The sequence below is a fragment of the Nelumbo nucifera genome, chromosome 4 (genome assembly GCF_055504915.1).
Source record: "Nelumbo nucifera cultivar China Antique chromosome 4, China Antique-T2T, whole genome shotgun sequence".
In the NCBI taxonomy this organism is placed as follows: domain Eukaryota; kingdom Viridiplantae; phylum Streptophyta; class Magnoliopsida; order Proteales; family Nelumbonaceae; genus Nelumbo; species Nelumbo nucifera.
In genome coordinates, this window is record NC_142652.1 from 3,082,449 (window position 1) to 3,154,537 (window position 72,089).

Genomic DNA, 72,089 nt, shown 5'->3' on the forward strand with positions numbered 1-72,089 from the left:
AACGTCGAGGCCTACGTTGATGACATGGTTCTGAAGAGTCTTAGGGCTAGCTAGTCTTGGCTAATGTATATGGGTTCCCCTAATCGGATCAAAAGGACTAACCTTGGGGGCAACTAACAAAGAAGAATTTCTTCTTCCAGTTATGGGCAGACAACAGGTTGTCCACCACCCTTCCCCGTCGGCCTTGGAAGCACCACAAGCCTTCCCCGTCAAGATGCTTCCTTAGTGCGAACAAACTCCAAAATATGTTCAGCATCACTAACACCTTCCAGAGATGGGCCATCACCAATACGACCACTATCATCCTAACGATGTTGGGAGAGAGCTGGCTAAGGGTGAGGTTATAATGGTTCAAGATCTCGAGAATGAGGGGGTGCAAGGGAAATTGCAACTCGAAGTGAAGGTAATGCTTGTGGACGCACACCTCCCCAGGAGCAAGCCACGACCTATCACCCACATAAGGGACTCTAGGGTTATAGTCCCTCAGAATGTAGTACTTCTCGACCAATGCGCTAACTTACCCCTTGCCAAGAGTGCTATCCAGGCCAGAGCGAGGATAACTCCCCAGCGTCACACCTTGGTGCTTTGCCTCGACTTGCTCCTCAACCTCTTCCACATCTACCACATCAAGGAGTCTAAGAACATTCCCTGGGGTATCGGCCCTCGGCCTTGTGGAACCGGTACTCTCATTGGCAAAGTCCGCACTCTGTTGGGCACACTTGGCCCCGCGAGACACGACCTTCTTCCTCAACACTTGGACGCTAGACATCCGAGAGGAGCTCTTGGAGTCACTACTATCACTTCCATCACTACTAGAGTGCTGCTAGGAGTACTCCAGTTAGGAAGGTTATAAGCCTCACAACCAGAATTTGAGGCCGACATGTTGGGGATAGTAACTTTTTACCTAAAGATGTTAGTTAAAGAGGGTTTAAGAGATTGGTTATTGATAGCCAAGGTGTCCTTAGTAGCTCTAAGGCAGAAGATTTTGAGCAAATAGTGAAGAATCGCTCAACTAGACTCCCTATTTAAAGAAAATTGTATGGCTCAAATCCAATTGATCCAACGGCTGTGGACCCGCCAACCCGAATCGATAGGCTCCACGTGGCATTGACCTTGGGAGATGAAACAACACCAAGAGACGGGACCGGTTCGCCCGTCAACTCCGACTCAAGGATATGCCGAACTGGGCCCTCCTGTACTGTCTTGTGCATGGCTTCATTCAGCCGACCCCGACACCCGTCTTGCTTATAGTCATACAATGGGTGATATCAACGCCCACACGGGGCGCGAACAACGGATGCGGATAGCCTATGTTTGCATAGGCCACAGTCACATCCCCTTGGCATGGGATGTAGGGGTGAGAAAAAAATCAAAAAACTGAACCGATCGAAAAAACAATCGAAACTGAACCAAAAAATTGGTTAATCGAACCAGTTGGTTTGGTTTTGGTTCGGTGTTTTTAAAAAACCGAAGGTACCAATTTGGTTTCAGTTAACTAATATAAAAAATCGGTAGTTAACTGAATCGACCGGTATACATATATTTCTATATATTTTATATTTATTTATGTATATTATATATATTATATATTTTTATATATTATAAATTAATAAATATGCATTATATATAAAAATATATATGTTTATAATATATGATATATGATTTATTATTTAAAATATAATATTATATATTTATAATTTTTATTATACATTTATATATTTTTATAATATATATTGTAAAAATTAAAATATCGAAAAACCGATTGGCTCCGGTAGTACCGGTTCGGTTCCAAAAAAAGCCCCACTTAATCGTGAGCACCCCTACTGGGAGGGTCCTTTACTGATGCAAAGGGTGAACAGAGGAGTAGTTGCCGCACAACCGCTAAGAAGAGCTCTATAGCCGAGACCGACACCTCTATGTGTATCTACCATACTCTCTTCAGCCAAAGGCGAGGCCTTCGCACAATTCACTAACTGATGTAGGAATATCTTGACACGTGGTGTCGGCTGGATGTATCCAGGCCGTTCATCACCAACCACTGCCAACCGCCGCCACCTGCTCCTCCTCTAAGGCAACTCCGACTATAGAAAGGGGCTCCCACATTGAGGTAAATACACTATGGAACTTAAGCTATAAATCTCCTCTCTTGCTTGGTCCAACCCCTCACAGCCCTCTGCTAACTTGACTGTCAGAGTGTTCACCCCTGGGATAACTTTCGAGGCCTCTAACATCTTCTTTCTCTTAGTAGGTTGGACTGTCGGGCTCAAACACTAGAAATTACGTTGTTGCCCTCGGCTCCATATTTGGCAGCAACCATTTCTAATTTGGAACATTTCAAAATCTCAAAGTAATCCTTTGGAAGAAGATATTGTTCATCATCTTCTTCCTCAAAACTGAATTGCAATGGAATTAAGGCAATGCCTTTCTCTGTATTTCAACATGTTTCATAAAAGTTTGAACTTTAAAATAGATTTAGAGTCAAAGTACAAGTAGTAGAAACAGTAGGGGTGGTACAGTAAGGGTAAAATTTATCAATTAGCTAAATAGTAGGGGTAATTTAAGAAATTTGTCCTAAAAATTGGGACAAAATTCAACTCCATAATTTGAAAAAATATGTGATCATAAAAAATTTTTAAGACGACCCAAGATATTCAAGACCAAAATCCACAAAAACCAACCAATTTTACACTTCACAAACCAAACTAGATTTAGATAACGAAATTTAGTTAATACATGCAAGAACCAAGTGAAACAAAAACTCATCTTCTAACTCACCAAATTGATAGATGGGGGAAAACAAAAGTAGTCTACAAACTGGAGCTTAAGTGAGTCAAACATCAATTTTAAATCAATAGAGAAGTTAACCACGGTAGGAAGTCTTGCACCAATGGCAAACCAAAACCTTGTATTGTCCCGGAAATGAATCTGATAAACAATAAAGAATGAGACTTTAGAGAAGTCTCCTTTAATCATTTGTCATGGAACAATGACTTGGTTAAATGGTGTTGAACCAAGTTGACTTGATGTTAGAACTAAAAGTTATTTTAAACTATCTCATTTTGAGCAAAATGATAATTCCTCACATAAGTTATCACTGGTTCAAATTCTTTTTTATTGATGAGGCTACTGGCTGTTGTGCATTTGAGGGGAATCGTTAAAACCGGGGCCACTCTTGAATACAACCCCAAAGCTGCTTAAGTTATTAGGTTCTGGGCCAATCTTGTATACTTATGTTTCTCTTCATACATTACTCACATGTGAGTGAATCCCAACACTGGTTAATATCTAAGAAATTACAAGCCCATGATGGAAAAACTTTCTTTCTGGTAAATAGCTTTATGAAAAATAAATGAGGCCTAAAAAGATCAGCTTGAAACAAAAGGTTAGAGCCCTCGGATGTCATTGTATCTAAATGGACGGACAAGACAGTCGGCAAAAGTTTATTGACGAGTTTCAACTTTCAACCTAGCAGGGTTTATGATGGAGAAGCTCTCAACTCCAGAACGTGTGGAATTATCTGACAAACCTTGCAGTGGAGAATTCTCTAAACCAACAAATTGATGAAGGACATTCAGTTGGTGGGACATTGGCTACATTCTTATGGGCCTAGGATTACTCCTAACTCCTAATTAAGCTCATTTGCACTGGGAATTTATTGATGGATGCCGATTGATTAACCTCGTAGCTTAAGTATAACAGGCAACTGCTATGTTTTGATGTTTTCTTCTCAGCTTAATTTCTTTCTGAAAATGAGATTTTTTTTTTAATATTTCTACTTTATTCTGATTTTGTTCTTCTAATTCTTATGGAGCAAAGAAAGGCCCAGCCGCCCAGACCAAACAAAATAGAATCTCGGGCAAGTTTAATTATAACTCAGAAGCTCTACAGAAGGGACTCGGGTGAAAGCGGCGTTTGCGTGCCCAGATTATCTAACCATCCTGAGGATTTAATGTTTTCATTCTAATTCCCAAGTAGCAAAAAAGGCAAACAGAACCACGTACCTAACTAACGAACCGGCAATTTATACAGTCGACAGTTTGCTCGATTCAATGAACACAAACCCAGACTCCGACCTCATTTTTTTGAGACTTTTCTTTCCTTCTTTTTCATAACTGACAACTTTGTGGATGAATTTGGTAGTGTGATAAATTTGCCACTCCATCCACTTACGGAATGCGGATAGAGAGAACAAAGCTATATCGTCCTGCACTCCTGCTCAACGATGAGTGCATATTAGATCTCATTTGGTGGAACTCACAATAATGGCAGAGCTGCTACACCCTGTGTGTGGTGTTACCTTATCATAAATTTCATAGAAGCTTTGGATCTACTTGTGCGTGGAGGAACCGAACAGCTGAAGCATGGGGTATTCTGAGGCCATATTTGTTTGGAATGCAGTTTCATTTGTTTAGTGCAAAAATATGAGATGAAAATGAGTTGAGTACTGCAAGACTTTGGGGTTTTACTTTTTGTTTGCATTGCAGATCAAGTCAAAAGCAAAAATAAATTAAAATTTGCACTCTCATGCATTTGTACTTGCAAATGAAGTTGCACTCTCCAAAGTACAAACAAATAGAGAGAGGTGCTTATAGTGGTGGAAAATGATAGATTGAAGAATGCCCAAGAGTTATTTATCTGATGAAGCATCAAAGTGGAGGGGAACTAACATTTAAGAGGGGTGATTGATAAAGCTCATTTAATTCTTCCAATGTGACCTTGTCTAACACCACTAGTCCCAAACTCAGATAAAGGAAGGTAAAGGAAGGTTGTATTTCTTATGGTTATGAACAAGGTTCAAAGTATTGGAAACACTATGCCTATTGGAAAGGCAAATTTAAGAGATGTATTGGGATACGCCTTGGATATGCATAGATACGGACTAAAAATTAAGATACGCATGGAAACACATGGAAATGCTATAAATACTGTAATAAATCATAAATAAACATCAATATCACTAAATATAAGACATAAATGAGTTATTTATGCATAAAAATAACACATTTTAGTGGGTTTTATGAAAAACATATTATTATCAATAAACATGAAGTTGGGGATAGAAACATACTATCTAATTATGGACATAATAGATCAAGTAATTATTTTGCATGTTTTATTCTAATTTTCTAAAAGCTAAATAATTATTTATTTTTATTCAAATAATTATTTTGCATGTTTTATTCTAAAAATTAAATTAAAATTAAGAAAAGTAAATATATAACAAAAAATTGAATGAATTTATGGATATAATAGATGAAATAATTATTTTGCATATTTTATTCTAAAAATAAAAAAATATCAATGTTTTAAAACACAGAGGCATTCCACCACCTAGAGGCGTGAAGCATAGTTCAGAGTGTAAGAGGCGTAAGCTTCCTTAAGAGGAGGAAGGAGGAAGGGGGGATTTCATTTTTTTTCTTTATCTTTAATAAAAAACTTTTATATTAAGAAAAATAAAAATGCTTAATAGTTGTTAAAAGGGGGGTCTTGTCGAAGCGGAAGGGGTAGGGGGCAAACCACTTTCTTTCCCCTTATCTTTTCTAACATTGGCTGAAAATGTAAAAGAAATTTGAAAAAACATATTTAGTTTCACTCCTTTTTTCACAACCTTGAAAAACTTGTTGAATCTTGCAAATTTATAGATGTTTTGGCAAATTTTTACAAGATTTGAGTCTTTAAAAAGGTTAAAAAGCTTTTTGAAGGGTTTGGAAAAGAAAGAGAGCTTCTGAAATGTGTTTAGAAACCCTCTTTCGAAGGGAGTTTTATTTGCATTTCCGCCATAGTAAAATTGTATTGTATCGGCCGATACGCTACCGTATCGATAGCGTATCGACCAATACAGTGCCGAAACGCACTGATACTCAACAACGGGTATGATATGGGCACGATACGATGAATAAATATGGCACATTCAATTTGATACCATATACCATGCTGAAAACTTGCTGGAACGATACGTATCAATCAATACCTGATGAAATTTTGAACCTTGGTTATTGATGAAGGAAGATTTGGCCCGACCTCGCAATCACGCCACGTGGCAAAAAACAAGTAGCTCGGCACTTAAAGCAACGTACCCAGGGTACAAACACCAAAAGGAAGAAACCAGCAGTCCAAACTCCCCTCGAGGAGACCGAACTCCCTTCCAGTAGTCCAAACTCCCCTCGAGGAGACCGAACTCCCTTCGAGGAGTCCGAACTCCCTACGAGGAGCCCGACCTCCCTACTAAGAGCTCAAACTCCCTACGAGGAGCCCGAACTCTCCCTTTGACCCCGAGCCACACAAAGCAGTGACCCGAACTGGCCCGCCTCATGGCAGTTCGGGACACTCCCCTATCCGAACTCAAGACTTCGCCTCGCACACCGCTCCAGCACTTAGCCTCCAGAACACCGAACTAGACAAACCACACCGTACTTGACACCGAAGGAGTCCATATCCAGGGGCGGCGCACCTGACTGACTTGGGATCTGACGCTTGACAGCCACACTTCAACGACCACCTGCCGCCGTCACCTGCCACCGCCATCTCTAGTTACAGAGACGACTCCGACAAAAAGAGCAATGGCGGTTCTGCCCCAGCAGAGGTGATGATACCCGAACTAGCAGAAGCACGGAAGTAATCATACCCGACCTGACAGAAGCCTAGGAGTGAGTGCGCGAGGTGGTTATAAAAGGCTCTCCACCCCCCAAGAACAGGGTATGCAAACTTTGCGCTATCTGGTTTTATCTTGCCTTTGAAGGATTCTAACTTGAGCTTCGGAGCCTTTACACCGGCTTCCCCCCGGAACTTCCTCATCTTTTCCGTTTCAGGTTCCCTGCTGTTCAGTTCAGAGGCAAGGTCATTGACAGCTAAGACCGGCCAGATTGCGCACCATCAGTTATGAATCCTTTTTTTGACATGATACTAAACTAAACTAAATGGCAAAGCAGGATTCATGTAGTTGACGTCATATAGTTGATATATGGCTCATATGATGATAATGATTGATGAAGCTCATTTCATTAAAAAGAAAAAGGAAAATCTTGACAACATTGAATTCTGGGGTATGTCAAATTTGATGATGCAATTTCGTTTCAAAGTTTGTAACCAGAAGTTGGTGTAAGGGTTTGTCCAATACAAAGTACCAACAGAGGGTAGAAAAGGATTGGACACAAATGGTCCATATGCCTGCGTGACTCTTGCATTCTCATTGAACTTGGGTAGTTTCACCATATGGAAACGTCATGTTGCTGATATAATGTACCATGGAAAAAAGGTTGGCGGGGGTACTCATGGATAATATTAAGGCTGATTTATTTGCAGCAAGTATGGGTGCAAATGATTTGAATGCAATTTTTTTTTTTTTTTTTTTATTTCCATTCCTACCTTAATTTATTTGTTTGCACTTTGCAGTTTAGATGAAGTAAAATCAGCAACAAAGTAAAGCAAAAGTGGATTAGAATTCTCATTTTGCATATTCATACATTTGTAATAGTGCAAATGAAATTCACTACAAACAGAAGAACCTTAAAGAAGCACTGAAGGTGGATTGGTGCAGAAGTACTGATGGCTTTCATAAATGGAATCCTCTCGTTGCCACATTGGACAAAGGGGCCAAAATCTTTAAGTGACTGAACTTTTTCCTTGATGTGACATGCTTTAAAAACAAGAAAAGCAAAAACGCCTCTTTAGCGTCAGTCATAATGGATGGTGTTTTGTGACATGAAAGTCTAGAAGAGTGTTTGCATCACATTAGTGTCTTTGCATGATGAGCAATTTTGGTTATGCCCAGTTGTCCACTTGTATAAAAATGCTGAGCAGACAACCGTATTTTCATGAAGAGTGTCCATTATATACAGAATCATCAGATTGAAGTTTCTACAATCACCACGATACCAAACATCTTCTGGAATGATATTCCATGTGATAATACATTCTTCTTCATCTTACTTGATTTCTGCAACTTTTTCTTAGAAAGCTTCTCTGGAATTCTGGCGTGTCTAATCGTGATTGGTTGTGTAACCCATGATATGCGCCATTGTGTGCCCAATAGATCCCAAATCATTTATCTTAAGCATTAATGCTCAGAGTTTCTAATAAAACACTACTTGCATATTTATCAACGCACCCAGTAAAGACTCCAATCTATGCATTGATTACCTCTCTTAGATATTTCATTAACCAGAAAACCAGAATTCTACTAACATATTTTACTGGATGCAGAGCAATTTCTTATGTAAAAAAGCTTGAACAGAGATATCTGTTTGTACAAAGACCTGGTTAACTTTCTCTCTAGGTAGGGCTCATTGAAACCTAAAAGAGTTAACAGAAAACCCCCCAAAAAGTAAAAAGATTATCGATCTGGTTAACTTAAAAACTAGAAAGTTTGAACAATGACCTCCAAATTGAAAATTCTCTTTGCATCTTTACAAAATTCCTCTTTACTAAAAGTTGCAGAACACTGAGAATGACACCCAAGGGACCAACTGATACAATTTCTTTCTTTCACTGCATTTATTAATCCTTATTAAGTGCTACGGAAAACGATACTTACAACTTCAACCCTATTTTTATTAACTGATGATCATTAGATCAGAATACTTCAGGTAGAGGCCTGCCTTCAAGAAAGGACTTGAATAGCACAAGTGATCTCTCTGGCTGAGAGAAAGGAGCTTCATGCGAAGCACCTCTAATGGTGGCAAATGAGAGGACATTCCCATATACTTGTGTCCATCCACCAACCTGGAAAAAAGGAAAAAAAAAGGCAGAAAATCTCAATTAATAAGTCAATCCTTTTAAGAGAAAATTCCTACAAAATATAACTATTTGATCACAAACAAGAATCTTCTTGTATCTCAATTTTTTGATACAATGATGTTAGAGAGTTAGACTTCTTTCACTCAAAGAGAAAAATAAAAAAATAAAAAAAAAAGTCAAAGATTTTTTTTTTCTTTTTATTTTGCAAAGTTTCTGAATTTCGTTAGTGCTCATAAAAAAGAGTTACCTGCTGCCCTGCGAACCAAACTCTGTAAGGTACTGTTGTATTCAGTCCAAGGTCCTTTGCCAGTCCATGTACCAAAGTCCGGCTTCCAGTCAGTGGGATAACAGAATCTTGATCTCCACTGCAATCAATAATATTCACTATCATTACTTTAATGTCTACTCAGAACAAAACTTTCTCTTAATCCTCCCAAGATCATGAAGAGGCTTCAAGCCTACGTTTACCTGTAAACCAACACTGGAATTCCAGCCTTAACAAGTGAGCCTACAATAGAGATTGTTGGTATCTCCAGGTTAAGCAGCTCATAGTTCAGGATACTGTAGCAGCCATCAGTTCAAAAACGAAAAAGGAAAAATAAGTCAATAGTGAAAGTAGTGCTCCTTTCCTCAAAGAGAGAGAGAGAGAGAGAGAGAGATTTTCTATGAGAAATTTCTCTGAGAAACAAATACTTTATTTTCTTTTGGTCCAAGTCTTGGCAAACAAAAGGAAAAACTTGTCAACAGAGGAACATGTCCTCTGTGAGTCCTACACTTCAAGCTATCAACCACAACCAGTCTTCTTGGGCACAGTATAGTCCCCACTCCCCAGAAGCATCATTCTGATATCACAACTAATGGATGGATCAGTTTTCAGATGTTGCATGGCCACTGAACTTACAGTCAACAGTCCAGCATACTATCATTGGCCATCAGCACAATAGACAAATCAACAACAGATACTGAACCTCAGCCCCCACCCTCTGAAAAAATTCTATGCAGAACCAATTAAATCTTTCTTTTGGTAAACTCAACAGAAAAAAAAAAAAACCATGCAGACCATTAACCACAACCCCTCCTCTGTGACAGGAAAGTGCAAGAGTGATATCATTCTGCGCTGATTATGACCATTAAATTGGCCAATTTGGTTATGGTACAGCCATGAGACTACCAAGCTGTCATCAAAATGGTTCAGTTATGTCTGTACCTATGGGATGGTTGCAATTTCAACCACATACACACACACACACACAACCTAAAGCATAAACGACTTTTTAATTCATTTTCTTTCTTTAATGGAAAGAGTCAAGAAAAGTACTTGCTGCAAACAGCCCATCTGCGGACTCCTACAAGACGGGCATGGAGAGCTTTCTGCACATCCCTCCTGTTTAAGTAATTCACCGTTTCATCCTCAACACAGACATCAATCCTCTCTGTAACTTGCTGTCAGATTAAACAAGGAAAAGAAAATAGAAAAGAGAGGTGAAAGGTTGAGTCAAAAGAACAGAAGTGGATTAAAGAGAGGTAATTAATATTAGTAATAGGAAAAACGAAAACCATGGATTCAAAGCTCACCTGGGGACTAAGAACCTTGGATTGCGAGAGCACGGACGAAATGCAGACGTCAAGCGTAACATCATACTTGTCCACAAATCTACTGGTTTCTTTACTCACCTGGTTCATCACCTTTGAGCAAACAGAAGAAACAGACCCCCTGTAATATTCGCTCACATACCGAGAATAGTTACAAGCAGAGGTGAAAAGTCTGTATGTGGAATCTGATATCAACCCATGAGACCAGAAGAACTCAGCTCTCGAATTGAAATCGGTAGCAAATTCCAGAACTGGATTTCCCAGCTGCAACGGAAGAAACTTCAGTTAAAGCTCAAGCAAATAACATAGAAAAAGACAAACTAAAAAAAAATCTGGAAAAATCATTTCTAAATAAAGAGGGAAAACGAGGACGAATTCTCCAATTGTCAACTGATATAACCACATGAATCATGTGAAATTAAAAATAATATTCAAATAATTTATGAAGAGAATATTTAACTTTTCAACGTTATAATACAATACTCACAGCAATTCCTTTCAGGTTGAACAACTTTTCCTTCTTGTTGAATTGAATCATGAGATCTGCGAGTTGTGGAATATAATGGCCTGGAAATAAACAGAAAGCCTTAAAAATTGTATCTTTCGTGCTTGTTGCAGTCACTGGAGATGGTAGTTGTTTTGAGGCAACAAAATACCTGCGTAGCTTTCCCCAGTTATGAACAGATCCCTGTGCTTATACTGTGGAAACTTGAGAAACCACCGTTGCAAGAACACGAGATTATCCCTGGCTTAAGAAAGCAAATGCAAAAACAGTTTCAGAACACTGAAGAATTTGATACTTGCACAGAACCCATGTCTTGGAATCAGCATAGTAGCTGATCTGGATTAGGAAAATTTCTGTTTTTTTTTTGTCCCCTTGTTTTCTAGAAATTACTGAAACTTCTGAGACATGCCTGTTATCTTATCGTCGACAGCGACATAGGAGGAGGTATCGGTTGAATAAGAGAACCCAACTCCTACGGGTGTCTCTAGGTATAGCATATTTGCTTCTGCAAAACAGAGAAATATACAAAAAAAAACAGCTGGGTGATGCAATCATCCATTAATACTCAAGAAAGAAAACAAGAAATTGAACAGAACAACATTTGGAGGAACAAGAAATTGAACAGAACAACATTTGGAGGAACATGGTACCTGAATTCCAACTATACTCATTTCTGACCAAAACCTCTCCACTTGGTCTAAAAGGTCCATTTTCGGAGAATGCCCCAACTCCAAGAGAAGAACAACCAGGCCCTGCAAAAAGGAAATCAAACAATTCAGAATGGACAGAACACCAAATTCTTTCCTTTTCTCTCTTTGTCTGCATCCTACATTTCTCTTTGCACTTCATTTGTACCCAGAAAACCCATTTGAGAGAATGAGATGGAGCTGCAGACCTCCGTTTAGCCAAAGAACCAGAGGCTTCGAAGACGGATCTATTTCTGCTTCAACAAAGTAGTAGAATAGAGCTCTTTCTTTCTTTTCGTCCACAGTAACATAGCCTGAGAACTGCTGGAAACCGACTTGGGGTTGACCGGGTAAAGCAATAATTTTATCAGAAGGAGATAGAGAGGCTGAAATCTCCAAGAAAAGGCACAGCTGAAACAGAGTTGTAAGAGCGGCAATGGCATTCCAAGATGGAGAATTCATGATTCCAGGACGGAAGAAGATCGGTAGGGAGACAGGTAGAGGGTGAGAGAAGCTGAGGCAGCTATAAGTTGTTGTTGCTGAGTGAGGGGGCATTAAATAAACAGAAACTTCTGTCTCTTTTTTATTATTTGTTTATTTCAACTTTATTTTTCACACAGGCTTGAAGGATGGACATGAAAGAGGTGCAGGAGGCTCACAAACAATTGACATTTCACACAGTGTGTTAGGTCTCCGCTGACTTGGCTGAGTCAGTATAGGGTAGAGTGCTTTGAAAATGATGGGGGAGTAATGGAATCCTGAGCAACTTTTAAAACCAAAATTTCTTACCAGAAATTGCAGCTCAGTGGCTTTTAGTTTTGTTTTAACCAGTAAGAACCCACAAAAAAAAAAAAAAAAATCTTTGTTCCATGGAAAGTTGCTTTGTACAAGTTACTTTCCTTTCTCCTTAAAATGAATGAAAATGACAAAGGAGTAGATTTATATATCTCTAGTCTAGAAATAAAAGAAAAATACACCTTCTGATCTTCTCTGGTTGAAAAATAAAAGTGTGATTGAATGACTATAGTCAGAACAGACCATACTTTGAGTAATTATGCTTTGATGATCTCCATGTACAGACCCAACTCTTCTTTTCCAATTTCATAAATGCACCTACACACTATGTATTGTTAAGCAATGGCAGACTGCATTAAATTGAACGAGGAAAAAATGCATTCTGTGACCGTAATTTCTTTCTAAAGCATTTATCCATTGTTATTTTCATAAAATCCACTGTGATTATTCAAGAACAACCCATTTTGGAACTTCTTTTTTCCTGTTTGCATTTAAAAGAAAAGTTTTTCCTGTTAGCTCTTTTATTCCTTTATCTACTCGGCAGGAATTTTACTTTGTTTTTTCCTTGCTTGACCACTGTGAAATAAAAAGAAAGTGCTTTCTTAATATTGAGGTTGAAGCCATCTTTGATCTTTCTTTGCCCTTAATAGTTAATACATTGAATGAGGAATACATGGCAGAGGTATCATCTAATCTAATATATGTAAATTGAAACAAAATGTGGGATCTGAAAGTATGGTCCACCAAAGATCGTTTTGCTCCCTACCTGAGGGGAAAGTCCCTAGATAACAGAAGGCATTTTGGAAAAAAGTTAGTTCTTTTTGTACAGTCGTCCCCACTTGAGAACCTGACACCAGGCACACATTTCCTTGCCAAGAAAAAGACCACCCCATGAAAACCAGAAATTGATTTTACAGGTTTGTTCTGAAAATTGTTTTTAACAGTTGTTTGAACTTTGGAGAATCTAAATTGATTTCTTTACCAATTATCTGATTATCTTTCTGTTTGCTGAGGTTACAGGGAAAAATGGGTCTTGCATTATATAGAATTTCCTTTGTAAGTTGCAACTGCCCACTCAAGATGACTCTTGTTTTGATACCCGAAAAGAGGATTAATTTGGTGGCAAGTATAGGTTTGTCCGGTTTAGGTTTCAACTTTTTATAAAGAAGAAATTCATTTTGAGGTGAGTATATTTTTCTTACAAAATAAATAGAGTATTAAAATCCAGTTTCAACTAGAAGAGTGTTTCCAAGAACCAATGAGATGATCCCACATTAAGGGGTCGGATAAACATTTACATAAACAATATAAATATATGCATCAAAGTATAAATTTTTAAGAGTGATAGGATATCCATCCTTTGTGGTCTGTACATTTTCTTTCCTTTGTTAAGTGAAGTGAGGTACTTCAATTGTTATTTATTCTCTAGCATGTCCCCTTAAGCAAAAGCCCGGTATGAAGTATGTACAAGAATAGGCCCCACCCATATCTCATATTAAATTTAGGGATGTCTATTTGGTGGTACCCATCTCTACCTGCCTTGACGGAGCAGATTTTTTTTTTTTGGATGGAGAATTTGAATTCTCAAAATCCAATCCGCTACCGGTGTGGGAGTGACTAAGAGTTAATGTTTATGGAGTTGGGGGAGTGTTTGATTTTCAACTTCTATTTGTAAAAGGTTGCAAGAAGAAACCAGAACAGATTCAATCCCAAGAGCGTAATCAGCAGAGTGGTATCATATCCCAACAGTGAATGAGACAGTAAAAAAAAAAAAAAATCATTTTCCTAATATTTTTAATGATATTTGTAGATTCTTCTATTGGCCACGTGGGCACATGAAGTACTGTATACTGTCCTGATAATCTCTGAAATCAAGGGTAATTAAGTAAAAAAGGAAAGCAATTATGTGTAATTAATTACCCGCCCAATTTGTGGGATTTGCATCCACCCATTTCCTAGCCGTTGCGTTTAAATAACTAGACTAGACAAATAATGATTATAGTATTTAATTAAAAAAAAAAAAACATTGTTGGTGTCATGGTCCCTAAGATGGTCACAACACTTTGTAATTGTCTACATTCTAAATCGACGTATGTCTCAAATTCGCTGCCTGCTTTTCCCTGAAACTCGAAGCAGAATTCTCATTTGCATTTGGATTTGATAGAGATGGATTAGGATTAGCCGATTAGGATAACGATGGATGAATAAACAAACAAACAGCAAGCAAACAAGAAAAAGTGGAGGTCTGTTCTTCGTGAGGATTGAGGAGGAACACCAAATATTTAAAAGCAAGGAGGTGATTAATTACCAAAATAACCAGTAGAAAAAAAAAAGGTACTAATACTAATTCCCTTGACATGCTCACATCAAAATTCACATGCAAACGCCATACCGAAATTGACAATCCTCCTCCCTTTTTTTCTCACAAAAGTTTCCCGAGTTTTCAAATTCGTCCCTTTCACTGTCTTCGTGTTGTCAGCACTCACCACAGCTGGTCTTTTTAAAGTTTTAACAGAAGTTATGATTTCATAGGCCCGAACGAACGTTATGCCGTTTCACAAGAAACCCCATTCTTCCATGCAATCACGTTATTGCCACTGCTATTTTTCTAGCTACACGGGTTTGGTTAATCCTTACGAGAGGTAACACAGTTTGAAAGTTTGATCTAATGAGCGAGAACTCAAACCCCAATCCAGGATCTTTGGCGTCTCTGAGGCCTCCCTCCTCCTGAGACTACTGAGCAAGGCAACAGTGAAGAAGGGTACAGTGCACATGACACAAGAAAGAGCTTCATCTTAGGACAAATAAAATGTAGAGAGTAGGCCATTCTTCCTTCCTTTTCAGATGCAGACTTGGCAATATCAGCCAAGTAAAAAAAAAAAGGAGATAATGCCAGACAGCACGGGATGGAGCTTCATTTATTTTTAAATTTTTGACGGGACCCACTTGGAGTAGCTTCTGCTTCAACGTGATTGAACAACAGATAGAAAGAGAGAGAGAAGCATGAAGCATCAGATCAAATTGGGTTTCAGAAATGACCAATGGTGATGTTCTTCACCCTGCAATTCTGCTTCTGCACTGCTCCTGGGAAACCAGCGAAATTCTCTTCTGCCTGAATTAGATAGAATGGCTGTTGCCTGTTAACCACCAATGAGCGGTGGGTTTGATGGGAGTGAGACTGTGAGACTGTGAGAGGAGAGACCCGCAGCCGCAAGTAATTCAGATGCCATAAAAAAACCAATATTAAGTTCAGACTTTCACAGCTGTGCTAGCTGCTCAAGGAATTAATCCCTAAAATTGGGAAGCGGCAACTGGCAAAGCAACTTCCATTTCATGAACCAACAAGCAACCAACTACTCTTGGTGTTAGGCTAGCAAATGAGACACTATTATTCTCCGACATCCCCATTTCTTGGGTTTTGATTTCCTTACTTTTGTTGGGAACTACAACTCCTGGGGGTCCACCTTTTGATGGTTTTCCTACCAGCTACCAAATACAAATTGTCCATATATATATATATATATATCTGCAATGCACGCCTCCAATGCTGAATGCCCACTCCTGTGTAGTCCTATTGTTGTCCACTCTTGTAGTCTTATTGTTGTTTTCTCATTGCACACATACATACAAAGTGAGAATGCATGTGAGACGACCACTTCATCAAGTTATATTTAATTAAGATAGAACTAATTATTTTGGGTTTGAAGACATCGAAGCCCAAAGTAGGCTTTTTCATAAATTTGGAGTCTTGCGATGGAAGCAAAGGTTCAACTTTTGCAACCCCACCTCCTCTTTCACCATTCTTTTCATGATGGGGTTTTTTCAATTATTATTTTCAGAAAAAGCCCATTAACTTTATCAACAGAGTTTTCCCACTTGTTTTCGTTTAGAAAGAGGCCATCGCAGATACCCCATTTGTCTCTTATTTTTGCCCCCCTCCATCCGCACCAAGCCCCACTCTTACCCATGATTTAAGAGGAAAATTATTTATTTGAATAGAATGATGTTATTGGATAGAGCTATATGCAAAATCCCTGACCCCCCAGCAAAGAACAGTTTGTTTCGTTGAAAACTTCAAATGGTATTTCCCTGGTGAGAGAGGGGTTAAAAAGAAGATGGGACACTCTTATATGTTGGGACTGGACCTAAAGCAATAGTACTGGGAGGAATCCTTTTTTTTTTTGGCTTTTTACTCAGCAAACTGGTACTGAAACAAGACTTGATTTGGGCAGAAAAATGCGCTTTCCAGTTGTTCTATTTCATGGGCCTAAATTATTAGGTCGTATCATTTGGTTCAGGACCTAAATACTTAATAATCTTTGTATTAGTTTTTTTTTTTTTTTTTGTATTGTTTTAGTATTCGTTAGTAGTTAGTACGAATACTTAAGAGAGACAAATTTCATTTTATCAAGGTACACAATCATTTATTTTTTAGCAGTTGTGTACCTCTTGCATCATATATTTTACATCTTACAACATAAATTAGATTTGGGAGAATGACGGGTCAGAATTGGGTAGGTGCCACCTCAGAATTGATGCTAATTTATGGGCCGCCATTGGCGCATAGAGTGTGGATATTTGACATTTTGAATGTTTATAGATTTGCAGTGGGATTTAGAAATCTACATTACGCCTATCTATACTTTTCCAATTAAATTTTGGTGTGGGACTCATGTGATTTGTGACAAATGAGGGACCCATTTTTAAATGACAACGTTTGGGAAGGTTATAATTTGAAAAGGAGACCTGGACTGTCAGACCGTTCGGTCCAAAAACCGTTCAATCAATTGGTTCCATTTTACCCTTAACCCGTATTTTGGTAAAAAAATGTTGACTTGGTCAATAATCTGCTGACCTAGATGATTGAACTGTCCATCCATTCAACCTGGATAATGATTTTAGGTCGACTTTTTATTCTATTTTTTTTAATTGGAATGAGTCATCCATTTAAACTGGACGGCTGAACCATTGACCCAGAAAAACAATGCCTAAAACAGTTCCATTTCTGAATCGATTTTTAAAACATTGTGCAAGAAGGAAAAAAAAAAAAAGTCTCCCCATATTGGAAAATACTTAACAACAATAAGCTTAATCCATTAGATGGGAAAAACTTTTGGCTATTGGGGGCCAACAACCTGTGCTGTTGAGAACATTTTTGAGAATGCTATGTTACCGTAGAGTGAGGTAAAATAGTAATTGCTCCCTATTTCTTTTTAACCATAATCATAGATATGGGCATGAATTGATAATCATGTCGGCCTAAAAACACTCTCAACAGCAGTTGGCCCCCAACAACCATAGTTAACTCCATTAGATGTAGCACAGATGGTAGAGCGCTTGCTTAGCATGCAAGAAGTACAAGAATCAATACCCCACATCTCCATTATATTTCATCTGATCTTTTCAAGTGTATTAAAAAAATAACAAGCTTAAAAAGGCAAAAAAGAACAACCATTTACTTTGGTTCTATGCAAATCTAAATTAGATACAAATTTTGTATTCAGTTCAATTTTTGTATTTTATCTCCTAATACATTAATTCTTTGTTATATATAATGTTTTAAAAACTGATCCGGAATTGGAGTCGTTCTGGCCACTGGTTTTTAGATTGACGGTTTGACCGTCTTGTTCAAACAGCCGGCCCATTCTGATAAAAAATTAAAAAAAAAATAACCAAAAAAAATGTCAAACGGGTCGATGATTCGATTACCCGGGTCAATAAGTCATTTACCAATTCAATAATTTTTTGCCAATGACCTGGTTTGGGGTAAAACAGAACCAATTGCTTAAACAATTTTTGGTCTAAATGGTCTGACCATCAGGGTCAATGGCAATTCGAAAACATTGGTTATGTAAAATGAGGAAATAAGCAAATAACATTCATGCCGCTTCCATTCTTTTATATATAAAGTAAGAATACATCATTCATTTTACTTGGCACAAACAAATAAAACAAAATTTAATATGAAGAAAAAGTAAACCAAAATTTATACAGCCCATATTCACTCCCATCCATCTACACCGGTGCAAATGAAGCTTGTGTTGTAAATAAAAGGAAGCCTAGTGAAATACTAAAATAATATGTAAGAGGTTTCATTTTGGGTAAAATCAGGAAGTAGGAACTTGAAAGGCAGAACCGCAGAATATAGGTAGGTTTGAATTTGATTGAAGGCTTAAACGTTTGGAAGGAAGGAATGGAGCATGTCTCAGTGTCCCTCACTCTCACTCTCACTCTGTTTCAAACCCGGCGGACACCGTGAAAGCGATGATTGGGTCAAGTCGTCAAGAAGGGAATGATTTCAAACGGAAGAACATTTTAGTCACGCGTGGCATGACTTACTCACGTGGAACATTCCTTTTAGCAATGACTCTTGGGCCCACCCGTCTAGTGGAGACAAAATGGAAAAGAGAAAAAGAGGGGGAGGGGGAGGGGGAGGGGGAGGTCCCAATTCCCAAACTGAGACGGCATTGGGTCCCATCCCGTGACGCTAGTGGTTGAATCTTCAGCAATCGCCTTTTGGGTGAGCCACTGAGAGTCCACAGTGGCAGTGCAGTAGTCGCAACTCGCAATTACCCTCCACTCCAGTCCAGTCCAGTCCAGTCCCCACTCCCCAGCCACAAGCCCACAGCATCAACAGAGTCAGAGAAGACAGAAGAGTGACTCGGCTCCTCTTGGTTTTTAAATCTCCAAATACAATGGCACGTGTTTCGAGCTTGTAAGGCCTGCAGCCTAGTAATCATTACCCTCGGTTTCACTCCATGCCCCCTCTACATCCTCTCTCTCTCTCTCAATCACCGAAAATAGTTCAGTTCAGTTCAGAGCTCAAATGTAAAAAACTAAAAATAAAAGGCTGGTGCTAGTTTATTTGTGTTGTTGGAAGTGAGAGTGGCTATATCTCGAGTCTCGCCTATCTCTATCTATCCCTTGTGCCCACCTTTTCCATTAAAAAAAAACTTTGCTTTTCATGCGTGTCCACAGACTCCACACACCCTAATATTACAATCACATGGACATGAACATCAGAACATGGTGGTAGCACGGGCACGGCGCTAGGGTTAACATCTCTTAAGTCTCAACAACAACAATTCTACTTTTTTATGTCTTTGGTCCGAACTCCAAACGTAGTGGTTAATGGGTGGGACCGTGGTGGGGGGAATTTACAATAACAATTAACAAGACCGTGAACCGGTGAACGCATGCGCGTACAATCAGAATCAGGCTTCAGGCATCATCAGCCGCGTGAGGACTGAGGAGCAAACACCCTACTCTTCCAATGGCAATGTGATCTGTCCCATTCCATTTCCAACAACGGTCCATCCGAATAGGGACAACCCACACTACCTTCCCTTTCCCCTCTTATTCTCTCTCCCGGGACCCGTGTGCATCTCCGGGATAAAAGAAAACTTTCAAGTCCAAAGTTTGGGTCTGACCGTCTGCGGACTGAGGAGGACACAACTCAAACCACTCTTGTGAGTTGTGACCCATTAATGGGTCCCCCACCTACCAGATTGACTGGCAAACAATCAGCTTAACTAGTCTAAAATTCTTGTTTCCAAAAGCAAACATGCTATATTGTTATTATGCCGTGACTGTGGTAAAGAGTACTTGAGCTATTTGAAAGCTCTGAAAATAAAGCATGAATTAGATAGATAGAGAGGCCCATCCAATGATGTGCCTTAACCTTTGAAATATATGCCACGTGTTAAGCACTTTAGTTACAGGATCCTCACTACCAGACCTTTTCTGTTAGACATGGATCCCACCAACTTTCTAATTCGAAATCCCTATAGTTATACTCATGATCATGATACACCATGCCAGCTCCGTACGTTTCAGGTTGACATGAGGTGAAGCATTTCCACTTCTGAATGGGAAGTTGGTGCGAACAAAGGTGCGTCAATTGCTCAGTCTCAGTGCAAACACAGGGTGAAGACCAAAAAAACAATGAAGAACGAGTCAACATACCTGGACTTGGATCATTGCTACTAGACGGAGGTTTGGGCTCCAATTAGTAAGAATGATGGAGAATTGGTTTTTTTTTTAATTTTATTTTAAAAAAATTTAGTTTTCAATTACAAATTCAAATAATCGCAAGCTGTTACAAAAACAAGTCATTATCAAAGTATGTTATCGCTTTTAAATCTAAATATATGATACAAACACCATTAAAAAGACCTAAAAAGAACGAAATGTATATAAAAATGGGTGGTGCATCTCCCTGTATCTCTCACTAGTAATACAAGTGATACAATGATCTTAGATCTCCTAAAACGGGACACTGCAAATAAAGCCAAGGAAGATGCTCTTGCAAAACTTGTTAAAGTCCAGAAAACACAACATAAACATATCAAAGGTGGCAATCATCAAGGTGAGGCTTCTGAATTTGCAACTAACTTGTGATTGGCAGTAGGTGCAGAAGCTTGATCAATTTCCTTGCGAGATGCTTCCCATAATTGCTGTTCAATCCCAAGCTTCCTCAGCTCCATCAGACCTCGCTCAACTTAAAACAAATACCAACCATGAGTGCAATGAACAATCCAAAATTCAGGATTGATGGTAGAGGGGGTCTCAAATATGTGAATTCCATCTACTAATAATCTGCATAGTTCAATCTGCCAATTGTAGGGAAAACAAAGATTGGCAACACCAAAACTTGAGAAAATTGGTGATTTTATCCATTGACTCAAACTTTGGCATAGCTCTGACCAGAGTAAATGCTCTATGTTGTTTTTTTCCAGTCCTCACTTCTTGGAAGGTGTTTAACATAGTTTCATCCTCTAATTGTTAGGTATCAGGATACTAATAAACTTTTATTTATTATTGTAGTTGATAAAACTGTTCCTACAACAGGAGAAATGACTTAGGTTATAGAACAAAATCTTATCATAATCTCTTCATCACTTCATGAGGGATTTATGTTTATAGTAACATAGATTATATTTTATCCCCCTTTTTTGAAGAAGGTAAAGTATTGAATTGCATTAGAAGTGAAAACCAAATCAGCCCATGTACAATGAGAGCCTGTACATTGGGAGTATACAAAAAGACCTGAGAAGTCAGTGAAGAAAACCATGTTAACATTCTTCAGGATGATTTCCATTTTTCAAAATTGTATATCTTGGGTTTTCATATTTTTCAGCCAAGTAATCAATGTACTAAACATTTTCTAGAAGTTGCTCAGCAGTTACACACATGACAGTTGATTTAAAAGGCCAGCCTAACAGGACTCAAACTATCACCCCACAAGTAACCAATGTACTAATGCACTTTCTTTTGGTTGCTGCCTAAGAAATTTAAGCTTGTATAAGATTTTGGCATAACCCCCCACCCCCCCCCCCAAACCAGGTGCAGGCGGGATTTGATCGCAAGTCTCCGTTACGACCAGCAGAAGACCTTGCCAACCCGTTGGTTGGCACCTTGCAAAAGAAAGGAAACAATTTCCATGATATTTATTAGGAAAATTCTATGGAGACCACCCCAATCCCTCAACTGCTTTTCAGCTGCTTGTATCTAGAACAATGAAAATTAAAAATTCCCTTTAGGGTTGCCCTAGTTTTGAATGCGGGGGAGGTAAGGGTCATAGAAGTGCAGGTATCTGCAAAATTCCCAAAGTATTGATACATTCAATATGTAATATGTATTTGACAAGTTTAGCCTAATTGAATTTTATCATGTAAGGGGGGTACCTCATCAATCAAACCAACCAAATTCAAAGCCAATATGTAGTCCTTGATCCAAAAGTTGCACGTCCAGGGTTCCAAAAAGACATGCAGTTTTTGATTTAAGAAAATTGGCCTGATATTTGAATGGCTTGGACTAATGATCATGTGCACAGTACACATATAATCAACCTTGCACATTGGTGCATTGATCCATCTTCTGGTAAAATGGCAAGCTTTCCACAGTCCTTCTAAAGTGGCATCCAGAAACCATTGGGTATTTCTCCATACACATACCAAAAAAAAAAAAAAATTTAAAAGAAGACATTAGTAGGAAATTACCATCAACAGCATCATGTGATGTTGGGGATTGGCCGCTGCGACTGATCCAAAATCGAAGTCTCTCTTCAGCAATATCCTCTTCCACACCATGAGCTTTGGCTCTTCTCCAAAAATATGTAAGCCATGCCTGGGCAAGGTAATAATATACTTTGAGAAAATATGGATCTGATTAGAAGCATAAATAAAACCATAACTCATTCTTAATGGCATCCTAATTTTAATTGTGTACTTCTGTTCATGTTTCTGTAGAAATGAGAAATGAATGCCAAACCTCCTTGAAAAGAACGTCTTCAGACTCCTCTTGGCTCAATTCTGCATGGAAAAGAAAAAACATACCTCAGTTTCCTTACACTCTGCAAGGAAAAGAAATCTCAATTTACTTCCAAGAAATATGTTTAAAGAATTGAACAGGTAGACACTCCAGTCCCCAAGGAAAAGATCGTGGTTGCATTATTGGGAGTACTGTAGACACCTAATGGTTATGCATTGTTTCCTTGACATTAGCATATGTATAGATTCTAAAGCAAAGCTATGATATATAATTCTTACCAAATGCCTCCATGAACTTTGGACCAGGTGACTGAGGATCTGAGGATATAAACAAGAAAACAATTTAGTGCATACAGTATATCTATAAAATTCCTAACACAAAAATAACTTGAAAAACAAAACTTCATTGAAATCAAAATGGCTACTTGAAGATTTGGTCAATATTGGTGTTGCTGATCTAGGATATTAAAACTAGGACATTTAAAGTTCACTAAAGCCAGTAACTTAGATTCATCAGAAATCATATCAACATTTAACAGGTTGGTTCTATAGTAATTGGTGTACATATAATTTAGAAAATAAGTAACAAGATTAATCTTTGCAACCTTTTCTGCTCATAAGATCAAGGACATTTCCAGGAAAATAGCTAAGGGTTCATGCATGTTTAACCTTTACATAACCAAGAAGGGTATGCTATAAACTGATAAAGTGATAATATACCCTAATTTTTTTGGAAGGAATTTTTAACAAATTTAACAGGTCCACAAAAAAGCATGATAATGATTAATTCCATAATTTAAAAAAGGCTAAAATTGATGGCCTGATGAGTGCTAAAGCTTTACGAATAGGGCAAACAGACATTTAGACTTGGTATAAAATTTACCAGACTGAAAATATATTCACTTTATCAAAGTTGTTTCAAGGAAGGAAAAAATAAGTGAAAAAGGCTCATAGCACCAAAGTCATCAAATAAGGGAGGCAAGACAGGTGGATAGCAGCATAGAAGCAGAAAGTTTTTGGATACCCTGATCTGCAAACTTCCTTGCAGACTCACTAGCTCGAAAGGGAAAGGCTGACCTTGAGTTGGGGAAACTGTCCTTTAAGTTAACAAAATTATCTTGGGTTCACTTTTGATCCTTAAGCTGAGTGGGCAGCAATCACCTGACTCTTGGTAAAGAAAATATAGAAATATCTTGTACTATTTTGTGACATACTAAACTTTTCACACTATCAAAAAAATTTCTATTACCAATCTCGAAAACGAAGGAAAGAACAAGTTGTGATAAAACTATCCTGCTAAAACATATCTTGATATATAAATGCCAAGCAACTAATAGATTATGATATAACAACCTGAGATGGACTGTCGAACCAAATTTGGACGCCGGTGTTGGCCTAGTGCAATCACAACAGCATCTTCAACCTTAAGGTCATAGAGAACAAAATATAAACAAAATGTCAATTTAAAGAAAGAACTACCCATGCGATGCACGGGAAAATCTAAATGATTTAATAATTTTATTTTTCATTTAATGTTGATTTATAAAAAATAATTATTGTTAATGAATATGAATAAATATTTTTTAATAAATTTAGTTTTATTAATAATTTGTAGTAATTTTAATAATTTTTATTCTTTTTTTATTTTTAAATGAAAATTTGATTAACTTTAAATAAATAAAATACTTATAAAAACTAACATTTTTATTAGTTCCACTAATAATTAACAATTATATAGGAATGACAACTGGGTGGGTTCAAGGCAGGGCACCCCATCCCTTTCCCTACCCCATAGTCAAGACACTATACCCCATCTCCGCCCCGTCACCAGTGTCACACGGGTTCAGGGCAAGGTAATCACTCCTCAATGTCGAGCAAGTTCAGGGGCAAGGCACCCCACTCTTCATCAAGGATGGAAAATCCTCAAATTTCCCTGCTCCATCCCCAGTATTGGGCGGGTTCAAGTAGAGGTGTAAATTGGGTCGTGTTGGATCGGCACAACACGACCCGCATGTGGCCCGCACAAAGTGCGAATCGTGCCGTGCTGGCCTACGAGGCGTCCCAAGCCATGCCTCCCTCCTTTAGGATAATTTGGGGGGTCGTTTCGGCACGGCCTATGGCCCAAGCCCGCACAGGCCCGTGTCGTGCTGTGGGTCGGGCTGGTCCATGCCAGGCCATGCTGCACACCAAGCCAAGCTCAAGGCAAGGCACCCACTCCACGTCCAAGATTTTTAAAATTGGACCGGATAGGGAACCGTTCTGGGGTCGAACGGTCCTACTGCTCGGTCCGAATGGATGACCCGCTCTGATAAAAAAATAAAAAATTAGAAAAACAAGAAAAACGCCAAAAACTATTGCTCAGGTTGACAGTTCGACTGCCTAGGTCAACGGTTCACTAACCATATAAACGGTTTTTGGACAAAAAGCGGTTTTGAGGTGAAAAGATGTCCGGTCTAACCATCTGGTTTGGTCCAGTTTTGAAAACATTGTCCCCGTCAACCCAATATTCAATTTGATGATAAAAATGATCAAAAGGATATATAGAGTATCAACCACATGGTAAATTTCTAAAAGTACACTAAATTGTCTTTAATATTAAAAAATGTAATTTTATGAAAATTTTGGAAAATTTATTGTACTTGTGTAATTTTGAAAATTTATTCAATTTTTTTTAATTTTTATAAAATAATTTATTTTCTTGTTTTTTTTTGAGAAAAAGTAAGGTAATTGAATTAATACGTATAACTATAACATATTACAGCCTTTGGTCCACAAAACTCCATGTACAGACAGCAACTATACAAAAAGTTACCAAAAAACCAGTCTCTCCCAAATACAAACAAGAGACACCCAACTAAATCAAGTAAACAAAAAATCCAAATCAAAGTATTGATGGTGGGGGATATGCTTAAACGAGTCCTTGGCTGACAGCCAGGAATGTAAAGCAGCCAATGCCCGAATTATACTAATTTATCTTATAATTTCTAATATAAACTAACCAATAATTTCCTTTTTTCCAATATTATACGAATTTATCTTAATAAATTGTGTAATTATTTGTTCAAATTATAGTTTTCCATTTCCCAAAGTCATTATTCTTTAATAATTTTCAATGAAAATTACATAATTTTTCAATGGTTTTCCAAAATCTATCAAATGTAATAAATTTCCTAAAATTTCCAAAATATTCTAATAATTTTCAATAATTATTTAATGCATTTTAAATAAACTTTCAAATACTTTATATCTTTTAATTTCAAAAATGTTATTTTACGAAAATGTAGTTTTATGAAAATTTTTTAAAAAATTATTACATTTGTGTAACTATAGGGATTTATTGAAAATTTTTTTAAATTTTCATTAAATATATATTTTTATTTGGTAGTTTATTAACAAAATTACACTAATTTATCTTTTATTTTTCAATATAAATTAATTAATAATTTTATTTTCTAACATTGTAATATTTTGTTCCCCCATTTCCATTTGGTTATTAATTATAATAATAACAATAACTAAAATTTTATACTTTTTATAATTGTTAAATATAATTCTCAATTTTATAAAAATTAGTTAAAGAGTTTTCAATTTCTATAAAATGTTGTTAATGAGTTCATTAAAAACAATATTTATTAATTTTTGGTAATTTACTAACCGTATTTATTAACTTTTGGTAATAACAGTATTTAATACTCATTGAATATGGGTGGGATTAAATATTAACTGTATTTAACTATTTATTAATTAATATGCATATTTTAAATGAGGGAGAGTGGATATAGATTGGGGGGATGCATTTTAGGAATTGATTAGGGAGTGGGGCAACATGATTCTTTCCTATTGGTTTAAATGACATACCTTATGAGAGAGATTATAGGAATATTTTTAGGTAATTGGGTGACATGGCTTAATGGGAGTGGTGGGAAGGGGAGAGGAGAGAAAGTCAAAGAGAATGCAGGGTGGGGATAATGGAGCAAGGAGAAGCATGGTAACGAGGACCCGTGCGATGCACGGGCTTTGTTAAGCGAAAGTTAAACAATAGAAATACATAAGAGTATATAATTGTTTTATATTTTAACTTTTTAATAAACAATCCGATCAAACTCAACCCGAGTTGGCCGGTTTTTCTAGTATTTCATATCGGCTTTGTTTAATAAATATATTAATATTTTATATTTTAAATTTAATTTTTTAATACGGGAAAGTAGGAAAATTCCCATATTTCTTAGTCTAAAATATTTTATATCATAGATTTAATTTTTGTAATTTATTTTTTAATAATATCATTGTAATTTATGAAATTTAAAGTTAATTTTTAAGTTTAAATCTTTTGAACAAACAAACTAAAACGAAAATAGACCCAAATCAATACAACCCGAGTTGGTGGGTTTTCACTAGTGGTCAATCGGTTTCAAGCGACAAATTGTGGACTTGACCAGATCAATTTAGTTGGTGAAACAGTCTGCAACTGAACTGAACCAATCATTGAACACTCCTAATTTCAACTAAACTTATAGTCTAATCTCTAATAAATAACAATAGTTTAATCTCCAATCATTATTAAAAATTTATAGCAAATGTACACAATCATTGAAAATAAGTTTATAACGAAAATATAATAGATATAAAATAAAAATACAATAATTACAAAAATATAATAAATATTGAAAATATACTAAATTAGTCAATAAATAGTGTAATCTCAAATAATAGTTTAATCTCTAATAAGTATTAATCTATAAATTATAAAAAATATATAATTACTAAAAATAAATTTATAACAAAGTTACAATAAATACGATAAATTAAATTTCAAAAGTTAAAAATTAGTTGTTTAATCTCCAATAATTATTGATAATTTTCTATTAAATAACAAAATAAAAATAGATTTATAAATAATTATTGAAAGCATATTTATAAAAAACAATAAATAATTACTGAAAATAAAATAAATATTAATTATAGTATATATAAATATATAATGAATATACACTATTATTGTAAAATTATTACTAATAAATATAACTTTGTTGATAGTTATTTTCTATAATTATTAATTGATATAAGTGAAATTAGTTATTTACAATATTATTTAGTTATTGAAATAATATTGTTATTTAAATTCTTAAAATATTAATTACTATTGAATTTAATAATTCATAAAATTATGATTGTACTATTATTACATAATTCGTTATTAATTTTTTAAAATTATAAATTATTATTAATATGAATATTATGAATTCTATTATAATTACTTTTCTACTTTTAAGAATTTTTTTAAATTTATTACATAATTCCGTTATTTTAACTATTTAAAATTTTGTCATGTTAAATATTTTGTTATTTAAATATTTAAATAATATGTAAAATATTTAAAAATCTTCATTATTTGAATTTTATTTATTTTAATGTTATCACATAATATTAAATATTTTGTTATATTATTTAACTATTTTTAATGTTTTTTTATTTAAGATTTTTAGTTATTGAAATATTTAAGTAATGTTTATTTTTTAATGTCAAATTTTTGTTATTTGAATAACATTTAAATTGAATAATTCGTAAAATTATAATTTATATTGTTACTACATAATTTCATGATGAATTTTGTAAAAACATTGAATTATTAATAATATGAATATATGAATATTATGAATTCTATTATAATTATTTTTCTACTTTTAAGAATTTTTTTTTAAATTTATTACATAATTTCGTTATTTTAACTATTTAAAATTTTGTCATGTTAAATATTTTTTTATTTAAATATTTAAATAATATGTAAAATATTTAAAATTTTTCATTATTTGAATTTTATTTATTTTAATGTTCTTACATAATATTAAATATTTTGTTATATTATTTAGCTAGTTTTAATGTTTTTTATTTAATATTTTAGTTATTGAAATATTTAAATAATCTTTTATTTTTTAATGTTAATTTTTTATTATTTGAATAACATTTAAATTGAATAATTCGCAAAATTATAATTTATATTGTTACTACATAATTTCATGATGGATTTTGTAAAAATATTGAATTATTAATAATATGAATATTATTAAATCTATTAATTTTTTTTGTGTTTTGAATAAATATTTTAAATTTATTATCTAATTTCGTTATAACATTTAAATGGTTCTGAATTTTTTTAATTGAAACTTTCTTTAGATAGATATAGATAAAAAGTGGAGGAGAGGATAAATAGGAATTAGATATAGTTTTGGAGAGAATCTTTCTACTAAATTAGAGATAATTTAAGAGATAAATAGGAGTTAGAGATAATTTAGGAGATAAATAGGAATTAGAGACAATTTAGGAGGAAGCGGGGGAAAGTGGTGTCACTTGGCTACTTTCTTTATGGTTGTTAGAAATAGTTAAGCATATGTGATTTCCTTATTGGTTTAATGGGTAATTATGTGGAATTAAAAAAATAAAAAAGTCAAAAAAACAGAAAATTAGGAAGGGGTTTTGAAGCAAGGAGAGGTACGGTGACGTGGACAGACCAATTTTAATATATAGATAGATAGATAGATAGAAGCTGATAAAAAGCAATGGTTTTGCTTTTATAAAATTCCATATCTACAGAAAATCCAATACTTGTTGCATAAGAGTACCTAGGGATGACATCAAAACACTAATCAATGCCGGGGGAAGGGAAGATAGAAAATTGACATAGTATGATAGTAAAAAGATGAAGAACATAAACATCAAACTAGATACCTTCAAAGAAGCTAGCTCCCGCAAACCCATTTCAACTGAAAGCATACTTTCAATACTGCCTTCTCCAGTTAGATCACTTGAATCCCGTACAAGTTTAATCCTTTTCTCTGGATCATCACCACCTGTTCAGTGTTTTTAAATCTTATATGACTGTTTGGCATGATAATGTATATCATCCATGAAAGGAACATCAATACTCAAAATTACCCAGATTCAACCTCTCCCACACCCTCCAAAGAAAAAAGAATGAAGAAAAACAGAAGCACAATATGGGAAGGATCAATTGTGATATGATTAACCTTGGCTCCAAGACTCTTCCTTAGCCTTTTGTCCAGCAGAAATCACAACTTCAAAGGGAAGAGGTGCTAATGATGACCAGTGTTCATGCTTTGACACTGCAACATCTGCACATATACCTATAAAGAAACCGTGTGGAAAAGCAAGTTAGATGTAAGCATGTGACTGGATGAATTGTAAATACACCAACCAGCACAAACTCAAGAAAAGAGGAAACACTAGCCAAAAACTAAGTAAATAACAATAATACCAACTTTTAACACTAAGCTTGATAGAATGAGACTAAATCCTAAAAGCCTTGAAGAATAGTATAATATTGCAAACCATAATATATTAAATTCTCAAAATGGTGCAACAAGCATATTACCATAACGTACAGCTAAACACCAATAGCGAGCAAGCCAACATCTCTTAAGAACAACTTCTTCCTGGAATGAGAACCAAAATAAAGTCAGAGCATCAAAAATCAAAATTTGCATGTTACATAGTCTACAAAAAGGTGCAAGAAATGGACCATCTCTTCCTGAGTTAAAATCATTCTATGTGTCATTGAGCGAAGAGATTTTGCTTCAGATTCTGCTTCTCGAAGCTGTTCTACAGATGCTACTGCCTCATCTTTTGCATTCTGACCCAAGCAAAAAATAAAACATTGAAACAAAGCTGTACAAGCATAAACGGCTTGATTTTATTTAGCAACAAAAGAGAAAAATAAAGCAAGGACCATTCAAATAGATTACTATGCTCTACCTCAAGTTCTGACCGAAGAGCCGCAATCTCTTCATCTCTCCCCTCCTTGGTTTGCTTTGCAGCTTTAAGAGCAGCCTGACACAGAAAAATTATGTTGACACAAAGTAACAAAAGTCCTAGAACAATGAATCCCCAATATTTCTGTATTGCACAAGAACACTATAAAAAACAACTAATACTCATTGTGGCCAAAGATCCAAAATTTCATTATCATTAGAAATATCATCCTGTAGGGGTATAGGAACAGAGATATTTTAAGGACACTTCACAAGCATTATATGTAGATGTAAAAAGATGGGGGAAATATGGAAATTTTCAATGGAAATAAAAGAAAAGTTTAATTTTTGTTTTTGTAAAGAAATGTTTAATTAAGCTGATAAAAAAAAGACATGTTTAATTAATCATAATAAACATTAACAATTCAAGAAACCATAGATGATGCATAGGTGTAGTAGTAATGGAATGTTAGAAAATTATAAAACGCATCATTACGCACATATTTCAATCTCCAGGAGAAGGCTAACTTAGAGGTCCAAATAGGACCTTAAAAAAATAGATTTCAAGGATAACCTTCTTTGAACTTTATAGGCTTACCTAGAAGGGTGGTAGTATGGGACTAGAATGAGGCAATGGCCATTGAGGTGATGGAGGCCTTCTTAGGGGGGCTAGGAACAATCAGGGACAATGAGGATGCAAAGGTGTATGGATGCAGATCCAAGTGAGATTTTTCAGTCATATTTTCCTTTTCTGTTTTGCTAAGAAAAGACAACTATGCTCCTTGGTGAAGCATTCTGTCACCAATAACTACCACAAATATCACCTTTTCATGTGGAAAATGATATTAGCAGGTATATTGACAATTGGTCAATTTATCTGTAGGAGTATTAAGAATTTATGCCATCAATGACAAGCCCATGCTTAAGTATTATAAGAATGGTGATTGTCTTAAGCACGAACTGAGCACATAAACAAAAGGCTGCAAGGTAGACAAAATTCTACAAGCAGACGTCTTCATAATGGATTTTCAATCAGTGCAAAAGTTCCTGATGTTCAAACCTGAACACCCCTTTCTTTTTGTTCGGTAAGAACCTGAGTACTCCTTTTAAATTGTCAAGCTTATGCCAAATTTATTTCAATCGGTACACTTTCTTGAACAACTGGCCAGAATCCAATAATTCAGGAAAGTACTGCAAAGCTAATTCTTGAACTGTTGGGTTGTGCTCCATTGTGACCTGGGTGACCAGGGTTCAATCATGGAAACAACCTCTCTGTATGTACAGGGGTAAGGTTGTGTACATCTGTCCCTCCCCAGACACCACAGGGGTAAGGTTGTGTACATCAATTTCAGTATGTTGGGAGTCTGCAGAAGAAAAGCAATTGAAGCATCTTTGACAGCAAAAATAACCTTTTACCTTGATCATTATCCACTGGAACAGTCACAAGTTTTGTTAGGGACTCAGATTTACAAGTTTTGATAGGGATTCGCATCATGTTATTTTTATTAGCTATACACTATGATGCCATATATGGATACTAACAGAGATAAGGAAACTGGAAATGAGGATACTCTTCATTTCCTGAAGTTCTCCCAAAGTTCCAGACATGGATACAAGTACATGTATCCTAGCTTTTATATCTAGTTTTTCAAGCTAAGGTAATTTTTGAAAGTCTAAATTCTTGCTACTTATGTCTGCAACTAACCAAAATAAGTAGTTATCCCCCTTTGTGTTTGGTTGAACCTCTTATAGTCCCCTTATATAGCAATTTTTCTCTGATCTGTAAGTGCTCAAATCATCATTTAGTTCAGCATATAGACATTTCTTATACTCTTTTAGCTTTCAAAACTTTCACAATGACAAGAGTACCACTCATACCCATGTTCAAAGAGAAAAAACTGCAATGGCCACCCATGCAGACTGTTAAGATAAAAAAATAAGTTCTTATCCCAACAAGATCCTATTAGATTTCAAATGTATCAGACTCCAGACTTCCAAATATCACCTAAGCATAATTGCATAAGATGCCTTAAAACATATAACTTCTTATTGTTAAAAAATACCATTTCACATATTTTAAGCTATATAGCATATCTAGAAGTATCCATACACTATCTGATTCTGTTGCCCTTGCAGAACAATTTTATGCGAATATAAATTAACTATCCTTATTTAAAGAATTTATAAAAAGAAGGCATCAATAGCCTGCTGAGAATATATGATCATTATCATGTTAACATTGAGTTTATCCAATAAGCATTCAACAGAAGTGCATAGATCTGAAAAATTAATTCAATAAAACCAACAGATCTAGATGCAATGTAAATATTTAATTTTTTGATAAGCATTAGAAGCAGTCAATATTTTGAATGCTAAAGAAAGGAATCAATTCCAGGTCAGGGGTTTGAACACCATCCTTTAAAGGGAGGGAATAAGAGACAACCTTATCACCTTTAAAATTAGGGCCGTTTACTTATGAATTTGAAGGGGGGGGGAGCAAAAAGAGTATATTCTTATTGTCCTAGAGCAAACAATCATTGAATTACTTAAAAAATGGATCTGATGTATATTATGAGATAAAATAATTTTTTTTCATGAGATAATTTTCAGGCATATTCCTTATGGGGTTTGAATCCCCAAGACAAAAGGAGAAACTGTGGATAAATAAATAAGAAAGGGAAAACATTGGGGATATTGCAAACAATGACTGTGCCATAATTTAAAGCTTATATTCTATATAATCAAGTCAGAAATAATACCATCATCAACTAAGATTCTGATTAACCACTACTTGCTTATATATTTGGAAACAAATATAATTAAGTACCCCATATTTACCTCTCTCTGGCGTAATGCTGCTTCTTTTCTGCACATGACCACATAAGATGTCATAGCCTTGAAAATGAAACATTATGCATAAATTTACATCTAAATCCCAAAATTACCTGCTCAACAATTTAGCTTCTAGAGACACGCCTTCTCCAAGAGCAGCAACCTATAAGCAAATGATACTTATAAATGTTAGGTCTGTATCCAGTCCAGCCATCACAAGACCCCAGATAGCTGGGACTAAAAGTGGGTAATGGCCTTTTATATACATGCAATCATGAATAAGTGATTAACACTTGTGCTTTGATGGTCTAGCCTTTGCACATTTTACATTAAAGTTTTCTTGTTACCATTAAAAAATAATGAGTAAGTATGTGCCAAGCTACAGCCCTTGGGCAGGGCAGGGTCCATCAAGGCCAAAAACCAAAACTCAACTTCTGGACCTAAATTGAAACTTGGGCCTAGCCTTAATCAAGTTGCACTTAGGGCTAGGCTGGATTGGGTTCATACACTTGCAATCCAAGCTGTAGCACTAGCTTTAACCTCCTTAAACACTTCTACTGTTATACTAAGACTCCCTAAAAACTAACCTAAAATGAGTGTATACCATAAAATATAGAATAGATGGTTCCATTAAATGGTACAAGGTTCAACCAACTATTAAAGAGTACATACAGATATAAGGTATTAATTACTTGGAGACTTTTTCTTTTGTTACCAAGATGAACATCATTCATGTTTTGATATCCTTAGCTGCACATTTCTCATGGCCTTTATACCATATAGATGTCAATAATGCTTTTCTAAGTGGTGACCTACAGGAAGAAGTTTATATCGAACAGCCTCTTAGCGTATCTATTCCTAAAAAAGAGGGGAAAGTGTGCAAACTCAAGAAATTAACCTATTGACTCAACCATTCTCCATGAGCTTGATTTTACAGATTCGAAGAGAAAATTTAGAAGGTGGGATTTGCTCAATCACCAATGACATACTAATAGCATTCTCTTCTTTAAGAAAGATGGTATAACTCAATAACTATTTTGTGCATTTGGATGACATTGTAATGACTAGGAGTAGTATGTTTGATATCTCCACATTGAAACAATACTTGGCTACAAAGTTTGAGAACAAGGATTTTGGTGAGCTCAGGTGATTTTTGGTCATAGAAGTTTCAAGGTCTAGAAAGGGCATTTTCATCTCTCAAAGTATGTTCTTAACCTGTTTAAAGAATCTAGCAAGTTGGGTGCTAAACCAGCTAACACTCCTATGGATCTAAATCATAAGATTGGTGGAAGTAATAGTGATGTGTCAGTTGATAAAAGAACATATATCTTTGTTTGACTCAACCAGACATCTCTTATGTTGTCAGTGTGGCCAGTCAATATAAACATCAGCCTTGTCTTCCCCATCTAGCAGTTGAAAGAATACTATTTTACTTGAAGAGTACTCCTGGTAGAGGCCTGTTGTATGCTCTACATAATTACCTTGGCTGAAGCCTATAATGATGCTGATTGAGCTAGGTCAGTTGGTGACAAGAGATCTACTTTAGGGGGGGTGCACATTTCTTGGAGGTAATATTGTTTCCTGAGGAGTAATTTGTGACTTTGTATTCTCTGTGATATGCTGTTGATTAACGAAGCAAAATGATAGACAGCACAAAAACTTCCTCAAGGTGAAACTCTCTTCATTGTTCTTCTTAGTTTACTTTCAACATGTCTAGAGCAACCACTTTCTCTACTTTATTGTCCAATTTACAGAAACATGGTAATTTGGTACCAGAGAATAAATAACTACAACTGGGGAGTGGGGAGGAACATGCCTGGCACCTACCTTCCACATAGAGGCAGCCTCCATCCCTGTTGAGTTACTTGCCTTACTTTTGGAGTCTACTGCAGACAATTTTTTCTTCCATATGTAAAATGCCTAAAAGCTAGCTATACTGACAATAAGCTGGGGGTGGGGGTTTAGCATAATGGTGTTCTACTACTACCTACTAACAGACATTTTAAAAAACAAATTATTCAATAAATACATATTATATTGATTCTTTATTCCAATATTAATTAAAGTCAAGTTATCCATCAAAAAGTTATTAAATAAATAAATAAAATATCAAGACTGATTATTCATGGGATGGAAAGACTTTACCAAATAAGAAATGGAGCCAATCATATAACAAGACCTTATGCACAGCACTCATTAGAAATTGAAGGTCAGATTACTTCTAGATTGCCAGACTGCGAAATAAAAGAAAAATAACTACACAACAAAGAAGTAACCTGTTTCTCGAGCTCTCTAGCTCTTGCCTCAGCTTCCTCACATCTCTCTTCTGCAAGTCGGAGCTGTACAGAGGATTGCAACGTAAATATTATGTTTATTACAGATAATGTACGAAGCAAATGAAGTATGAAACCCTAACTTGATTTGGCAGAAAGAAAAGAAGGTAAAAGCATTAAAGTAACACACCTTCTCAAGAATGTTCTCATTCTCTTCTTGTAGCATATCAAGCTGCAATTTGAGCATGGCATCATCTTTAGTTTATACTTTATATTTCCAAATTTCATCAACAAATCACAATGTTATTTTCATCTTACATAAGCATTTTAGCAAGCTACCATGGTCCATGCATAAGCCCAACAGAATCATCAGTAATGATGGCTTTATTCATTTTCAGGGATGGAAATAAAAAAAAAAAAGGAATAGATACTGAAAGATTACATTAGTATACCTCATCTCGAAGTGCAGAAGCCTCACGCTCATTCCCTGTATCTTTTAAGTTAAGATGTCCCATCTCTGTTGTAAACCTGCAGTATGTCAATTGATGTTATAAAAGAATTTCATCTGTAGAAATGCAATAGCTCTTTTCCCTTTGGGAGAGCCTAACATTAATAAATTTTTTCCTTTTTACACAGTTGTATCCAAAGGATAGTTTTTTTTTTCTTTTCTTTTGGTTAAAAGTCCAAAGGATAGTTGAAGATACACACATGCATGGTGCACAAACACATATTCATATAAATCCAGGAAACCTTTGTTAAAAACAAGGAAAAAGGACTTGAAGGAGAATGACAAATATGGATAGTTGATCCTTATGCATGTTCAACAGCACTCCAAACTCAAAGATCTTGTATTCGTATTAACCTGGAATTTATTTTAATTAGAACTTTTCTTAGACTTGAGGTTTTATTTTCTTATGGACGGGTGTTACAAGAGCACATTAAAAATGGTATTGAATGAAGCTTCAAGTTTTCCTTTGAGATTTTTCTTTATTGCATGTTGTGGATTCCGATGTTTATTAACCAAAACAAGTTGATCATCATGTTCTTCATCCATCCACATCTACCACTTTGTCAACATAGCAAAAATATATATATTTAAGAAATAGGTCAGATTCTCACTGGTAATCCACCTGCAGATATAACCATTCTCAACATTTTCTACAGCTTCCTAACACATCATATCCACAGAAGAGAGATGCAGCACTGGATAAAATGAAACATATCAAAGAGACATCTAAGAAAACCAGAAGGCACATTACATCATTCTTGGCTACTCAAGCTCTGCAGGTCATGGGAAATACTTGAAAGCTCAGCCATTGGCTCGGGTCCAATGTTACAGATTAGTTTATTCCACGGGTCGGTACTTGAATGTAAAAGAGAACTTTCAAGTGTTCATTGGCTGGTTTTGGCTTATAGACTACAGAGGCAAGCTCTTGGCATTTAGGCTGTGCCTGTGTTTGGCACGCTTTTACAGAATTAATTCGGATGAACTTTGTGATCCTAAGAATCATTTTTAAGTTTGGATGTATGAAAATTGCTTGAACTAATTCTTCTTTCTGGGCTCAAAACTCAATCTGAGCATTGATTCTTTGGAATTAAAAAATTTATCTTCAAAAATAAATCATTTTTTGCTCAAAAATCATTCTTCAAGTAATGACTCTTTGGAGCAGAATTTTAACCAAACATAGCTAATTTCAGCTGAGAGAAACTAGACATTTATATTCAGCACTGAACTGCTCATTCAGATAGATTTCATGACCGACAAATGAGAATGCTGATTTTCTATCTAGGGGGAAGGATCATAGTGGAATAGAGATAACTGGTTTGGGGCTACATAGCCAGGGGAGTGTTTTGTGAGTGGATATCAGCCTTGTGGTGTTTGCCTTGTTTCCCTTTTCCAGTGCCTTTGGAAGGTTGGGAGTATGATTTTTCATCTCTTTAATAAAACTATGATTCACTGTTGATGATCAAAAAAAAGAAAAGAAAAGAAAAAAAAGACTGTGGGCTTAGCCCATAGATGTAGAAGAGAAACACATGCTTCAGTCCTCAAACACCAAATCCATGATCTAAAGAACAACATAAATAAGCCCACACTTACTTATGTTGGATTAAGGGTTGTGTCACTTCTTGCCATTATTCCATCCTTGTCAATGGAGTAGTTAAGGACTTCTTCCCAGCATGTAGGGGCCTAAGACAAGGTGATCCACTCTCCCCCTTTCTATTCACTCTTGTTGCTGATGTGTTAAGTAGATTGATTTCAAAAGCAGATAGGGAGGAGACTGTGAGTGGATGGAGGATAGGAAGAAATAGTGTTCCAGTGACTCACCTTCAATTTGCAGATGATACTATAATCTTTTGTGAAGGAAGTGATTTGAGGAAGGTACGGAACCTTGAGAATTTAATAAAATTTTTTGGAAGTGCCTCAAATCTGAAAATTAGCTTTGAAAAAAGTTGTTTGGTTCGAGTCAATATGGATGATCAAGAATTGGAGGCTATTGTACATTGCTTAGAGTGTTCCACCTCGTCTTGGCCCTTTAACTTATCTAGGTCTTCCCCTAGGAGAGTCGATTTTGGAACCCCACTGTGGAAAAGTTTGGAAAAAAGTTGTCAAGTTGGAAAAAGAATTATATCTCCACAAAGGGTAGAGTGACTTTGATCAGATCCACACTTGCTAATTTGCCGGTTTACTTTATGTCTGTCTTTAAGATTCCTACTAGAGAAGCTAAGAAGATAGAGAAGATGATGAGAGATTTCTTGTGGAAGATGGGGCAAGAGAAGAAGGATCATTTGATTAGGTGAGAGATAGTTAGTCGAAGTAAGGAAGGAGGACTAGGACTAGGGAATCTTACTCATAAGATTGAGGCTATTCTAGGTAAGTGGTTGTGGAGATGGTCCTTAGAGAGAGAGAGGTTATGGCATGCAGTGGTAGTGAGTATCCATAGTTATTCCGGAAATGGTTGGGATGCAGGGGTATCCAGATGGGCAACTCTTGTAACACCTTAGAAGGCAATTCATGGCATCCTCCCAATTCCTCCACTTCGTAAGGTGTGATGCTTGCTCTGGGACTCATGTTCTTTTCTAGGAAGACACTTGGGTGGGAAATTTGCCTCTCAAGGACTTGTTCCCCTCTCTCTTCTCTATTTCCCTTTATAAAAAAGAGCATGTGTCTACTTCACTTTTGTCCCCGTATACCCCTTTGTCTACAAATTGAGACCTTGGCTTCCATAGAGGGTTGAGGGATGAGGAATCCTTATCAGTTTCTAAGCTCTTTTTGTTACTTGATTTTGTTTGCTTGGACCCACTCAATTCTGATAGGAGAATTTGGACTTTGACTCCAAAAGGGTTGTTTACTTGTGCATCTTTCTTTAAATCCCTTTGCTCTAGCTCCTCCCCTTGGGCATTCCCAGTTAAAGAAGTTTGCTCTAGGCCTATTCCCCAAAAAATAGATGTCATTTGTTGGGAAGTTTACCACGGCAAAATCAATACGATGGATAACCTACAGAAGAAAAGACCTTTCTTGTGTTTATCCCCTAACTGGTGTACTTTGTGCAAAGCGTAGAATGAGGACTGTTACCACTTATTGATTTCCTGTCCCTTTGCTGCAGCATTTGGAATTGGGTATTTGGTTTGTTTGGGTGCACGTGGAACTTGCCAGCTGAGGTACATTAGTTGTTTTCTCCATCTACCTTTGTGTGGACCACGAGAAGAGGGAGAATTATGTTAAAGTGTATAAGAGCAGCTCTCCTATGGACTATTTGGGAAGAGAGAAATTCCAGAATTTTTCAGGAGAAGGAAAGAACCATTCTTGAGGTCAAGGAGTGTATTTTGACAAGGGCTATTTTGTGGCTGAAATCCTTAAAGCTCTTTGAAAATTACTCCTTCGATGATATAAGGAGGATTGGTCTGCAGTTGCCCTCACTTCTTCTAAGAAGCCTAGAATTTAAGTAACTTGGACTCCGCCAATGGAGGGTTTTTGTTAAGCTGAATTTTGATGGGTAGTCAGGGCAATCCAGGACCGTCTGGTATTGGTGGTGTACTGAGAAATGAGAACAGCAACATCCTTGCCCTTTTTTCGGGACCAGTGGGAATAGGAGACTCTGTGAGGGCTGAACTCCTAGCTACGAGACAGGGGATACAGATTGCTTATCAACTTGGAGTGCAGAACTTAATAATTGAAGGAGATTCCAAGGTGGTAGTAGGATGGTTGGCTGACCCGGGTATTGTCACTTGGGACCTTAAGGATATTTTGAAAAAGGTTAAATGGCTTTCGAGGGATATGATAGTTAGATTTCAGTGGGTGGGTAGATCGGCTAATGCCTTGGCTGATTATCTTGCTAAACAAGGGGCTACTCAGGTCTCTTTGTATTGGGCTTCTCTGTAATTTTCTTTGTCCTTTGTTCTGTTTATTAACTAAAGGGTTGATGGTATCCTCCACCTCCCCTCCTTAAAGGGGAGGTAGCATCTCATGCTTCTCCCTAAAATGTACTCTCTTTGTCTATGAATTAATAAATCTTACAATTCACTGATCAGAAAAAAGGAGCAACATAAATAAGCTGAAAACAGGGTTGGTTTTTGAGCCCCACAACCTTTTATTGAGCACTATTCGGTATCAAAGCAAGTCCTGCAAGAAGAATGTGACGAAATACCATACAACAGGATGGTGGATTTTTGTCATAAATGTTATGGGACAAAAGCATGGTTCCTTGATGATTTGCAAGGAAGTAGAATGAACAACTTCCATAGAACATCCAACATATGTTGCCAACAAGGTTCAAAGTATCAATGCTCTTAATACAAAATTGGCATACCAAGAATTTTTTTATCAGTATACCAGGAATTTATCTTGATCAAAACTCCTTTTTTACTTTTTGGGTTTGATAATTTGACAGGGATGTTTCACATCAGTTATTAAGGTTCAACACAATTGAAATCACCTAACTCCTATTATTGAGAGTATCAGTGACCCTGAAGATCAATACATATTGGTTGAAATGCACCAATGTGTTGCAGTTCTTTTTCTCCTTATTTTTTTCTTTCTTAGTATGCAATAGTTCATATAAGAATAGGAAGATACTTGTTTACCTTTTCTCTCTTTGCCTACTACTAGGAGGTTCTATGGGTGGTAAACTAACTGCAGTCCTCAGTGCTGTTTTACTTGGTGGTACCAATGGTGTTGTCCGAACAGATACTGATGGCCGTCCAGCCGACGTAGAGCGAACCGCTGTAGTAGCATGATCTAGATAGTTCCGACCTAACTAATTAAAACAGAAAAAAAAAACAAATAAGCGATCTGGTAATTAACAAAAGTATATCAGTATCAGTAAAATAACAAAATATGCACCATTTCCAAACAAACAGTGAGAAAATAAACCAATTAGCGTCAAGTTTAAGAACTATATCATCACAACCACACGCATTTTGCAACTTCCAATTGAAATTTCAACTCGACAGGGATCTGATCCAAATCTCACATCTACTCGATTACTAATTATAAAACTGATAGCCTATCCTCCACCAATCACATATCCCTCATGTACTCAATTACTGGTTGTCAAACCAAAAGAACTAAAAATTTTTCAACCAATTCCAATGCAGCAGAAATAACAAATTCAAATCACACCAAAGAACTTTCAATTAGGAAAGAAAAATTAAGAAACAAGAAATTTTCAAATATCCAACCCAAGACAAGATCCCTAGACCAGTGAAACTGCAAAAATAAACGTCACACTCAAGCAGAAAACCCATCTAGCATGCTTCAGCTCCGTAGAAACACCAAATTCAAATCCGATCTAATACCTTTTCCACCAATTTAATCAAAACCATATTAAAAACACATGAAAGTCTGAAAACCAATACTGTTTTGCTGAAAATACCGCAGGAGAGGGGGATCTAGTTGGCCTGGATGACGAGATCGCAGGTATGCTATTATTATTAACACTGCTGGAGAAAGACGACGGAAGAGGAGGAGCAGTGTAACGGAACCCTAAATCGTCGTCTTCATCGTCGTCGTCGTCGGCAGTGCGAGTTGCCATGACCTGTGCCAGCCGTGCAGCTGCGGCCTTGGCGGCAACGTTCTGAGTTCTCTTGATGTTCGAGAGGCCGGCCGCCGACGAGGTCCGAGAATGGTGGTGAGCCGGCGACATGGCCGGAGAGGACGAACCGGTGCTGCTCGAACCGCCACTCCGCTGCCGCGAGTAGACCGGACTGCCGTTCCGCCTCCGATCCATGCGGTGCTAAGTTGACTGATTTGGAATTTTGGATTGAGGGAGGGACAATGTCTTTGTTGATTTTGTTACTGGGGACAAGTGGGGTCAGAGTCGGAAGGAAAGATGTGGGACCTGGACCTTGAGGGATTGTGGCCGTTCGATCTCGGTCGGACGGAGTGTGTGTTCCAAGGGTGAGAACGACGAGGAAAGCAGGTCTAATGAGTTGAGCGCAATCGCTTGGCATCGAGAATATAGGTGTCGGCCGAAATGTTGGTGAAATCAGTCGAAATTTATCTTTCGGTAACTTGTCGGCGGCGATTTGCTCAAGTGGTGCGGTACGGGACAATATATTCATATTCATTGACTAGTGCTGATTGCGGGTTCGACTTGAATCGACCCGGCTAGTAATTGGGTTCGAAATGGACTCGGTTCACATTCGGAGTCGCGTATCATGGGGAAATGGGCTCCTAAGCGGGTCAAACACGGGCTCTCTGAACTTACCCTGTTTATGCGATTCACCCAATACAGGTGTTTGAGGTGAGGCAGAAGCGGGAAAAAAGATGCGTTTGGCACAAAACTTGAAGCACAATAGTGTTGTCGCACTAACATAAGTCTAAGTCTAGAGGTGGCAAATGGGTGGGTTGGGTTGGGTTGGGTTGGGTGTGGGTTGAGTACTAATCCACCCATATTGACCCACTAACCCATTGATCCACCCTAACTCACCCATTTGACCCTCTAATTCAATTTTTCAAATTATTTTTTTAATTTTTTTCTATATTCTAATTGCATAAAAACATACAATTGTAGAAAAAATACAATAAATGGCAAATATCTATCTATCTATCTATATTTTCCTTGTAAAACATCATAAATTGTAGAAAAAATTAGAAAACATTAGAAAATTAAATAAAAGGAAAGAGAAATTGTAAAATCATAGAAAATTAAGAAAATACTGAAAACATACAAATAATAAATTTTTTCAAAAAAATATATTTTCATCCAAAAAATCAGAAATTATAGAATAATAAATTAAATATAAAATCCAAAAAATTGTATATTTCAACCAAAAATAATAATCACAAAAAATGATAATAAAAATCTCTAGAAATTATACATTTCAGGTAAAATAGAAAAAATTATATAAAAATGATGAATTATATATATATATATATATATATTAACCAAAGAATAGAATAAAAGAAAATTAACAAAAAATAATTACAGGAAATGATTAAATAATAATCATCTGATCCTCATTATATATTTCAACTAAAATGATTTATAAAAAAACTAAAAATACATAAAGTATACAAAAGAATATCAAAAAAATTGGTCACAGTGGTGCCTCTAGATCAAATGGTCCCTTCGCACTCGCTTGCATCATCTTGCTCGCCCTTGTTCTCCTCCTTCCTCCGTTCAATCACCCTTGTTTCCCCTCCTTCCTTCGTTCAATCGTTGATATCACCTTGCTTGCCCATGTTGCTCCTTCCTCCGTTCAATCATCGGCATCGATCTTCTCCTTTGTTCCTGTCCTTCATCAGCATCAATATATTTGGAAGAAGGAAACATCAATGTTGTTGATTCAAAGCTCAGGGAGAAGGAATGCTGACAGTAAGTTTGAAACAGCATTTTGAAACCTTCATTTTTCCACTAATTCAATATCATGGTGCAACAATTAAATAGATTGGCATCATTGCTGGTGGAGGCGAGACTGACGGTAGTGATTTGAGCAAGAAACAACGCACTTGAGCAAGCCCTAAATAGTCAGAATGGTGGCAATAGGAGTGATTATTGGTGATTTTGCAAAGTCCTGACTGAGAAGAAGAAAATTGTCGAAGCATCTAAGTTAAGTCTTTAAGTCAAGGGTCAATGGGTAACCCTCGACCCAACCCCACCTTGACCCTAATGGGTTACTCAACCCAAATTAATTCATCATTAGAATGGGTGGGTCAGATAGGTTGGGGTCAAAATTGCCAGCCCTAAAGATAAGAGGTTCCAACACTCTCCTATCATGATTTGACATTGCACATCTCACCATGAGAATGGGACCCACCATGTATGAGAAATGCGATGAAAAATTATGTTGGGAGGGTATTGGGAGACTCCTCTCTTATTGGAGCGGAGGATTGAATTAGTGACCTAGGGGTGTTTTGATAGTGTGGATGAAAATTTTGGTGGTATGGATTAGTCCACATCACACCACATTAGACCAATCCACACTACACCACAATCCATATATGTTCTGAATTGTGGATTGGTCAATGTTCACAATCACAGTAGTGTTCTATAGGTGGTCCACACTTTTTGGTTCCATGTATTTTATATACAATTTATGAAGTGACCTACATGGTCGATCATAAAATGTCTAATTTTTGCATTTTATATGGTAAATAAATTGGAAAAATGCATCAATAATTGAATATTAACCAATACATATTAATTTTAACAAAAATGGTAATAAAGTAATTTAAAAAATAAAAAATAGTATTTTATTGAAAAAAAATAAAATTTAATATTTAAGCAAATGAAATAACAAATTATTGCAAGACAAGCATAGCATCAAATTATTTATGCAAACTAATAAAAAACAACAAAACATTGTTGTAAAACATTGCATAGGGGTGAAGGAGAGCTTTGGGCAATGGAGAAGAGCTTCAACGATAATATTGTAGGGTAAGAAAAAGTTGCAATGTATCTTATCAATAACAAACTGAAATAAACCAAGGACCAATTTCAGACATGAGATAAATGTGTGGGAGATATATTGAGCTATGGATAGGGCCAGACCATTGTATATTGTGAACTAATCCTGTCCACACCATACAAAACGTTGTGGTCACTCCGTGGCGTGGATTGAAACAAACCATCCACAAGATGACCACAGCTTTGAACACCACCCTAATCCTCTATTCAACCTTTATGAGTCTTGCTTAAATGACTGTTTTCATGGTTCAAACTTTAAACAAGCTTGCAAGGTGCCAACCTATTGGTTGGTAAGGTCTCTTGCTAGTGGTAGCAGAGACTTGGGATCGAATCCCGCCTACACCTGGTTTGGGGGGATTATGGGTTTGGGGATGGGCTATTCCTGTTGTATGAATTCAGATTCAATAAACACGATGAATGTTCATCAGGTTGTGGAAGTGGAACTTATGATGAAGTTCCAACTTCCACGCCAGTAATAAATTCATAGGGCCCACTGTAAAAGGTGCATATCCCATGTATTTTTTTACTCGCATGGAACCTTATCATTAGTTTCACAGCTCACTGAATAGTCGATCATGTTCAACTAATCCTTGCTACCCCTTGGAGCAAAAAAAAAACTCTATACAAGCTTTAACAAAACAAAAGCCCTAATAATACTTAATAAGCATTTCAATTACTTATACATTGAATCCATATCTGGTTACAATGCAGTTGCTGTTGGGATCAAATCCAAATTCTTATACTATTGAGCATTTCAAACACCTAACACCACTAGATGCCACATAGGACAAGCAAGATCATCCTCTTCAATAAAATTTATTTTTACAGTTCTTTCAATGCCTTTTCAATTCCTGCCAGGGATTTGGGTTACGTGTATGGGGATGTGCTACCCAACCCATGAAAAAAATTAAATAACCATTATTATTTTTGAATGCTAAAGTTGAATCACCTATGTATAAGGTTCAAAGTATCGACACATATTGACATATCGGCCTGTACCGGGCGATACGTATCGTTTCGAGAACTCCTTGATATACCCCTACAAAGGGTATATCGGGGTTCTGACTAGTTGAGGGGGAGGAGGAGCCTTAAACCGGCCCCCCTGAATTTTGAAAAAAAAAGTACCGATATTGCCCCTACATTGGGCTTATTGATATTTTGAACCTTGCCTATACGGTGTTAATGTTGTGACATTTTAATTTTCAACCTTAAAATGGGAACACTATCAAACAATGCATTCATTAGCTTTTAGCTACATGTTTACTCCATTTTGCAGCAGCCCTATATGGTTAATTTTTGTGCTTACAACTTGTCCATGAAAGAACGGCTTATTTTGAACACATGTTCATGCACTTTAGGCTTGGCTGAAACTTGGGTCGGGCTCGGGCTTAACTTTTGCCAAATTCTAAATGGATCCACGTGCACACGAAAAAGAGGGGAGGGAATGTTTCAAACGTGCCACATCAGCAAATGTAATATACATAATATATAAATCTAAAAATTAGTATAAATACATATTTTATCAACAAATAATGTATAATTATATTTTACATGTAATATATACATTATTTTATATTTAATTTATATACTTAATTTAGACTTTAATTTTTCCTATTTGGAAAAATGTTAAAAATTGTAATGTGATGTCAAAAATGGGGTTTTCAACACTTTGGGACACATATCTCAAAAAGTTCCCTGAAAATTAAAAAACAAAAAAACAAATCAGACATCCAATAAAATGGTTCAACCAAACTCTTCCAAAAGTTTGTAAATACACCGAGTGTGCAACCCATAACTTGGTGACTAAGTCAATGGTTCAACCATCTAAGTCAAAACAATATTTGACCAAGCCAACAGGTTTTTTTTACCAAACCGTCCCAGGTTTTAGCCAAATTGGACCTGGAATCATGGTTGACTGTTAGTTTGACGATCCAACCAGCCAAATCAACAAGTTGAAACATTGCTTTTAAGTCTCCAATAAAATGGGTTGGGATCCCTTGTTTTCCCACTCTGTCTCCCCTTGACAAGCCCTCACCCCTAATATGCAAATCTCAATGGGCTAACCACTTCATTTAACCTCTTTTTTGGCATTTTGACATTAAAAATAACAATATAAATGGATGGATGAATCTAGATCGTATTGGACTTACCACATGTTTTGTTCCTCGTACTACAAGTTAGTCATTTAGAGCTTTAGCTTTTTTTTTTTTTTTTGTAGAAAAGTAGGACTTTTCCTAATATAACGTTGCAAGGGTTTTTAAGCTGAAAGTTGTTAGATAAGCATAGGATGGAGAGAAAAAGAGTGGGATCCTTTTGGCTGAATCATGCTTCCCATGTAAAAAAAGTTCATAGGTTGTTCAGGTTCTTCTCTAAACCTTGCATGATTAGTAAAAACCTATTCATAATAAAAATAAAATAATTAGGCTTTTAGCATGTGACTCATCAAAGACTATACCTGTTCACGGGTGGGTCGAGCTTTGTCTTTATATCAATAAAAAGGCATTTTATTTATATTAAAAGCCATCAAAACCCAATAATAATAAAAGATCTCACTATTACTTGAAAAAAGAGAAGAGGAACAAAGAAAAAGATATTGTCTATATGTTTTTATTACATAATATATATTATTAAGTTAGACTCGGTCAGGCTTTTTTGAGAGAGCTTGAGCCCAGCCTGAAAAAGGTCAGGCCTGGTGTTTTAGGCCTGAGCCCAAGCCCACGGGCCTAAAGCCATGTCCAAGCCCAACTTAGAACGGATCGGGCTAGGCCATTGGGATACTTGACCCATGAATAGGTCTATCAGAGACAAAATTGGGAAATAAAAGAATATGGGTAAATGCACTTAACCGACTAAGTGTTTCCTGGGAAATATTTACCCAAGTAAGTGCATTTACCTAGATAAGTAACTTCTTGAAAAGCGGACGAGGCCAAAATGTGGGGCTCAAATGACTCCATAGGTCCATTTGAACATTGTATCATGATCACGTTTTTAGTTGGGAGGTTCTCAATACTCCCTCCCTCCCTCCCTCCCTCTCTCTCTCTCTCTCTATATATATATATATATATACACACACACACACAATTATAAAAGTACAAATGAGGGTGTGAAACTTTTCTTGACTAAAATGCCCACATTTATTATTTAGTCCATCTCTAATTATGAATATTAAAAATATAATTTTAATTAACGCTTTTCACGTCATTTAATCCTCTCTTATTAACTCTTGTATTTAAGGTATTAACTCCTATTCTCTCTTATTAAATCTCATAGACACATTTAAAATAACTTAAATATCTAATTATATTTAAAAAATGTAAAAAAGTAGACGCATTTATGATACTTTTTATTAATCAAATTAAAAAAAGAAGTGCAATAAATAAGAATTATTTTATTGATGATGAAAATGAAATACATAAACTAAAATTGACCAAAAAATTAAATTATTTTTCTATTTAGCGGAGATCAATAGTTTAACTTTTGGGTTAAATTTGTCAACCTTTAATGTCATAATTAAATAATATAATTAATAAAATAAAAATTACATAAATTTTATAAAAAAACATTTGGGCACATGTATAATATCATATATTTATCATATTAAAGAAAAAAATAAGTGTACATAATAGTATTATTTTTACACAGATAGAAATAAAAAAAAATTATAGAAAAAAATTGAACACATCTATAACTCCATATTTACACTACTATTAAAAATATGAATAAAATATATTGTGGAACTTTCTTTTGACTAGAATACTCATTTTTTGAATTTAATCCTATTTAATTATGAGGTTTAAAATGTAGTTTGAACTATAATTTTCATGTCATGCAATTCCCTATCTTTAAATCTTACATTTTTCTTTGATAAATGAATAAAAATACATATAATAAGAAGATAAAACATTAAAAAAAAATCTAGCCAAGTAGGTAGGCCTGTCAATGATACCCAAAACTTTGCAACCCAATATAAGGTGCTTACGTAATCAGATTCAGATTTTGTAATTTGCATCCAATTAATAATGAAAAGCAAAAATATAAAAATAAAAAATATATAAATTTTATAGAAAATTTTGGATCACATAGAATTGTCACATGCAAAGCACGTGCATACTTACTAGTATAGATTAAGCACTTCATCAGGAAGTGCTGCCATAACAATATAGCCGTAAATCAAGTACTAGTGAGAAGGAAAGTTAGATCAGATCCAATCTGTAATCCATGTGGAAATTGTGAGGAAAGCATCATTCACTCTCTTTGCTTATGTGAGCATGCTAGGGCTACATGGTTTGGAAGTAGTTTGTGCTTGCTTTGCTCCAATTTGCACTCTTTAGAAAAGTTTGCATAATGGTGGTCCTGGTGGATGAGTCAAGAAAGTTTTGATGCTGATAATCAAAATTGTTTGAAGGAATTATCTGCTATCATCTTGTTGAATATTTGGAGAGTTAGAAACAGATGCGTTTTTGAAGAGGTTCAGCCTAATCCTTTTGTAACTTTGATTCATGTTAATAGGATGATGAAGTGTGGAGAGTTTCTCATCAAGAATCAACAGATTGTTCTCAATCTGAAGGTGCAGTGGTAAAAGATACTGCCTCTATAAACCAAGATCCCCTTTTTGTAAAGCAAAGACTGATGGTAGTTTCTGTCGTTTTGGCCCCAGTGGGTTTGGGTTTTGGATTTGTGATGGTTCAGGTTCCTTTTTGTTGGCTAGCTGTGGTAATTGTAAATCTCTTTCTGCTGACTACTCAGAATTGCTAGCTATCTTAAACTCTGTTATTTCTGCAAATAAATCGGGCTTATCTCATCTATGCATTGAAAGTGACTCAGTTGGCCTAATTTTAGTACTAAATCAGAGATCTTTTGACTGTTCTCCTCTGGTTTGGCATCTTTTACAAGACCTGTATTCCTTGCTGGATTTTAATGTGTCTTTTAAGCATTGAAGTAGATCTAAAAATGGTGCTGCGCATGAACTAGCTCAAAAAGGAAGGTCAAGTTGCATTTCAGCTTGGAGAAGCCCCCCAGTTTGGTTAGTTCCTCTGTTGAAAGATGATAGAGCGATTTCAATCCCAGATAGTTGGGAATCACCAATGTAATTGGAGTATGATCTGTGTGTATTTGATTGTGTTTCTTTCCTTCTGTTTTGTTTGCTTTCTTTTGTGTTTCTTTCTTTCTGCTTTGTTTGCTTTCTTTTCTGTTGTTTGTTGCTGTGTTTGTTCTGCTATTCGCAAATATTTAAGTGATTCTACTTCCCATCCACTATTCGCAAATATTTAATTAAAAACTGAGATGATCTTGATGTGCAGCTATAGTGTCTTGTGGATAGGTTTGTGGGTGGTATATATAATATATGGATTCCAACAATGAAAGAAAATCAGCTTAGGAGTTTGTGTCTTTTCAGATAGAAGATGATTATATTCTGACAATTAAACAATCACTGTAAATTGAAAAGAGAGCATGTGAAAAGATGGTAACTAGAAAGAAATTGGCTAGTCGACCTCCAACAGCTCGGCTGTTGAGAAGCTTTTTATGCATGCCAGGTTACCATGGGTATGGGACAAAAGAGTAATTGCCTTTCACGAATCTTTTGACCAAAAAGACAAAAAGGGGTTTGAGTGGGTTGATTGTCATAAAAAAAAGAGAGAAATTCTTTAACAGCCTAGGCTGTTAGGTCCCAACATCCAAAGTGATGGAGGGAGATTTGGCCTGACTCCTTGGCCATGTGATACGTGGAAGCAACCGAGAGTGACCTGGTAGAAGCGCCAGCTCGGCACGGCAATGGGCCTACAACCCGAGCTCCGAGGAAAAGGAGTCCCAAGTTCCCCAAAAAAAGGAACCCACGACCCGAGCTCCCCAAGGAAGAGCCCGAGCTCTCCCTTGGAGGTCATGAGCCTTACAAGGAGCGCAAAGGGCAAAAACCCGAGCGGACCCACCCCGGGGCAGTTCGGGCCACACTTCTATCCGAACTCAAGACTTCACCTCGCACACCACTTCAGCTCCAAGTCGCCTGACTGAACAACCGTACCTGACGCCCAGGAAACCCGTACACGGAGGCGGCACGCCTGACTGATTAGGGGTCCGACACATTACAGCCGCCCTCCAATGGCCACCTGCCACCGCCATCTCAGACGTGGCAGAGACGGCCCTGACAAGGAAGACAGTGGCAGTTATGACACCCGAACTGGCAACTGGCAGAGGTTATGACACCCGAATTGGCGTCTGGCAGAGATGATGACACCCGATCTGGCGGAGGTGATGATGCCCGATCTGGCAGAGGTATGGGAGTGAGTGTACCAGGGTGATTATAAAAGGCCCCCTTCCCCCAAAGAATGAGGTATGTGATTTCTGTGCTTTATGGTCTTGAAGTTCCTCATTTCCCTTGCTTTCTCTAGAGCACAAACTTGAGCTTCGGAGTGTTCCAACCGGGTTCCTCCCCGGAAGTCTCCAGTTTTTTCCTCATTTCAGGCACCTTCAGCTCCGTCAGAGGCGAGGTAACCGGCAGATAGGACCGACCGGATTGAGCATCATCATTTGGCGTCGTTTGTGGGAAGACTTCAAAAAGCCTCCCCTAACCTTTAACTCACTCTCTCTCTCTCTCTCTCTCTCTCAAAGAAACCTTAGCTTCCATGGCTTCCTCCAACAGCAACAGGCACAACGCCGACTTGAATGTTGCAGGGGAACACCCTCAGCCCGCCACTGTATGCATCGGATAGTTCACCGTCCCCCTCTCGACAGACAGAATCCCTAGCCTCAATGCACCGAGTGCGGTGGCACCTATGAATGTTCCCCTTCCCCCCCCCCCCCCTATCGAGACAACTTTCGCCAAACCAATCGCTATCCCCTCTGGCGACCAACCAGAACCAGCTTGATGACTTGATGTAGTGCATGCGGGCAATGCAAGCCCAAATGCAGCAGTTCCAGCAACATCAGCTCCATCAACAGCAAGTACTGCACCGCATTTCTCAGTGTCACTACCAGCAGCAGTTCCTCCAAATGCCTCTGACCAACCACAACTCCCACCTCGGCACCCTGCTGCCAAGCCCTCCCCTCAGGGTGGGCGCCTTCACCGGGGGGAAGCTTCCCAACTTCAACACCCCTCCAGGAGCCAGGCCTCATCCCCGGGCAGGAGGGAAAGACTAACTACCCCCGCCTCGCAGCTCGCCGGCGGATCAAGAACTTCCTTGCCGATCAAGTCAGCACCTTGGCACTCCAAGTTCGAGCTCCCGCTCGCAGAGAACCAATTCGGCGTCCTGGCCGTGAACTACCAACAGTCCGGGCCCATCGAGCTCGGCAACACCGAGGCAAGCAGCGCCAATACCAGGCCTTCTAAGCAGCAGCGAAGATGCCGACGAAGTCGCCGAACTACCACCCGCATCCTAACCGAGCTCCGAGGTAAAGAAGAAACAAGCTCAAACGAGGTAAAAGTTGCCCTTATTCTTTCAGTCCCTTCCCCCCTGTCATCAAAACTCCTTGCAGTCCCCATGCCCAAAGATTTCAAACTCCCTCCTCTAGACAAGTATGATGGGTCTTTTGACCCCAATAACCATGTCGATGCTTTCTAGTCCCAAATGCACCTGGCAAGGGCCAGTGAATCCTGCATGTGTGTGGCGTTCACTACAACCTTCAGGGGAGTGGCCCGCACCTGGTACAGAAACCTGGCCCCCGGGTCGATAAGAAGCTGGACCCAGTTCGTGCAGGTCTTCACCGCGTACTTTGTTACCAGCAAACGGTGTCCCCGAACCGAGGAGAGCATCCTCGGAATAGTCCAGAGGTAAGGAGAGTCCATCCGAGGCTATATCAAACGGTTCAATGACACGTGCTTGCAGATACCACGCCTAGACCCCGCGGTGCAGCTCGCGGCAACCAAGAGGGGAGTGACACACAAGGAGTTCAAGTGGCACATGGTAGTTAACCAGCCTGTGACCGTGGCTGAATTCCTCAAGCTCGCGGACAAATTCATAAGAACAGAGGAGGAGATCAACCAAAGAGCTGAAAGTGGGATCGAAAAAAGGAAGAGGAAAGGCGAGCCCTCCAACCCAGATGACAGGAGAAAGAAAGACCCAGCTCGGGGGCCGAAGCCAAGCCAGCCGTTTCGAGCTCCCTTAGCAGGTCAGACGGACTACACGCCCTTAAACGCGAAGTGGGTCGAGATCTTAATGACAATCAAAGACGCCTCATATGTGAAGTGGCCACCTCGTCTGAAGGGAAACCCGAACGAGAGGAATAAAAACTTGTACTGCAGTTTCCATAGGGACCATGATCATAGCACCGAACATTGTAATAATCTCCGCGATGAGATAGAGGAACTTATCCGTCGCGGGTACCTACAAAATTTTGTACAGCATAATAATAATAATAATAGTAATACGACAGGTTGGCAGGGAGAGCACAACAGAGATGCTCCCGAGTCTAGTAGCCAGCCAGCTGAACCGCAGAAGCAGCCCCTGGAGGAAAGACCAGTTCGGGGAACAATCCACGTGATTGTTGGAGGATCGATCATAGCAGGATGCACCTCAGCGGCAGTTCGGGCATCAACCCGGGAGGCCGCCAGAGAAGAACAAAATCCCCCAAAGCGGCCTAGGACGGAAGACCCCATATTCTTCACCGAAGAAGATGCGCGCAGGGTCCACTACCCCCATGACGGCGCACTTGTCATAAAGGTGAAGATCAACGACTTCGAAGTCCAACGCGTACTCGTTGACTCTAGCAGTTTGACAGACATTCTTTTTAAAGCGGCCTTCGACAAACTCCAGTTCCGAGAGAGTGACTTGAAGCCCGCGAACACCCCGCTGGTCGGCTTCAGCGGAGAAGAGGTCAGACCCTTGGGAAAGGTCATAGTACCCGTGGAGGTCGGCACGTGGCCTAGTACGGTAAGACTCAGTCACGATTTTTTGGTGGTCGCGACCCCCTCCCCCTACAATGCCATAGTAGGCCGACCAATCACCCATGCTTTAAAGGCCGTGGTGTCCACTTACTATTTGGCCAGGAAGTTCCCAACGGACTTCGGCATCGGGGTAGTGCGGGGCGACCAACTCGAGTCTCGTAAGTGCTACGTCGCCGCCCTCAAGGGAAAAGCCAAGGTAACTGGTGACCTGTGGAACAGAACGAGGAGCGAGCTGCACCAACAGAGGAAACTGTTCCCATCTCTGTCTCGGCAGAAGACCCCGCCAGATTACTTCAGGTCAGAGCATCCCTGGAAGAACCCTTGCAATCCGAACCGGTACGCTTCTTACTCAATAACTTAGATGTTTTCGCTTGGTCCACGGCAGAAATGCCCGGCATAGACCCTAAGCTCATAACTCACAAGTTCAATACTGACCCTGTAGTTAGACCCATTAGACAGAAGAAACGCAACTTAGCCCCAGAACGCTAGAGGGCGGTCGATGAGAAGGTCGAGAAGCTCCTCGCAGCAGACTTCATAAGGGAAGTTCATTACCCGAGCTGGGTAGCTAACCCCATTCTGGTAAAAAAGGCAAACGACAAGTGGCGCATGTGCGTCGACTACACCGACCTGAACCGAGCTTGCCCAAAAGACTGCTTCCCCCTCCCCAGGATTGACCGCCTAGTGGATGCGACCTCGGGACACGAGTTGCTAAGCTTCCTGGATGCCTACTCGGGCTACAACCAAATCAGGATGAACCCAGCCGACGAGAAAAAAACCGCCTTCGTAACCGAGTTCGGCCTGTACTGCTACAAGGTTATGCCCTTCAGACTGAAAAATGCTGGGGCAACCTTTCAAAGACTTGTGAATAAGTTGTTTTAACCCTTAATTGGCACAAAGATAGAGTGTTATGTAGACGACATGATCATCAAGACACAGTTTTCGCATGAATTAATACAAGATCTGCATTTTGTCTTTCAAATTCTGCGTCAATTGAACATGAGACTAAACCCAAATAAGTGTGTCTTCGGTGTCACATTGGGTAAGTTCCTAGGGTATATCGTCAACCGACACGGTATTGAGGCCAACTCGGACAAGATAAAAGCCATCCTACATATGAGACCACCCCGAAAAGTGAAAGAGATTCAGAGGCTAAATGGCAAAATAGCCGCTTTGAGTCATTTCATGTCTAAGTCAGCAAATCGTTGCCTGCCCTTCTTCAAGGCAATAAAAGGCAAAGGGTTCGAGTGAAACCCGAAATGCCAGCTCGCATTTGACGAGCTCAAGAAATACCTCGCCAGTATCTCAGTGTTGACCCGACCCGAAGAGGGTGATGTTTTAGAACTGTACCTCTCGGCAAGCGACGAAGTGGTCAGTTCGGTACTGATAAAGGAAGCAGATCGGGTCCAACGACCCATCCACTATGTTAGTAAAATATTGCAGGGAGTAGAAACAAGATATCCAGAGATAGAAAAGCTAGCCTATGCGCTGGTCATTGCGGCCCGCAAACTCCATCCGTATTTCCAAGCCCATACCATCATTGTCCTCACCAACAAACCCTTGAGGCAAGTATTGCTCAGGCCCGAGGTCTCTGGTCAATTGACGAAGTGGGTCATCGAACTCAGTGAGTACGACCTCCAGTACAAGCCACGAACCGCTATCAAAGCTCAAGCTTTGGAGGATTTTGTTGCAGAATGCACGTTTAGCTCCGAGGTCCTCAGCCCGGTTGAGCACGAGGCTCCCAGTTCGGGTGAGATCGGTGCTCCCAGGCCGGTTGATTCCGAGCCCTGTGAGGTCGCACCCAGTTCGGTATCTCTCCTGGTTAGGTCGAGCGCGAACTGGGATGAAGAGCCCTGGATCCTTCACGTAGATGGCTCCTCAAATCAACAGGGCATCGGAGCTGGTTTAGTTCTCCACGGTCCAAGTGGCACGAAACTGGAGTACGCGCTACGCTTCGAGTTCGCGGCATCCAACAATGAAGCAGAATACGAGGCGTTGATAACCGGGGTAGCCCTGGCGTGAGAGGTAAAATCAAAACACATAGTTATCTGCAGCGATTCCCAGCTTGTGGTCAACCAAGTTACAGGGGAATACGAAGCCCGCGAGCCAACTATGATCGCTTACTTAGCAAAGGTAAAAGAGGCTCTTCTTAGCTTCCAGTCACATTTCATCAAGCAAATACCGAGGTCAGAGAACGCTGAGGCCGACGCCCTGTCCCGGCTAGCCAGCACCAATGACAACTCCATGAGAACTGTGTACATAGAGGACTTACCTCGGCCTAGCACTCTCCGGGGGGCAGAGGAGGTCGCTCCTATCGCCCAAGCAGAATCGAGCTGGATTGATCCACTCGCGAGCTTCCTGCTACACGGAACCCTCCCCGCAGACTGCAACGCCGCCAGGAGGGTAGAGCGCCAGGCAGCCAAGTACATCATGATAGACGGACGGCTGTACCGAAGATCCTACACACTCTCCTACCTGCGTTGCTTGCAGCCTCCCGAAGCCGAGCTCATACTCCACGACATTCATGAAGGCCTATGTGGCAGACACCTGGGGGGCAGGACCGTCGCTCAGAAAGCACTACGACAGGGGTACTATTGGCCAACAATGAAAGCAGACGCCGTCGGGCTAGTCAGGAAGTGCGAGAAGTGCCAAAAGCACGCCAATATTCACCACCAGCCCGCCATCGACCTCAAGTACCTCACCAGCCCGTGGCCCTTCGCACAATGGGGTATCGACCTACTCGGGCCATTCCCGCCAGCAACAAGAGGAAGGAAGTTCCTAGTAGTGGCAGTAGACTACTTCACCAAGTGGGTTGAAGCTGAAACTCTCGTAACCATCACAGCTCGAAACGTCCAGAACTTCTTCTGGAAGAACATAGTGTGCCGCTTCGTGCTACCTCGGGTGCTGACCTCCGACAATGGCAAGCAGTTCGAGGACATCAAATTCCAAGAGTGGTGCCAAGACATGGGGATCCGACAAAACTTCACGTCGGTTGTGCACCCATAAGCAAACGGTCAGGCAGAAGTCACGAACAGAGCTATCCTCCGCGGACTAAAAGCCAGGCTAGACCGAGCTAAAGGGTTATGGGTAGACGAGCTGCCCAACGTCCTATGGGCATAACAAACTACAGAGAAGACCGTCACCGGAGAAACTCCCTTCAACCTCACCTATCGCACGGAGGCAGTCATCCTAGCCGAAATTGAAATCCCCTCACTTCGGTTGGAAGCATACAACGACAATACTAATAACGACGAGCTACGTACCAACATCGACCTACTTGACGAGGTGAGGGACCTCGCATACATCAGGACCGCGATGTACCAGCAAAGGGTATCTCGGAAATACAACGCCAAAGTTAAGAGATGAAACTTCTGCGTCGGCGACCTGGTTCTTCGCAAGGTCATGGTACCTGAGCCCGGCATTGGCAAACTCGGGCCGAACTGGGAAGGACCCTACCGAGTAAAGAGAGCACTCGGGGGAGCATACGAGCTCGAGACCCTGGAGGGTAAACAGATACCCCAGGCATGGAACATCGTCAACTTAAGACGATTTTACCTATAAATTACCAAACTAAGCAGGCCATGAGCCACTACCAGAGCCTAAGGGCCAGAATGCCGAGCTAACAAAGACCTCGGCACCCTAAGGGCTAGAATGCCAAGCTAACAAGGACCTCGGCACCGTAAGGGCCAGAATACCGAGCTAAAGATGACCTCGGCACCTCATCAATGAAGCAATCTGCACGAGTATGGATCCCGAGGTGCATAGCCCAGGGCCCAATTCAGCCTATGTTAACTAACCTGGGCGGAGAACAGATCGGGCGCATAGCCTTACTATGTTAACTCGCCTTGGGACCTAAGTATAGCAGCTCGGCAACATAGTCGGCTCGGCGAAAAGAGAAAATGACTGCCCAACACTTAGCCAAAAAAGGGGGAGTATTCATTGTAAAATAATTTTGTTTACACTTCATTCCAAAAAACAATGGTAACGAGCTCACAGGCCCGGAGGTACATCTTCCTCGCCTTTAGAAGGGACTCCGACAATACCCGAAGGTCCCGCTTCGTCTTCAGAATCTGCATCACCATCAGCTGCAGCAATCATTTCCGAAGTGATGCGCGAAGTGGTTATGGCACTAATGTTGAGCTCGGGGTACGTGTTCCTTATCATCCATCGGTTCAACTTGAAACCCCTTCTGTACGAGCCCACCATCATGTCATCAAAGCGCGGCGAAGCAATGTAATCATTAACATCCTTCACCTTCGCCTCCTCGATGGCCTAAGAGAAGATCTCAGTCTTCTCCCTGATATCATCCTGAAGGTACCCGACCTGATGCTCCAGGTCCAGCTTCAGGTCCGCCATGTGTTTCACCACCAATCCTAAGGCCTCGTTGTCCCTCCGAGACCTCGTTAGCTCGACTCGCGCAGCGCGTGAAGCCTTTTTGGCAGCTTGCGCTCGCTTCAAGCCCCTCTCCGCCTGGATTGTTAGAGCGTGGATAGAGGAGTTCACCAACCAAAACGAGAACAAATCAGCCCGGCAAAAAATAAAATAAAAAAACAAAAAAACTACTTCGACTTACCACCATGGCGTGAGTAGCAGCACGCGCGCCTATGTGTTGTGGAGGAAGATCGGCCCACGCCGCGACCTCCTCAGGGCAAAAAGCCTTCTTACTTTTTCGAAGAGCGTAGCTCAGCGTCAGCACGCTCCTAACCCCATCCTGACTTCCCGAGCCTGAAGGCACAGCCTGGGTATAAGCAGTATCGGCATAGGGGACTCCTGCCACTTCCTGAACCGAAGGGGCCACCTCGGGCTCCCCAGGAGACTCCATTCTCGGTGCCTCGGGCTCCATAACCCGGGAAGGATCGGCACAGACCCGCTTAGCAGCTCGCACCTCGAGTCTTTTCTGCCTCCATAACACCTGCAAAAAGAGCTCGACGTCAAAAGACGAGAATAAAAAACAAAGCAAAAGCAAGCCTCTAAGCAAGAAACCTACCCGAACTCAGACTGACCTGGATAAGCTTGGCCTCCGTCAGGTAGACTTCGCATTTGAGTCCAAGTCGAGCCCAGTCCTGGAGGCCCTTCACCGTTTCTTCATCTAACGTGGCACCAGGATCAGGAATGGCCAATCCTCACTCGGTAGGAAACGACCACCCCATAGCACTTCGAACCACGAAGTAGTCCCGCTTCCATGCCGGGACCTTATTCGGAAGATCGTGCAAAAGCTTGAACCTCGGACGAGGAGACAAGTAGTAGGCCCGCCTACGCCCGGGCAGGGGACCCGCTTGCTTCTTGAGCATAAGAATGTCGGAAAAGATTTCCAGGTCCAATGGAAGACAGTGTTCGCAACAAAGGGAGATGGTCCCAACAAGGTTACGAATGGAGTTCGGGTGGAGCTGACCGACAGTAACGCCGAAGTGATTCATGACCTCGACGATAAGGGGATGGAAAGGAAGGCGCATCCCGACAACAACCTGCTCCTGGAATATAACGATCTCGTCCGGACCGTGCTCCCAAGGAAAGTCGCCCGAGGGTAAAATATAAGTATACTCCCCGGGTAGGTTATACTGAGCGATAAGGGACCAAAGTCTCTCGGGCGTCATAGTGGAGGCCCGAACTTATCTGGCACCCGACCTTGACGGGAGGTGGATGCCAAGCTACCCAAGGTGACTCGGCCTACAGGCTCGAACTCGAGCTCTTCCTCGAGCTCTACCTCGGGCCCTGCCTCGGACTCACTAAGGCTGTCAGGGGCAGTAGCTCGGTTTGTAGAACCAGCATCTGACCCCCCAGAAGACTATCTAAACTACTTGAGCTAGACATTGAATAAAAAAGAAGGCTGAGGACTCACCGGGGAAAAGCTACCGAACTACGAAGAATGATGCGAGCTGACAGCCTTGGACGCGAGCTCAAGAAACGAATGCTGAAGAATGGCGAAGGAAAGTGACAAGGGCCCCCCACTATTTATAGCCATTGTACTCGTGCATCAACGACTAAGATCAAAACCATCCAACGGCTCCCCGCAAAACCGACTGCGCGCCCCTCGAGGAGAAGTCAGTTTAGCGCGTGTTTTCGACGTTCGAAAATTTAAAATCGTTTGGTGTCCGCACGTGAGCTGCACACGCGAACCAAGCCGACCCTGATCGGGCCAAAAACACAAGCACCTCAGACTGGAGAAGCTCTAAACCAAGGCCAAAGTGTCACGAGGCAAATCCACCCGTCATCCCGTGAACTCCCCACGTCGGGTCAGGACCTCGGGCACAGGGAGTGGGGGGCAATTGATGGAGGGAGATTTGGCCCGACCCCTTGGCCACGCGACACGTGGAAGCAACTCGAGCTCGGCACAACAGCGGGCCCACAACCCGAGCTCCGAGGAAAAGGAGTCCCGAGCTCCCCCAAAAAAAGGAACCCGTGACCCGAGCTCCCCAAGGAAGAGCCCGAGCTCTCCCTTGGAGGTCCTGAGCCTTACAAGGAGCGCAAAGGGCAAAAACCCGAGCTGACCCACCCCGGGGCAGTTCGGGCCACACTTCTATCCGAACTCATGACTTCACCTCGCACACCACTTCGACTCCAAGTTGCCTGACTGAACAACCGTACTTGAAGCTCAGGAAGCCCGTACACGGAGGCGGCGCGCCTGACTGATTAGGGGTCCGACACATTACAGCCGCCCTCCAACAGCCACCTGCCACCGCCATCTCAGACGTGGCAGAGACGGCCCTGACAAGGAAGACAGTGGCGGTTATGACACCCGAACTGGCAACTGGCAGAGGTTATGACACCCGAACTGGCGTCTAGCAAAGATGATGATCCCCGATCTGGCAGAGGTATGGGAGTGAGTGTATCAGGGTGATTATAAAAGGCCCCCTTCCCCCAAAGAAGGAGGTATGTGATTTCTGTGCTTTCAGGTCTTGAAGTTCCTCATTTCCCTTGCCTTCTCTAGAGCACTAACTTGAGCTTCGGAGTGTTCCAACCGGGTTCCTCCCCGGAAGTCTCCAGTTTCTTCCTGATTTCAGGCACCTTCAGCTCCGTCAGAGGCGAGGTAACCAACAGCTAGGACCAACCGGATTGCGCATCATCACAAAGTATTCTCATATAACTGGACCAACAAACAAATTTTTATGCTAAACATAGGGGTGACATCTGTCAGTTTGATTCAGTTTCAAGATATAATTCATTCTAATTTTTTGAACCAAAACCTACCTTGTCAATATTGGATCTATGGTCTATTCATGGAGCTTGCCCTTGCTCTTACTCATAAAAAAATAATAATATGTTTTTTTTCTCCTTTCAAACTTTTGATTTTGAATAACAATATAATAAACACTCCCATGCAAGGTGCCAACTAATTGATTGGTAAGGTCCTGTTGGTTATAGACTTATAGTGGTGACTTTCGAATCCTACTTGTCAAATAGGAAAACAATTCCATTTTGGATTGATTTTAAATTTATATTTTATTTCTATTATTAATCAAAATAATTATATTTTGACACATTTTTTTTAATATGGTCAATTAATATAAAAGTCAATGAAAATGGGAATTAACATCCTAAGGCCCCGTTCTCTTTTTGGTAAGTTACTTGTTCGGGCAAATGTAATTACTTGGGTAAGTTTTTCCTAGAAAACACTTACCTCGGTAAGTGTATTTGCCCATGTTCTTTTATTTCCCATGTAAATAAGGTAATGACTATTTTATCCATAAAAATCCATTATTAAAAGGGGCATTTTTGTCCCATTAAAGTGTTAGCAACTTTTTCCCTAGGTGGAAAAGTTATTTACCCGCTTAGGAGATGGGTATCATTTACATGGGAAAATGGTATCCAGGAAAATAAACTTTCTCTGGTCCCTACATAAATATGAAAAATGAACATAGAATTCTTGGTCAATGGGAACCAAAATCCCATTGACCAACTTCCCCCCTCTCAAAATCCAAAAAAAGAACACCCCCTAAATGCCAGACTTAATGAGAGGGAATAAGGAGAAATGTAATAGTTCAAATTACATTTTTATGCCCTCAAAATGGGAGAGACCAAATTTAAAAATAAAGATATTCTTGTCAAGAATAGGAAAGAACGAATGTTAATGTTAATGTCCGTTAATACCTTAAATATAAGACAATGAAAATGATTTGAATAAATAGAAAAGTAGTTGTTCAAATTACATTAATGTTGTTATAAAGAGAGATGAACCAAATTAAAAAATTAAGATATTTTAGACAAACAAAAAAAATCCAATTTCATTGCATACTTTCAATAGTATTATAGATTGAGCATTAAAATTTCTATTCATTTATTTTTATCGTCTCAATTAAAGCTTTTTTTTATTAAAATACAAATTTGCCCTATAATAACTCAAGATCGAAGAGTAAATTCTGTCCAATAAAAATTATAGAAAATAGGACCCATTCACACTTCTAGTCTTAAAAGTATATATATGCTGACAGAAATACATAAGCTCTCTACAAACCGACCTCACAAGATGTTCTGGCCATACATCCTGAACATCTCGCGTACTTATATTTATTATTCATGATGTTCCCAATAAAGACCGACCTCACAACATGTTCTGGCCATACATCCTGAACATCTCGCGTACTTATATTTATTATTCATGATCTTCCCATCACTGATGTATCACGCGCGAATCTACTGTTCTCCACGCTGTACATAGAGGCTGGCTGATAACCAACTACGAGTGGATACGCCAGCGTGGCGGGCAGCAGATCCGGGCTCATGATAATGTACCTGTACGAGGGCCGAGGGGAATCGAATTACTAAAAAGTAGAATCCGGTTCCGGATAGAATCCGATTTCTAAAATGCTACCAAACAACCCCGAATTCAACCCAGCTGATGAATAAAGCAATGCAAGCAAACCAGATCTAATCTACTAGTTCATCAAAATCCTGGATAGATCTCAGTATAAACAAACCGTTTACGCCTGAGTCTTGACTGCAAAACCCCTGGATCTATCTCTTTCTCTCATCTTGAGTCGAACGACCATCCCCAACGTCTAGTTGCTGACAGAACAGATCACCGTATATCATTTCAATAGAAAGAAGAGCAGACTTTACTATAGTTCAGATAAGATGAAACGTGTTCTTCGAAATTCGTAGATCCCATGTCCTCAAGCATCAAGAACCCTATATTCTCTCCTTACGTGGTCTAGCAAGAAGCTAAGAGCCTGAGCCTAATGGGTTCTTCGAGATTCGTCTTGTCTTCGCTCTAATTCGCCTCTGATGGGTTCTTCTCAGTCCGTCCAAGTCGACGACAACGACGACGACGAAGAAGAAAACCGTAACGGGGGAGCCGAACGAAGAGAATTGGAGAAGCCGTTGATTCAGAAGGTTCTAGAACAGGAACCCGAGGTCCTCCCTTGCCACGCCTCGGCAACTCCCCTCTCTCCCCAGCTATCAACGCTGGGCACGCCGCGTCTTGGCCCATCGATCAAGGTCTGGGACCCCTGCAATGTTCTTGCGCCACCGCCGCCGCTGCTGCCGCCGCCAAGGTTCAATAGAAGCTTCTCGTTTGAAGATGATCGAACGATTACGGAAGTTTTCATGATTAATCATGGTGAATGCGGCGTCAATCTGAGACCGGATTTGATTGCGGGGCGGTGGCCGGAAGTGGGATTGACGCCAAATGGAAAGCGGCAAGCGAGGGCGTTGGCAGTGTTCCTTAATTCTCGTGGTGTTCGGTTTAGTGCTGTCTATTCGTCGCCACTGGAGCGGGCTAAGGCAACTGCAATTTTAGTCTGTCAGGTAATTTGCAGGTCTTGTTTGGTTTATGCTTCTAAGATTAAGTTTCTTGTTGTTTGTTAGGGAGTTTAGTTTCTTCGATTGTGTGTGCGCCCATGTAGATTGTTTTTCTGAATGTGCTCTTTCGATTGCTTGTATTGTGGAGCAATGGATATACCGCTAAACTTCATGAGCCAGTTTGCACACCGAGAAATTAATGCTGTCTGTGTTGGAATTGAAATGCCTGAGCAATCTGTGAACCACTCACTATCTAGAGTTTAATAGTCCTTTGATTCTGTGACCAATATGAAGTCCCTAATATACCTAGAAATTTGAATGAACTTATTAGCCACTAAGCCACCTCGAATTTTCTATGGTTCGATGCTGTGAGAAACTGAAAATCAATCATGAAAATTCTATGACCTGTCTTTCTAGGATAGAATCCAGCATACAACCATGTCAAGGACTCAAAGATGCTACCCCTCGCCCCTCCTAAAAGCTAAAACTGCCAACTTCTCACATATATCAACAATGCCTGATGGCTGCTTATCTTATTAAGTTTTGCAATGTCAATATTGACTAATTGAGGCTCTAGAGGCCATACAGATTGGAAAATGGGATTAGTTCAATTTTGATCCCAATGCATATTTTAACCAATAAGATATCCGGGATGGGATAATAACTAGAATGTTTAGAAATTATAGAATGATTTCATGTCTTGAAACCCTAGAGCACTTCGAAAAATCCAAAATGGAGTTGTTCCATTCCACATGTTTCCAAATGCTCCATAATTCTTTCCTTCCCTCTATTGGCACAAACGCTTGTCATTTTTTTTTTTGATCAGTAACATAAACACTTGTCATCTAGAGTTTAAATATGTACTTTTCAATGGTTATATCACAAAGAAATCAATGGTTTTGGATCTGAACTTGTCAAACTTTTGAGCTTCAAAATCAATTGGAACAGTGCATGTAGCCGGTATTTTCTCCTTAGTTCCACTATTTAGATTTGTGATAACATTTATAGCCTTTACACAGAAACATCTCAATTAAATCTAAATGTGAAGTTTGAGTATTCTCTTACGGAGGATTCTTCAAATGCCCTTTTCTGGTAAAGAGTTATTGGAAGAGGGTCATGGAGGTTAGCTTACTATTTAATTAAAGTCAACAAAAAAAGTTCTCTTCCATACAGGTTTAGTTTAGATGAATTCCAAGACAGCTAAATATGATAACAGATTACCTGTCCACCTCAGGAATACAAAAATGGGTTTGCTACTTGTGACTGATGTTGTTTAGTTAGTTTCCCTAAATTACCTGGGATCCTTGCACATGGCAAGTTTGTTTTAAGCTCAAAACTCAAAAGGGGGTGTACATATACCTTTCCATATCCTACAGGCTACATCTATGATGTATGTTTTTTTAGAGTATGATGTATGGAGAAAATTTGCCCATGAAAACTTTGCCAAATATAAGCCATCTTTTAGAGAAAATTTTTAACATTTTCTTTGAAGAGTAAAGAAGAAAATTTTATTAAATTAAAAAGAAAGATACAGCTTTAGTAGGTGTCAAGATAACAACCGAACAACTGAAACTATGAAAGCATGTTTATATTGCAAGCTGGGATCTCAAAATTTTTAAAACTCTAATGGATATTATTAATTGGAAAAAACTTCCATACAAGGTGGACTGGGCACATGAACACATGGACAATCAATAGGGTCTTCTATCCCATGGATGGTCTTTATAGGCTACAGGATTTGTCCATGTGGCTGTATCTTTGAAGATCAAAATATTGGTACACAGTCTGAGCTGCCTATTATCAAATGGCAGCTTGACAGGAAAAAATGCACTGTATGCACAATGCTAAGCTGTGAGAACATGAGAAAACTGAAAATGAGAAAGATTAATGGAGAAACTAAGAATAGAAAGATCAGAAAATTAGTCAATAGAATTATAGAATGCCCTTTCCTCCCTTCCCTCATCCCATAGAAAGTCGTGATTAAAAGCTGAAATTCGATATTTAATAGAGGTGAATGCCAGTTTGATCTATGCTTCTCAGGACATTCATATTGATTCTTGAATATTCCTTGGGCATTAAGACTTTAGGTTTGGGTTAATTAAAATAGTGAATATGCTGATATGCACCATGTTTAAGATGAAGAGGCATTTGCAAAAGTAATATAGATGTATTTACTGTTGAATGTTATTTCCTCACCAATATGATCCATTTACTTTTCTAATACCCCTTTTTCTTGTCTTCTTTAGAAGGACTAAAAGTCATGTTGATAAGACTAATAGAACCAAAACTGATAGCATGATTTGATTTGATGGATGGAAAGCTCACATCCATGTTCTCCTGGGATTTGTAGGCTATTGAAGTTTTCAGAAAGTTCCAATTATTTGATGTAGTAAGAAGACCATTGGAATTCGAATATTTGTGATTCTCCCCTCTTCCCATATTGATTTGATGTCATATGACCTTGGAATTATATAATTGTTGTCAATTAACAGTTGTCTAATTTGTCTTCCTAAAATCTAGGATATGAAGTGTAGAGAACCTTGTCATTTTGACCCTCATAAATGTTAGTTCATTGACTTAGTGTGCAGGAATCAATTGCATGATCTATAACATGCTAGATAGATGCATATCTTCTCCTTTATCTTTTGTAAAGATTAAACTTTCTCATTAACTTAACAAATACTTGACATAGTATGCTTGTGGAATTTTAATATTTCTGATGCTTTCCTCTACTGAAGTTTAGCTGAAACTTTTTCAGAATATATCCAAATATTTGATGTAGTACACTTGTGGAAATTTTGTGTTTCTTTTCTATCCATCTGAAATTCAGCTGAACCAAGTAATTTTTGCTTGAAATTCCACAGGAACTGAATTTTGCAGAGGAACAAATACAATCATCAGATGCCCTTCTTGAGATGAGTGAAGGCCAATGGGAGGGGTGTCTCCGTTCAGAAATATACACACCAGAAATGGTGAATATAATGGATGTAATGCAGCCTGACTTCTCTGCACCATCTGGAGAATCGCTTAGGCAGGTGGAATTCAGGATGGTTCAATTTCTTAATGGCATGGTCCTCAAACTTCCTGAAAAGCTGAGAACTGAATATGTTATGTCACTCCATCAGAATGAGAACAAGGGATTTGCCTGCCACAATTTGCAGGTTACGACTCACTCAACTCAAGATCAAGATGGTCTTATGCTCCCACCTCCACATTGGGATTTGCTTCACAAGCAAAGACAGAGCCCTTCAAAGAAGAAGTCTGGTAAGAGCAGGCTACAGTTTGTAACTACTACTGGAGATCCTGAGGTAGAGGATGAGATCTCTCCCCGGGAACCTAACAACTTGGACCAGCTTCATGATATGAATGTCAGAAGCTCTTCCAATCCCTCCTTTTCAATTGGTATTTTCACCCATGCAATGCCAATTAAGTGTCTTCTCACAGGACTCCTGGGGTGTAGCCCGACAATGGCTAGTAAGATCTGTATAGATGATTCTTCAATGACAGTATTACAGCATTCAATAAAAACAGGTTGGCAGATAAAAACAATGAATGATACAGCACATCTCAGGCTTCTCTAGGCAAGCCCAAGAGTTATTAACCAGCCTTCTTTGGCTTCTGCAAATGGACAAATGACGTAAATTACTGTATTTGGGCAGAGGCTGATATTTATTCGAGTTTTTTATTCAGTTTTTCTACTGCTGGCTCTTGATTTTAGCCAGTTGATTGGTTTTTGGTTCCATGTCTCTGCTGTTCATGCTTCTCCTCGGATCCAATCATCCAAGGCTCTGAAATTTTGGCCATTCAGTCACTGTCAGGTGTTATTTAATTATCATCGACAATACTTAGCAGCTGTGTGTCATGTATTTTACAAGCTTCGAATTCCGCGGTTCATCCAAAAAAAAAAGCTTCCAACCCCACAGAATAGGAAAAAGCTGTGTAGAGCTGGAGCTTTCTCATATATGGAGTAATTCTTTCGATCTGTAGCATTACAGCCTTACAGGTGTTGTTTCGTAGACTATGAGATGAAAATATTGCACAATCTGGATGAAATTAATTGTATCGGAAACAGACAAATTTGCGTCTTAAGATATTACATACATTTGATTTGAGTTTGTTGTCGAATGACTTGTGCAGTTCTTCTTCTTGATGGGATGATGTTTGGCATCGATGATGATTCCTTATTGCCGATAATCCAGAAATCGGTGATTTTTGAAAAATCACCAAAAAAATTGTTGTTTGGTATCATTTATGCTATGTAAGCAATTTATTTGATACTGATTCTCAATGGTGATTATTTTTCTTTGAAATCATTCTTTTCAGACATGTTGGATGCCATGTCATCCTCCAAAAATTTGAATCACTTAAAAATCGGGAAATCACAAAAAATGGTGATCCTTCGAGATGGGCCAATTTCAGGAATCATTATTCTGCCGATTTCTCAAAATCACAAAATTCAACCAACCAAATAGGAATGGCAACGGGGCGGGTTTGGGGCAGGGCACCCCCTCTCCGTCTCCGCCCCAAAGTCATGATACCTTGCCCTATACCTGCCCTGTCCCCGGTGGCGGGGCGGGACATCCATTTCCCATAAGGGACGGGGAATTCCTGAATTTTCTCCATTTCAAGGCAATTACTTAAAAACTATCTATTTTATAGACAATTTATACATAGGATATAGGAATTTGGGGGTATTTTAGAATTGAATTATAATGCTTTATGGGTAATTCAAAAATAAAATTATGTCTAGGATTTTAAAAATTTAGGAAACACTTAGAGATATTTTAAATATCAATATTAAACATAGAAATATTTTACTAATTTACCTTCGGTTTTGGGACGGGTTCGAGGAATTATATATAAAACCCGTCATCGCCTCATCCTTGTTTAGGGTCGGGGAAATTGCCATCCCTACAACCAAACAGATTGAAAATCACGATTTCTTCTGTATCCCATGTGGCTCCATGCCGATTTTTGGGAAAACATCACCCTAGTGCCTCAGCCGTTACCTACTAACGTGGGTTGCAAAGTTAAACTTAATCATCGAGCAATATTAGTGTTTTATGGGAATCATTATTGGATGTGCAACCTATTGCAAACAACTCTGGATCACCTGCCGAGAACTCTTCCCACATCTATCCACAATACACTACCCCCGTAAATTGGAAACATCTCCCCCGAAATAATACTATATAGGAGGATGAAATATTCTTCATGTATGACTGCGATGTTATGTGGGTAGAAATAGGCAGAGTTTATGTGGACAAGAGATCTAGACTCATTGCAAACCCATTAGAATTTACTGTCACAACTCAGAACTCACAGTTGTTTTCGCCTTATTGCGTTAGCCATTATAATAAAGAAGAGTCGAGAATTGATTAGAAGAGAGGTTGGCCGTTGGAGATTTGGAACTTGAAAAGCTTGTTGTTGGGTGGGAGCTGATTCAGACGAGTCCGGGATCTGCTCCTTACACCAACCACCTTACAGCACGTCCCGACCACACATCGGAACATGTACCAATTCAGATCTCCTATTCACATGACACTACAAGTATACATCTAATACATCTCCCTATCAATGGCAACATATAAATATATGAGATGTTCACTGTGGTGATGTATGGATAAGGGAGATCCGAACACTTCCTGCACGGATGCACTTGTGCATTGTTATTCATGGAGAGATGTTAGGGTGAGATGTGTTGCGAGAATCGGTGTGAAGAGGGCTATGTGAGAAGCAAATTTTGATTTGATTCAGACCGGCAGTCTGGCAGTGAGATGTCACCTCCACAATGATAGATAAAAGTTGGTACATTCAAATGGGATTTGATGTCAGCTGAAAGAAGATGTGAGCTTTTGTATTAAGATATTAACAGTGCGGAGATCGTTTGATTAAGGTGTGTCTTCTTGTGACTTCTGTGATAAAAAAAGTCAAAAAGTTTCACTTGGAGTTTCCTGAAAATAGTTCAAAGCAAGTCTTGTGCGTCTTTTCAGGACAGCATCTTTTGACGGTTAAACGGAAAAAAACCAAAACACAAACTACCGGACTTCTAAACAACCAACAGCCTGCACAAAAAGACGCACCAAAAAGGAGCCTAAGTACAAATCAAACCAAATCATATCGGTGGTGAAATTGACGTCTAGATTGAATCATAAAATTAGACTAGATCTGATTCATTCACGGTCCTACTAGTTTTCCTCTCAAGGTCATATAGCCAAAGTTGCTGATGACTTTGGTATTGGACCCAATTTTTTGATTATACAGAGTAATCAAGTTATACACCCAAGTTTCGGATACTTGGCGCACACAGATTGAATGGTGTAATAAGTATAATACCAGAAGGAGAACCCATGCACCTAGACTTTTCCAGAAAAACCTAGTGCCCATGCAATTACCAAGTGATGAGGGCGGATTTGGCCCTCCAATGATATTGTGACACATGGCACATCGGAACAACTAGGTGACACCCGGAACCACTTAGGCAACAACTGGCGGCCTAGCCCTGGCGCAACCTTGTTACGGTCTGACACAGGCTTAGCCTAGCCTACACTTGGCAGGCTTACGTTAAGGGACACCATCGTCATTTTCGCTTGTAAGATTTTTGGGAGAATTGATGTTATCTTCAGGCAGACCACCAAAAGCTTAACATACTCTTTGAGGAGGGGTGATCGACCACCTTGGTTGCCTAACCTTGGCACTCCTAGACCAACTTCCCTTGCGGGGTGGCCCTGGTTAATGGCTAGCATGGCTACCAGGGTTCCTCATGGGCGCACACTTGCTCATGGGGACAGTGCATGGACCGACACTACGCTACCGACACTCAAGGGAGGCTTGGCATGCAGGCCTGGCTCAAGCATGACCCTTTACCACGCCAGCTCCTTGTCCAAGCTGATCGAGCTATCCCGTTGCCCCTAGCGCACGGGTGTGTTCCGGCCCAAGTGGTTGCCTCTCAACATGGGACATAGGTGCCCATCATCATCGGCATACAGGAGACCCATCACATCGGTGCCCAACCACCTCTTCGGCACACAATCGCCTCTCATTATGGCCGTCCCCCTTTAGCACGTAAGAGGCGCCTCCCATGAACCGGCCAAAGCCAGGCGAGTGCCCCGGCCATGCGACTTGAGGTCATGATCCAATGCTACTAACTTTGGTGGAGCCATCTCATCGGGCAACTCCTAGCCTCCAAGCACACAAAAGCTTGTCCTGGCCTGCCTTGGCCTGGACGCCGCACGAGTTTCTTCCGCTGTAGAACTACCCTTGTGACAGTTGGTATCAGAGCGAGCTAGCCGATTGCTGCTGCAGTTGGTGTCAAGCAGATTAGCCCAGAGCCAGTTGAAGGTCATCTTGACAAGCAGCACATCATATGCGGTCCCTAGGCACTTCCACTCGGGTTCAAGCAAGTTTACACATCAGGCCTGGCAAGAGGCCATTCATTCGTGTCCCCATTCCAATGACCCCAAAAACAGTGCCCTTGTGGGGGCAGACACATTGGTTGCTGTGCTCATGTGGGGGCAGACGCGTGAGCCTTTTCTGGAAGGCAAATTGTGGCAGTTTGAGTGGGGGAGTGCCATGCTTTCTCATAGACTTCAGTTGCTGTTCATTTTGGTGAGGTGTTGGGCGGTGCACCTACATCTTGGTTTCATGATAGATGAGCCATTGTTCTGTAGATTTATCTGAGACACTACTAAGGCGGGGACAGCAGTTCGAAATTGGTTGGTGTCAACGGTTAGTCAAGGAATATCACTGAAGTGGAAGTTTTGCATCAAACGGGTCCTTGGTTGAAGCTACAATATTGGAATGTTAGGAATGTGGGTACACCGGCCTTTGGAACGTGGCGGCCCTACACCGGCAAAGCATCGGAGGACATGCTCAATTCAACAAGGCAGAACACTTGCAGCAACAACTCTCATCACAAGGCGAGTGCATGTTCGACAACATCATGGGTAAAAGTTGCCACACTCGCACACAATGCGGTCAGATCTCCTTGAGGTAGCACCACATTGGGGCCCCCTCGGAGCGAAGATGTAGCTCGAACCGGCGAGGTGAAGTGTAGTTTTGAGGGCCAACAGAGCATAAGCCATGACTAGGTTTGAGTAACCCGCACACGGCGAGGTGAAGACTGCAGACCAGCATGGTGAAAGGGTACACCCAGTACACATCGCCAACAGCAGGAGTAGACCTATCACATCGTGTTCGGTAGCACCACCAAAAAGCTACCAAGAAGACGATCGAGCCTTGAGGTAAAGATGATACATGGGGTGGACCTCCGCAAAGCACTACATCCAATTTCTTCGAGGGCCCTTCTCACACATTTCAACGGCATAGCCATTGCGCGGTTTGAGTAACCTCAACACAGGGGGTGAAGTCTAGGCAGGTCGGCATGGTGAAATGGTTCCGTCCCCATAAATGGACACCAATATAGGCGAGACCCGGGTTGGCCAGGCGAGCCCTGGAACTGGCACAGAAGTGGATGGCGCGGGACATAGATGCCCATTCACGAGAAGACCATTGTCGAGGACGACAATGGATTGAGTGGGGGAGCCTGTTACAGTCTGACACAGGCTTAGCCTAGCCTACGCTTGGCAGGTTTACGTTAAGGGACACCATCGTCATTTTCGCCTGTAAGATTTTTGGGAGAATTGATGTTATCTTCAGGCAGACCACAAAAGCTTAACGTACTCTTTGAGGAGGGGTGGTCGACCTCCTTGGGTGCCTAACCTTGGCACTCCTAAACCAACTTCCCTTGCGGGGCGACCTTGGTTAATGGCTAGCCTAGTTACCAGGGTTCCTCATGGGCACACACTTGCTCATGGGGATAGTGCATGAACTGACACTGCGCTACCGACACTCAAGGGAGGCTTGGCATGCGGGCCTGGCTCAAGCATGACCCTTCACCACGCCAACCCCTTGCCCAAGCTGATCGAGCTATCTCATTGCCCCTAGCGCACGGGTGTGTTCCGGCCCAAGCGGTTGCCTCTCAACATGGCACACAGTTGCCCGTCATCATCGACATACAGGAGACCCATCACAACGGTGCACAACCACTTCTTCGGCACACAGTCGCCTCTCATTATGGTCGTCCCCCTTTAGCACGGAAGAGGTGCCTC

The 72,089-nt window shown here is 39.4% G+C and overlaps 3 protein-coding genes across 4 annotated transcripts; 1 reads left to right on the plus strand and 2 right to left on the minus strand.

Annotated features, from left to right (window-relative positions):
• Positions 1 to 8,324: 8,324 nt before the first annotated feature.
• On the minus strand, positions 8,325 to 12,429 carry LOC104591835 (serine carboxypeptidase-like 45). Of its 2 annotated transcripts, none has more exons than XM_010250886.2 (10): positions 11,730 to 12,429; positions 11,485 to 11,586; positions 11,244 to 11,339; positions 10,986 to 11,078; positions 10,817 to 10,896; positions 10,312 to 10,593; positions 10,055 to 10,179; positions 9,205 to 9,297; positions 8,984 to 9,101; positions 8,325 to 8,721 (listed from the first exon to the last, which is right to left on the minus strand). In XM_010250886.2, exons 1-10 carry the CDS (start codon positions 12,073 to 12,075, stop codon positions 8,572 to 8,574), a joined length of 1,485 nt encoding a protein of 494 aa, XP_010249188.1. In that variant the 5' UTR covers positions 12,076 to 12,429; the 3' UTR covers positions 8,325 to 8,571. The 2 variants fall into 2 exon arrangements, with proteins under 2 accessions (XP_010249188.1, XP_088760294.1); XM_088904168.1 differs by having other exon boundaries at positions 10,986 to 11,074; positions 11,240 to 11,339.
• An 8,000-nt stretch (positions 12,430 to 20,429) lies between these two features.
• On the minus strand, positions 20,430 to 41,984 carry LOC104591834 (coiled-coil domain-containing protein SCD2-like). Its single transcript, XM_010250885.3, has 17 exons — positions 41,331 to 41,984; positions 40,540 to 40,712; positions 35,910 to 35,985; positions 35,648 to 35,689; positions 35,461 to 35,523; positions 33,298 to 33,347; positions 33,191 to 33,218; positions 30,357 to 30,431; positions 30,124 to 30,234; positions 29,977 to 30,037; positions 29,612 to 29,728; positions 29,313 to 29,434; positions 23,940 to 24,009; positions 22,866 to 22,904; positions 22,588 to 22,628; positions 22,317 to 22,443; positions 20,430 to 20,815 (listed from the first exon to the last, which is right to left on the minus strand). The coding sequence occupies exons 1-17, from the start codon at positions 41,682 to 41,684 to the stop codon at positions 20,679 to 20,681; spliced, it is 1,686 nt and encodes a 561-aa protein (XP_010249187.1). The 5' UTR covers positions 41,685 to 41,984; the 3' UTR covers positions 20,430 to 20,678.
• A 20,086-nt stretch (positions 41,985 to 62,070) lies between these two features.
• LOC104591833 (uncharacterized) lies at positions 62,071 to 67,101 on the plus strand. Its single transcript, XM_010250884.3, has 2 exons — positions 62,071 to 62,985; positions 65,844 to 67,101. The coding sequence occupies exons 1-2, from the start codon at positions 62,464 to 62,466 to the stop codon at positions 66,558 to 66,560; spliced, it is 1,239 nt and encodes a 412-aa protein (XP_010249186.1). The 5' UTR covers positions 62,071 to 62,463; the 3' UTR covers positions 66,561 to 67,101.
• Positions 67,102 to 72,089: the final 4,988 nt, after the last annotated feature.

Bases quoted from the DNA above. Each gene is read 5' to 3' on its own strand.
- LOC104591835 (XM_010250886.2), bottom strand. From the start codon at position 12,075: ATGCCCCCTCACTCAGCAACAACAACTTATAGCTGCCTCAGCTTCTCT. The intron at 10,180-10,311 runs GTGAGCTTTGAA...TTAATCTGACAG, and splicing joins CCAAGGTTCTTAGTCCCCAG to CAAGTTACAGAGAGGATTGA. The intron at 9,298-10,054 runs GTACTTTTCTTG...TGGCTGCTACAG, and splicing joins AGATGGGCTGTTTGCAGCAA to TATCCTGAACTATGAGCTGC.
- LOC104591834 (XM_010250885.3), bottom strand. From the start codon at position 41,684: ATGGATCGGAGGCGGAACGGCAGTCCGGTCTACTCGCGGCAGCGGAGT. The intron at 33,219-33,297 runs GTAATTTTGGGA...GGTCATGTGCAG, and splicing joins GAAGCTAAATTGTTGAGCAG to AAAAGAAGCAGCATTACGCC. The intron at 22,905-23,939 runs GTTGTTATATCA...TTATATCCTCAG, and splicing joins GGTTCGACAGTCCATCTCAG to ATCCTCAGTCACCTGGTCCA.
- LOC104591833 (XM_010250884.3), top strand. From the start codon at position 62,464: ATGGGTTCTTCTCAGTCCGTCCAAGTCGACGACAACGACGACGACGAA. The intron at 62,986-65,843 runs GTAATTTGCAGG...GAAATTCCACAG, and splicing joins CTGCAATTTTAGTCTGTCAG to GAACTGAATTTTGCAGAGGA.